General features: G+C 37.7%; 4 protein-coding genes across 4 annotated transcripts; 2 read left to right on the top strand and 2 right to left on the bottom strand.

The window, feature by feature from the left end:
• Positions 1 to 3601: 3601 nt before the first annotated feature.
• Positions 3602 to 13061, top strand: LOC126829357 (alpha-amylase). Its single transcript, XM_050559168.2, has 8 exons — positions 3602 to 3659; positions 4801 to 4949; positions 5571 to 5725; positions 6181 to 6486; positions 6965 to 7773; positions 10052 to 10273; positions 11063 to 11294; positions 12786 to 13061. The coding sequence occupies exons 1-8, from the start codon at positions 3638 to 3640 to the stop codon at positions 13024 to 13026; spliced, it is 2136 nt and encodes a 711-aa protein (XP_050415125.2). The 5' UTR covers positions 3602 to 3637; the 3' UTR covers positions 13027 to 13061.
• Positions 13062 to 18441: 5380 nt separating this feature from the next.
• Positions 18442 to 25292, top strand: LOC126829390 (uncharacterized). Its single transcript, XM_056102943.1, has 7 exons — positions 18442 to 18734; positions 19702 to 19981; positions 21143 to 21709; positions 22406 to 22560; positions 23191 to 23431; positions 24060 to 24152; positions 24606 to 25292. The coding sequence occupies exons 1-7, from the start codon at positions 18474 to 18476 to the stop codon at positions 25196 to 25198; spliced, it is 2190 nt and encodes a 729-aa protein (XP_055958918.1). The 5' UTR covers positions 18442 to 18473; the 3' UTR covers positions 25199 to 25292.
• A 505-nt stretch (positions 25293 to 25797) lies between these two features.
• Positions 25798 to 41647, bottom strand: LOC126829467 (multiple epidermal growth factor-like domains protein 6). The gene is made up of 15 exons (XM_056102768.1): positions 41630 to 41647; positions 40515 to 40640; positions 36554 to 36676; positions 35864 to 36019; positions 34653 to 34778; positions 33924 to 34049; positions 33211 to 33333; positions 32476 to 32601; positions 32170 to 32292; positions 31284 to 31403; positions 30036 to 30197; positions 29412 to 29543; positions 28298 to 28498; positions 27342 to 27536; positions 25798 to 26013 (listed from the first exon to the last, which is right to left on the bottom strand). The coding sequence occupies exons 2-15, from the start codon at positions 40624 to 40626 to the stop codon at positions 25997 to 25999; spliced, it is 1842 nt and encodes a 613-aa protein (XP_055958743.1). The 5' UTR covers positions 40627 to 40640; positions 41630 to 41647; the 3' UTR covers positions 25798 to 25996.
• Positions 41648 to 55262: 13615 nt separating this feature from the next.
• On the bottom strand, positions 55263 to 71356 carry LOC126829466 (gastrula zinc finger protein xFG20-1). Its single transcript, XM_050559372.2, has 2 exons — positions 71099 to 71356; positions 55263 to 61573 (listed from the first exon to the last, which is right to left on the bottom strand). Exon 2 carries the CDS (start codon positions 61542 to 61544, stop codon positions 58887 to 58889), a length of 2658 nt encoding a protein of 885 aa, XP_050415329.1. The 5' UTR covers positions 61545 to 61573; positions 71099 to 71356; the 3' UTR covers positions 55263 to 58886.
• Between the last annotated feature and the right edge of the window lie 733 nt (positions 71357 to 72089).

Below are 72089 nucleotides of genomic sequence, written 5' to 3'. Positions count from 1 at the left end.
TTCTGCCACATACGTTTTATGTAATAAATGAACGTCCACTGATGAATAGCAAAAACAAACATCGCTTATAGTTACCGATTATAGCCGGAACGGTCAGTTCTTTATCTGACGTACAAGAAACCTTGCAGAGAGGACAAAAAGGGCGTTAAATTTCATTTCATTTTATTACCTGTAAAATCAGACAATATAAGAATAGGCCGTAGTCCTGCTGGTAGGATAAAATTTCCCGTATAGCACATTGTACGGCGTACAGTAAAGTACGGAGCATAAAAGTAGGACGTTAAACTCCATTTCATTTCATTACCCGTAAAATGAGAGAATATCTGTGCAAGCTTGAAGTTGCCCAATCTGATTAAAACACAGATGTTATTTCGTTTCGTTTTTATAGTTCAAAATTTCGTTTTACTTGTTTTTACTACACCGCGTTCTGATTGATGTGGGAGATTAACCAATGAAACGGTCTGTTACGACGAGTTCTTGGCGTACATTGCACTGAACTGTTTGTATCCTAGTAGAAACATCAACGCTGACTGGTTAATCAAAAGTCTGATGTCATAGAATCAAAAGCCGCTCGTATGACCACTGACGCGACCTACAACTGGTCAGATCTCCATATAGTGCATGCCATCAAAAGTATAAAAAAAACGATGTTATTAGTTAGTTGTATTTTACGTCCGCTTCCACCGAGGTGATATCGCAGACAATTAAAAAAAAAACAAAAAACCGAAATATAGATCTGTATTTTAATCAGTTGGGAAGGAGCGGTCACAACTTACACAGTCAGATAAAGGGAGATAATTGTCAAAATATAACCTCCAATCAAAATGTAACAAACTGGTTATTCTCTATAGTATGCCCAACTCAACATATCATACAATTTTAAATCAGTTTGACCGACCCGTTTTGCTACAATGTGAATTCAAAGAAAGGCAGGTCGCAAATATTAAAATTCCGAGGGATTTTCCCAGAACAAACTTTGTGTAATCGCTTCTGACCAAACGCTGACAGGACAGGTTTAACATACAATATGTAAGCACCACCAGTTCTAACCCGGATAGTGTACCATTTTGGCTCCATCTGGAAATGTAAACCTTTTGATAAAAGAAAACTTACACCAAAACTCATTAAAAATGAAATTTTGTTAACATTGTGTGTTGCCCAAACCTGCTTAATTGGATTTTAGCCCGGTAAGATATTTTTTAGGTTGTTTTCATCTTGTATAATATTCAATGGATACCACATTTAAAACTTGACTCCTCCAAGAGCCCTGTAGACATGTAAAGTAAAAATACGATCTGAAGTGGACCCGATCTAATCAATCAAACAAACAATGCAGCGCAACCCGCTCAACAAAACATACGTGTTCAATACAACATCCTAAGCCATGGTGCTATTGTGTCCACCATCTTAATGGAAACAAAACACGGGAATGGTCCATGTTATACAAATCTATGGGGTTGTTTTCTTTGTGTGGACGATCTCAAGATGACACTAGGGAAGCGTTAACAGTCTGTTAGTTGCCATGGTAAATACAAAGCTTTATTTTTAAAGACGACAGAAATTACAACATATCATTGATTGGTAGATCAATGGACGTTAATTTACGATCCTTCGCTCTGGTCATTACACCCCATTAAGAGATGTTCTCAGATCAACAACATCCGTACCCAACAGGTTCTGAGGAATCTTCAACCTATAAGCTTCTATTGTTTTGTTACACTTGGCGGTTGTTAACTTCCGGTATATATTACGTCATATAATATTGCATGGTTGATGAAGGGGTATGTTTACTGTTTCAACTCACCCACGTCTGATTGGATATTGATTGAGTTATTAATCAGCGGCGTAGCTCGTGGAGTTAGCGGGGTGTGCGTACTTTCTAATAAAATAAAACCAAGTACGAACAATCCAAACCATTAGACAAAATTCGAAGTCCTAAAAAAAACGGTATAGGCAAAATAGTGTAATCAGCAAATGGACTGTTCATTATCTCTTCGTCTCATTTGTGGAAGCCACACAGCTAACAATTCTAGGGAGGCACATTTTATTTTAACCACTGGGATTTGCGGGTGACCTCTACTTCCTTTGTTACCATCTACATGTATTCAGTACATAACCAGTAGTAGGATCGCCTGCCTAAAGGTAGGCATATGGGTTTTCTCCGGGACCTCTGGCATCTTTCCACTGCTGTAAAACCGCCTACGCATATGCGAATTATTAACCTTTGCATATTCATAATCATTGGATTCTTCGGGTTCTTCCCAATGTTAAAGACCTTTAAGCGAATTATTGACCTGACCGTAATGCTTTTTCTTCAGGTCCCCAGCACCCCTTCCACTGATGAAAGACCCCCTATGACCAAGAGAATTATTGAAATTATTCACCTAATCTTATGCATTTGCCCCGTCTCCTCTAATTTCTGTCCTAGATCAGCGTTTGTTTGTATCCAAGCCTTTACTACTATACTGCAATAAATGAAATGCTATACATCGACAATTGGTCTGTAAGAGCCCCGAGTGCATGTCGATAGATTAAAATGAAGCTACTTTTGAATCTCCTTTACCGTAGTTGTTCAAATGAGACGAAAAACCTAGGTACATATACGTACTTTCTGGGTGGGTTATTGCAGAACATATCTTATCAGCGTTAAAGTGCAAAAAAGACGTCCATAAAAATTTGAAACACGCCGGTTTCAGTATATAAAAAAATTTGTTTAAGAATGTTAACAGATAGATGATATAGCAGAATAAAGAGAAAGATCGTACCGGTGCGTACAGTTGTTGATATGAAAGTGAACAATCAACATGGCAGAGGAATGCATTTAATAATTGGTTGTGGGGAAATTAGTTATATAATACAAGAACAAAAAAAAATATCGTTTTAACAAAAGTCCTACACCACTGGGGGGGGGGGGGTGGATGGCTTTTTGGTTAGCGTGCGCGCGCTGTATCATAAAGTCTGTCATTGAGTCGACTGGCGTGGTTTCGAATCCCCGGTTGTACGTGACAAGGAGTAGGGTCGCCTGTCCAACCTCGTGGGTTTTCTCCGGGTCCTCCGGTTTCCTCCCACTGCTAAAAAACCCTACGCGCAAGCGAATTATTGAAATAAAATTAAACTATATGTTAGTCCCGAAATGACCTAGTTTCTGTCGAGTGGACGTTAAACCCCATTTCTCTCTCTCTCTCCTACACCACTGACAGGGTGAAACCAGCCCGATTAGTGAGCTAGCACCTTACTCACCGGGCCATCGCACGACGCCTGACATCTTGTGTTCGATCCCGGTGTTGGCCTTGGACGCGTTCCTCAATATTTTCCAATCGCAATAGAGTCCCGTGTAGCCTACACGTTGAAATTTGTTGAAGTTTGGGTGAAAAGTCGCTGTCCTTGCAACATTTCTCCCACAGCACAGTGCGTGGCATGTGCCCGTCTACATTATCCCGGTTGGCGCAGAAACCTCGGGCGTTGAACTCCATTTCATTTCATTTCGACTTAGTCAAAGACTATATCAGTGCTTTAAGTCTGTGTAACCTTGACATCTTGTCTTATCAGTTCGGGGATGTTTATCTTTGTTCTAAATCTATATAAATCTAGATAGTCATTATGTAGGAGTGTTTTAAGATTACATTAGTTTAACAGGATGGTACCTCTTCTAATAGTGGGTAAGATTTTTTCAAATATTACATTAATAGTCGGTAAGGTTTTCAGAGAACGCTAGACCTGCATATTTTAGCACATATGACGTCATATGTGGATTGTGGGTTAGATTTAAGAATTTGGGGAAGAGGTTAAGTCTCCACATAAGCACTGACCTAGGACGATGAAAAATTAGTTCGCGATATTTCCTAGTTTTATTTAAAATAAATACAATACATTAGATTTATATATAAAGATGATTTTATTGTTTTTTGGTGTTGGTGGCGCTGATGGTCTTCCTTGGATGGTACTTCAGTATTCTGGTATTTTTGTTTCCTACTACGAATTGGATTTCGTCAAAGTCTCAAGATGTAAACAGGACTAGCGCTAACCCTAACCCTAACCTTGGACCAAACCTAACTCTTAAACTAACCCTAACGCACATTCCACATACGACGTCATATGTGCAGGACCGTCCCCGATCTAGCGTTCTCCAAGGTGTTCATGTCTTCTTATTCTGGTAGTGAGGTGGCATACAAAGTAAAACAGTTGCAAATGCCACCTAGACGTACTTCGCTGTGAATCTACCGTCAGTCTCTTCCACACCACGTTTGATCCCTGGGATCATTTGTACAATTTAACATATTGATCTCTCTGGTGACAGTTGAGAATGTTCGTGGATGTGATCTGCGGTCTGTCACCCAGAAGTGTTTCACTGCTGATCTACGGCTACTCGGTACACCTCGACAATCTCTTTTACACCACGTTTCAACCCCGAGATTATTCGTAAAATAAAACAACATATTGATTGGTCTAATTATTTTATTATTGCTAATGGGAAACTATGGCGTCATGTGGAAAGTAGTTTTAACAGGCCCTATTTTTCTTCCAATCACAGTTTTCTCCAACCACCTTTATCTTTCTCCCCAGCAGAGTTGTCTCCCCTTGCAGTTCACACAAGTCTCCTAACGACGAGTTTTCTCCAACCACCCCTATCTTTCTTCCCAGCAGAGTTGTCTCGCCTAGCAGTTCACACTAAACTCTACTACACGGGAACAACCGGGTCTGTTGAAATGAAAAAAATACCGTAGTTGTATTGAATTACGTTTATGCATCTCCTGTATAAGATCGGAAGATGGGCCCAATAACACATTACTTCTGTTCCAGTACTGGCAGTAGCCGGTGTGTCGGGAGAGTTCACAGATCCTCATTGTGATGGTAAACAGGTCATAGTTCATCTGTTTGAATGGAAGTGGACAGACATAGCACAAGAATGTGAAAGATTCCTGGGACCCAAAGGCTACTGTGGTGTTCAGGTTGGTTAGATTTATTATCCAAACCTTAAACTCGCCACTCCCGTGCACATATTCGCGTGCACGTAAAAGCTCCTTTGGCAGTTGGACCAGTCGGAGCAGAGCAGTTGGACGTTAAACGCCATTTCATTTCATATCATTTTCATTTAAACTCACCACGGACTGTCTTTACTTGTTCATTACAATGTTCACCAGGAAACAATAATAATTTGATGAAATGTCACAAGTTTGTGTCCGTTTGTTATCGAAATGTACATTTGACCAATCATAACACTAGTTGGTCGCTTTCCGGTAAAAAATATAAATGGCGATTGTAGATGTTGGTTGTATGTGCTATAAAATAAAGTATAAAATAGTTTTCGAAAATCAATGTTCGGGGAAAATTTATAGTCATTCCTAGTGTTATGATTGGCAGTGAATATCCCATTGTGGGATTCCCATACCTCGTGTGAGGTGAGCCTATACCCGCTCATCGATGGTTCCTGTGTGGATGACCAAATTCCCCTCCCACAACTAACCTCGCATTCTACACAGAATCAGGATGGGGAGTAACATCCATTTGACACAAACTAGGTCCTTTCGTGACTAACATATGGTTCAACTTTATTTCAATTGTGTGTCTAGGTATCACCGGCCAATGAACATGTTATGGTGACTAAAGAATATCCCCGCCCCTGGTGGGAGAGATATCAACCAGTCAGTTATAAACTGACCAGCAGAAGTGGAAACGAGGATCAGTTTAAGGACATGGTACAAAGATGTAAAAAGGTTGGGGTCAGGTAAGCAACCATAGACGTCTCCATTTTCTATTTATTTAAAGATCCAACATCGCGGAAGAAAGGTTGTAGTCGGGTAAAGAAAAACCCAAAAAAATCACCCATAGACGTCGCCATTTTCTACTTATTCCAAGACCCAACATGGCGGAATAAATCGTAAATATGCAATTTAATACTAACTGTGGTCTGAGAATGAGTCTGTGAGAATGGAAGGTTCGGAGGCCCTAAAGAAGTTAATGTTTGGGGAACCTTTTAAATTTGGGATCCTCTTTAGTCTTAATTTTTATATAGCTTTTGATGAATTAGTAAGAATGCCACACACTAAATCTATGCATACGCTAGAAACGTGACTAGACTCAATCAAGCCATATTACACCATCAAAATTAGACCGATAGATCCATTGTCGATTTCCGTAAATTTTCATTGATTTTCTATGTAATAATATTTTATTTTTAAGGGTATTTGTCGATGTTGTTGTTAATCACATGGCTGGTCTGGGCAGAAAAGGGCAAGGAACAGCTGGCAGTAATTATGATTCCGATGCATTAAGCTTCCCCGGAGTGCCATTCGGTAGAGACAATTTCAATGATAAGAGCAAATGTCCATCCGGAGACGGAATGGTGAACAACTACGGCGACCCGAACAACGTCCGTAATTGTTATCTTGTCGGTTTGACTGATCTGGATCAGAGCCAGGAATATGTCCGAGATAAAATTGCTGGATTCTTCAACCATATGATCGATATAGGCGTTGCTGGTTTCAGGTTGGTACAGAATTGTTCTTCCATTTTCTACATCATCAGATATTGTATCCAACAGTCTTGGATTCAGTTCCACATGTGATATCAAGGGCAACTGACAGAGAGACCCCATCCCACCCCAAGATACAGCCTTGGATACAGTTCCACGTGTGATATATAGGAAAATATAAAATATTATTGCGAACTGGTGACATAACTGGTACCGTGAAATTTGGACATGGAAAAACGTCACGAGATCAGTTTGATTCGAAGTTTTTGAGTGATTTGATTCTATATTCTTGACTTATGATTTGATTCTATGTTTTGGACTTGTAAATCTCTGAATACTTTGTTCAATTCGACTGCGTTTCGACCAGTATCTTCTCAACGTTTTCAAGTTCATCAAGTATGTGTTATAGTTAATTGTCCTATCCAGTTACTAAATGCATCTAAATGATTATCATTTGAATTATCTGTCCCTGATTCTATTTTTGACTTCCAGAGTGGACGCAGCAAAACATATGTGGCCAGGGGATATTGGGGCAATCCAGGGTAAACTAAAGAATGTGGACGGCGGTGGTAAGCCGTTTTTCTACCATGAAGTCATTGACCAGAACGATGGTGCAATCAAAGTCACAGAATACGAGAGTCTGGGCTACGTCACAGAGTTCAGATATTGTCAGAAGATAGCATGGGGAATCAAAAACTTCGGTCAGCTGGGTGGTGTAGTTGATTACGGATGGGGAATGACCAAATCAAGCAACGCCTTTGTCTTTGTCGATAACCACGATAACCAACGAGGTCACGGTGGTGGTGGCAATCTTCTTACCCACAAACAGCCACGTGATTATAAAATGGCCGTTGCGTTTACCCTAGCTTACAACTACGGCTTCACAAGAGTCATGAGTAGCTACAGCTTCGACAGCACTGATCAAGGGCCACCCCACAACAGTGACTTCTCCGCTAAAGATGTCACGATTAACCAGGACGGTAGCTGTGGTAACGGCTGGGTTTGCGAACACAGATGGAACCCGATTGGCAACATGGTAGCCTTCAGGAACGCCGTTACTGGTACGGATTTAAACAACTGGTATAATCAAGGCGATGTCGTGGCTTTCGGTAGAGGCAATAAGGGTTTCTTCGCCATGGCTAAACAAGGACATGCGCAGATGCAGTTGAAATCTGGTATGCCTGCTGGATCGTATTGTGATCTAATATCTGACTGTAAGAAGAAGATTAACGTTGACGGGAATGGGATGGTCAGCGTTAATATTGATAATAACGACGAACCAATCATGGCCATTATAGTTGGTAGGTAGCATTCGATCATTTCCCAATAGTTGCTAGGTAACAATATATGTCACTCCTTAATAGTTACTAGGTAACAGTGTGTCATTCTCCAATAGTTGCTAGGTAACAATCTGTCATTCCCCAATAGTTACTAAGTAACAATCTGGCATTCCGTAATAGTTACTAGTGTGTCATTCTCCAATAGTTGCTATAGATAATAATCTGTCATTCCCCAATAGTTACTAGGTAACAATCTGGCATTCCGTAATAGTTAAAAGGTACATGAAACAATGTGTTATTCTCCAATAGTTGCTAGGTAACAATCTGGCATTCCGTAATAGTTACTAGGTAACAATCTGCCATTCTCCAATAGTTGCTAGGTAACAACCCATCTTTCCTCGCTAGTTGCTAGGTAGCGATATAACATTTCTCAATAGTAGGGGGTGGGGGGTCGCGTTGGCTCATTGATTAAGACGCTGGCTTGCTGGCCCAGAGATCTCGCGTTCGCTCCCGGTGTTGCCGACTCGGAATTTTCTGGCATGGTTCCCCCTTGTCAGTGGTGCAGGACACTGTGTAGTCGTTCGGATGGGACGGGAAAAAAACAGATCCCGTGTACACTTTTGGGTGCAAACTGTCTTCATTAAACTCCATTTCATTTCACTCTAAATGCAAAGATCATCACTTTCCCAACTATGTGTTTTTTTTAGAATCAGCAGGGTTTTTTTTAATTAGCTTTTACTAATAAGGCTATCATCTTACAATAAAGCATCAATTAATAGTCACCAGGAAAGGAGGTCCATATAAATTGCCCTCTGGTGGCATGATAGTTACAAAGAACTCATAATTAAAACATATGATCTGTTTTAATTAATCTGACTGATAGGAAATGGGTTTCCATTTCTATGAACGTTGGATAACAACAGTTGCTTTACTTTACAAGCATTAAAAATTAAAAAATTTAAAAAATCAATTCTGTGCGCCAGGCAATAAATCTGTTTTTGTTTGAATCAAGTTTTCCTAGGATCTCAAACTTTTACTGCTACCGTTCAAGGTAAAATATGAAATTTAAAAAGTATTAATATTTTTGGCATATTCGTTCCATTCGTTGTTTGATTTAAAAAAAAAAATCTTGTCGACACATGGACAGAAATGAACAACTAGATAACTCGCATTCCCTATAACTCTGCCATCTGTATTCTCTTTCGAGGTTATAGTTATTTGTAATTGAAATTGATGACGATTTTGAGTTTGTAGTTCACTGTCGGTGCAGAACAGTAGGACGTTAAACGCCATTGCATTTTGTTGTCTTTGTGCGCTGACTAGACTAGAATAATTTAAATTCCTAAAGATTTTAAAGGATTGTGTTGTTTGCTGCCACAATATCAATACTTCTCCCCTGTATTGCAAATGACCAAGCCCCGTCTAATATAAAAAGTCTTGTTGAACCATGGACTGCCAGTAGAAAACTCCGTTCTCAGAAAAACCCATTTTCTAAATACTCAACACAGCAACTAACAACGGCGGGCGTATTAAAAAAAATTCTTGTTTCAAAGCACTGATCTGTAAACAATCTGTATAAAGGCTCTTTGTAAACATATGGCGGTTGGGCTGATCCAATGGTCTGTGGTGAGTCTTTAGATCATAAGGTCTATCATAAGTTGTGTGGTTTCGATCACACACTTGTACGTGACAAGGATTGGGATAGCCTGTCGAACCTCGCAGGTTTTCTCAGGGTCCTCCTCATACGTTCGTTCCGAAATGACCTAATTTGTGTCGAGTGGATGTTAAACCACATCTTTCTCTCTCGTCTTTACTAAAATACGTTCCATGGTTTTATTAGAATGGTGTGTTCAACTGTGTTACGCATTACATAAGCGCTAAATCTGCATATAAATGTTATATAAATGATTATTTAGATATTAATGCACATGACAAGCTTATAATTAACTTTATATACTATTGGGTGATTGTGATTTTGAAATAAGTGAAATCCGATTTCCATTTAAAAATTTAATTTAAAAATGGATAACTACCGTTAACAATGGTAGCAATGAAAATCGAGACTACGCTATTCTTCAAACAGTCATAACTTCGTTCAGAATCAAGTAGCTAGACGGAAATATTCAATAAACTATTATAGTGAGAACCGTCAGCTCTTTATCTAAATCTTACATAATGCATCTTTAAAGTCCTTAGAAAATTTGATTTTACGAGCAGTATTAAAATAAATCATCCATAGACAAATTATAATTTCTCGCAAATTTGCGCAAGTTTAAAACCCACATAATATAATCAACAGGGGGTCACAGTACCGGAGGGGGCGATAATGGTAACCATGGTACCCAGTCACCAGGCGGAACACAGACTGATTCACCAGTTGTAACCCAGACTGATGCACCAGTTACCATGCCACCCGTAGATACGTCTGGATTTCAACGAACCATTATCTTCCTGGAAAAACCAACATCACCAGGACAAGATGTGTTTATCAGAGGTGGAATAGATCACACTCATCTCACAGGTAGGCGAACACTAATATTATTATTACTATTACAACACCTGACCAGGAAGGTGAAAACAACAATTATTTTATTATATAGGACCAAACAACAATTGTTATATTTTATACACATCTGACCAGGTGGTGAGCATAGTTGTTATGTTATGTAGGTCAAAACAACAAGTATTGTTATACCCGACCAGGTAGGTCGACTCAACAATAGGTATATGCCTGCGTATTTAGGTGAACCAATTGTTATAATTTATACACCTGGTCTACACAATAATTGTTATAATTTATACACCTGGTCGACACAATAATTGTTATAATAACACCTGACCACTGAAGCCCGTAATTTTCTTTATCGGTGTTTGTCTGTCTGTCTGTTCAGGATTGGCGGCTACACTAGGGTTGTCTCGAGGCTGAAATTTGGTGTATATGGGTTACTCGGGTCGGGGAGTAACATAGGCCTGACCGTGTTGGGCTACCGCTTCCGGTTTCGGAGTTATACTCCTTTCAACCCGCTAGTATTATCATACATGAGTTTGCTAGACAATTGTATTACAATAAATCGCTTGCACGTAGGTGTCTTTAACAGTGGGAGGAAATCGGTTGTCCCGGAGAAAATCCACGAGTTAGGGCATGCGACCCTACTCCTTGTCACATACCAGCATCGACTCAATTGCGGATATTGACTCAATTGCGGATATTGGCATCTAAAGCGCACGCCTTAAATCATAAGGCCACCAAACCCACTGGAGGATTTTATACTTCGGGTTAACTCCGGATCTTCACCCATTGTTGTTATAGGTTGCACCCAGGATGCCAGCACGAGTAAATGTGCTATACCAATCAAACATCAAGATTTGGGCTCGAGTTCCTTCTTCTCTAAATATAACGCCTGGAGCGTGGGAGATAATTACCTCGACTTCTATGGTGCTGAGGCAGGTCAGGGTTCATCTGGGGGTCAAGCTGCCCAGGGGTCACCGTCTGTGTGGACATCTAATAAAGCAGGAGACGCTGGATATAATTCTCTCAACAAGTAAGTTGTCTCAAGATAATAACACTTAGTCATGTGATCAGTCATAAATACAAAATGTCGGATATTTTCTAAGACGTTTGATCTGACATTGTAGGCAACTATAAATACGGGGATGGGGACTGTGTATTATCATTATCGACTTGCCTCTCAATCACGACCGAAAACAATTGTATGCTATACCACACTCAGTGGAAGCTGACGTTAACCTCACTAAAGAACGAACGAATGTGTGTCCTATTTGACTAATATAGTTTTCCTGTAAATTCCGCGGACATATCGTTCAAGTTCTTGGTAGATCTTTTGATCGTTGTTTAAATTTTCCCTACTAGGCATAGAATTGATTGTCCGTGTCATATAAGACTGGAATCAAAATAATACCGCAAAACAAACTTATGCCGTAATGTGCTACCGCAACTTCAGAGATTTAACATTGAAAATGAAGGGAATGTGGAGAACAATGGTGGTCTAGTCTCAGAGGTTATTGGCGGTTATCCCCCTTTACTCACCCGAGTCAGTCAAAATGCCATAAAACATAGATGTGACGTGGGATCCATCCTGGGGTTTTTCGGTCTAAGATAACTAAGCTTTTTATAAATGTTTCGTGTTAGTGTGTTGGTATGTTTTGTCTTTATTACCGCAAACATGAATTACGTTTGGGTTTGGGTTTTTGAAACAGAACGGTGACTAGTCGTCCGGATAGGATGGAAAACGCCGCTGCCGAGACACAATTTCCCTCGTAGTAAACTTCATGGTCTATGACCGTCTTCATAAGCCGGTTCGATCTAGAAAAGGGGACGTTTAACCCCATTTCATTTTTTTTTCGGAAGTCCAGGATTCCTTTTTGTTTTAAACGTCCAGCGAAACTAAACGATGGGTGTGCTTTATAACGGTGACGTCCACGTATGATGGGGTCCAGTGTGATGATAGTTTTCAGATTTCCAAAATAAATTCTGGTCTCGAGTCCGACGCTCTGTATTTGGAGCTGTATTTCTTCTTTGCAAAGGGGGGCTGGGTGACCGAATGGTTAACGCGTGCGCGTTGGATCAGGTCTGTCATTGAGTGAAGTGGCGTGGTTTCGATTCCCCGCTTGTGCGTGACAAGGAGTAGGATCGCCCGTCTAGTCTCGTGGATTTTCTCCGGGACCTCCGGTTTCCCCCCACTGCTAAAGACCTCAATGCCAGAGCGAATTATTGAAATAAAATTGAGCCATATGTTAGTCCCGAAATTATCCATTTTGTATATGATTTAACAGATGGGGAATGCTTTATAACAATATATATACTTTAAAATGTTATTAAACCGGTGTTGAAATCAGTTTGTGTCGGCTTACCTTTTATCTTTTCATCTTCTACCGTGAAACAAAGTAGTGTAGCTTTACGGTTGTTCTAATATTTTTTGATATATATATTTTAACAGATGAGGAAGATTTCTAACGATATATATTTTAACAGATGTGGTATGCTTTATAACGCTATATATATACTTTAACAGATGGGGTATGCACTACTGGATGCTGGATATAATGATGGATTGTGGTCGAACAGAGAACGGTTGGTTTGAACTGAAGGGTGTTGTCAATGGTAACTGGGAAGGCGATATCTTTGGTCAGAAATGTACAGGTACCGGCGCTGCTGATCCTGGAGTAGTCTCTAATGATCATATCGCTAGATGTGGATACATGAACGTCTTCCATTGGAGTCGGCCAGAATGTGAAATTGATAACATTCCATAGATCCGTGTCATTTCAGTCAGCAATAAAACATTTGAACCAGGTTAAATTGACGTCATTATTTAAAGAAATTGTTACCGGTACATGCCACTATGGAAGGGTATCGCTGCCAATATTAAATGCTCTGCTACAATGTCTTTTCCATTGATTATATGTAAAATGTACAATGTACAAAGTCCTAATACCGGTAATGATAAAGTCAAAATACCTCTAAGGCAAGAGTTAAATGTAAAACGTCAAATGTTAAGTGTTAAATGACAAATGTTTTGTGGGAAAATGCTTTTTTTGACGTGTCTACATTTTACATTCCTCTCATTACATTTTACATTTGCTCTCTGCCACATCCCATTTGTCCTTCGCGCTTTCTACATAGCAGCTTTCGCACAGCATCAACTTGCATATGCAAATGTAGGATATCACGTGACTTATTAACATATACGGAAACCTGGCACACTATAAGCCAGAACAAGGATATTCACGACACTATAACAGGAAATCAGCCTAGCACACAATAAGAAATTTACTTACCTTGTCACTTTGGATGGTATTTTACCATGATTACGGGGTGTGGGTGTGGGGGCTGTGCAATGTCCAAATACGAAATTCCAGGTATCATGTTACATATTAGTAAAAAGCACGTTCTGTTTGTAAATATGTAAATAGTTTTCTGGTACAATCGTATTTTCATAATTCAAATCCAATAAATATCACACTATTAAAGCGGTATTCAAGTAAAAATACTGGTCTAAATACGAAATTCCAGATACCATGTTATGTATCACTGATTGTTCGTTTCAAATATGCAAATAATTTTTTGGCACATTCATATTTGCTTAACTTTACAAAATAAGATTAAAGTTGAAGTGAAGGAAGGGTGGGGGGGGATAAACTAAATTAAAATAAAGATACGGGCCTTAATCAAAATTTCTCTATGTCCATACTAAAGAATGTATAGTCATTCGTCTCTTTAAATATATTATTTATTTGTTGGGCACAATACTTATATATTGTTATTTTTTTAATGGATCAAAGTTAATTAGGATGTACTCAACTCTGTTTATAGAGAGACCGGAAGAGTGGGGGGGGGGTTTAAAATATAAAAAATACGGTATTAATACGAAATTCCAGTTATTGTGTCATAAATTACTGGAAAGTATGTTTCTTTGGCTGTATGAATCTATCAATTATTTCCTGGTACATTCATGATTACGCACGGTCTTCTAGATAGTTTCTTATGATGTGCCAACTTGATTTACTGCTATCGTGCAGTGAATATCCTTATAGTATGGTGGTTTATAGTGTGCCAGGTTTCCGTATATGTTAATAAGTCACGTGATATCCTACATTTGCATATGCAAGTTGATGCTGCGCGAAAGCTGCTATGTAGAAAGCGCGAAGGACAAATGTGATGTGGCAGAGAGCAAATGTAAAATGTAATGAGAGAAATGTAAAACATTTGTCATGTAACACTTAACATTTGACGTTTTACATTTAACTCTTGCCTTAGAGGTATTTTTACTTTATCTTTATCGGTATTAGGACTTTGTACATTGTACTTTTTACATATAGTCAATGGAAACGACATTGTCGCAGAGCATTTAATATTGGCAGCGATACCCTTCCATATGCCACGGCTTATTCCTATGGTAATTAATGTAGACCCAACTATTTAGGTGGGTGGGAGGCGGGGGATGCGTTTGTAAACACACATAAGGGCATGACCCGAACCGAGGACGTTGTCGATTAGAAGTGGTTATTCTAGCATGCCCACCCCCAAATAGACAGATCTGTAAAAATCACGTGACTATCAGTCGTATCTTCATAAAGCGAAACTGTACCGAGCGCCCGACTTAGTATCTCAAGCGCTCGACTTAATATCTCAAGCGCTCAAGATATTATTTTTTTTTTTTTTGCGTGTCCTAAATCAGCCACCGTAGATCTATTTCAGATTTAACGGAAAAACCTAATTATTCTTGTGGTACGTCATTCGCAAACGCACAGTATTATTTTATAAAATGTAATTGTTGATTGATGACAGAAATGAATTTGCGCCTGAAATATACTTTTTTGGGGTGATTCTAGTTCAAATACGGACAGTAACATTCATATCTTTAAACGAGGTCATTTCGGGACTACCTTGGTTCAATTTTATTTCAGTAATGCTGTTGCGCCTAGGGGTCTTTGGCAATTGGAGGAAATCGGGGTACCGGAGAAAAGTCACGGGGTTGGACTGGCGACCCTATCCGTTGTCACGTACCAGCGGGGAATCGAAACCACGTCACTTGTCTCAATGACAAACCTTATGGTTTAATAATAACACAATAATAATTACAATTTTTTGCCAATATTCATTATTACGTACAAATGGGGCATCGAAGCCACGCCACTTGACCCAATGACAAACCTTATGATCATACGCACACGCGTTAATCATTCGCCCCCCCCCCCACACACACACACACACACTGTGAGGAGTATGCGACGATGTTGCTTAGTATTACGTTATCGTTATTGTTAATATTGTTATCATGATGACCCTGTGACGGGAAATATTAGACAATGATTAACCATTTAATGATGATATATTTGTTCAATTCATACTATTGTTTTTGGATATATAGATAATCAAAAAATATCAACACAAGTTGATAAAGTAACAAAAAACGAGGCTCTGCCGAGTCGAGGCTCTGCCGAGTTTGTTTTTTTTTACTTTATCAAGGAGTGTTGATTTTTTTTGATGTCAGAAAAGACGAGTAGGAGATTTTATTTATCACCCAACCCCTTCTTACATGCACAAATAGATAAATATAATTCTTTGCTGTAGATTTCACTTTTACTGAACCTGATTACATTACGGCGTAGTGATACATTATTTTTTGACAGACATTTTAATATATACTCATCAAAAAAAGAAACGCACAGCCCATTTTTTATCATTTTTTTATTTGAACGAGATCGTTATTTCCATGAATCTAAATTGTTTTAATGTCATTATGTAAGGATAAAAGAAATTCATTATTGATTTTAAATGTAGGGTTTATACTAATTGTGACTAGTCATACTTTTTTTTACCGAATTTGTTTTTGCTTGATTGCACCAAGACAATCTGCACCAGACGTCCCCCGTTAGCGCTGTTTTGAAATACGCCGACACCGACAAATCCGACTTCAATGGGTTCAGACACATAGGGTGTGACCACAGCAACGCTGGAGAACAGTTTGGTTCAGCGACGAGTCACGGTTCCTTTTGCAACGAGGCGATTGTAGGGCGAGGGTATACCGACGACGAAATGTCACTATGCGTTTCTCTTTATTTTGAAGAGTATATATATGAGCACAACCGTAAAGCTACACTACTTTGTTTCACAGTAAACGATGAACAGATAAAAGTTATGCCGACACAAACTGATTTCAACAGATGTGGCATTCACATTTAGGACTTTATTTTCAACAAATGGAAGATAATGGGGTTAAATCTAAATATCAAGGCCATCTCCAGATTTCGTTAAGGTCTCTCTCTCTCTCTCTCCCTCATACTAAATATATTTGTAAAAATATATGTCATGTATCTCATGTCATAATAAACTTACAGCGTGTCAGATTGATATAACATTATATATTTATCTTTGGTTATCGTGAACTTATGAAATATCTTTTTACCCAGATATGAAATCGTTCTCAAGTATTCTCTGGTGCACTTAGGACCCGGCAGTTACCCTTACCCTTAGAAATGATTGGGCAAGCAATTTCTGTCCTGAATTCGTCTGTCACCAAGTATATGATATAACAAATGAGGACGAACAGGTATATCATATCTCAAACAGGCTGCGTAGTGTTACAGACTGTGAAGAGGTTTACAGATAAAATAACGCAAGGCACTCTCTTTGTAAGTAATCCTTGGATGTATTAAAGATGCATTATGTAAGAGCTAAATCTGTCTGATGCAGATCTTCATTTTGGCTTTAAATGTTATATAAACTATTATTTAGACATTTATTTACATGACACGCCTATAATCAACTCTCTAGACCATCGGATAACTGAGATTTGATTTAAAAATTGGAGAAGCGAGACTAAGTCTCGAATAATTAGTTTAATTGTTACGATAATAAACAATCAATGACCAAACCCCAAACAGTGATAACTTCGCTCAGATAAAAAGTAATTTGAATGAAGTTTTTAATTTTTAAAAGGATATTGCAATTTCTAGTCAATTATTTTCGGTGAAATACGTAAACTCTCCAAATTGAACGACAATCGATATCGTGATTTACATTCAATTTTTAAAAGGATATTGCAATTTCTAGTAAATTATTTTCGGTGAAAAACGTAAACTCTCCAAATTGAACGACAATCGATATCGTATGCTTAGTCCATTCTACATGGGTCTTGTGTTTTCATATTTTCGTTTGCGAATCAGCAATGTTTAAGTACTCTGAATTGTCTTCAGAGATATGTTTTTCTTAAATCATCACAAATGGCGATCAAAACTATTATGACCAGATAGTACTCGACCTATAGGTAAATCCGACACTCATCGTCTGTTCATTTTCATACATGTCCATGAAGTATTATCGTTAATAAATCACATCAACGAAGTCAAATTTTAACAAATATATCTGGAAGCGAAGAATGCAGTCGCCAGATTATTGGTGGACAGAGATTACTACCAAATAAGAAATTATATACATATATCAACAGAAAGTGAAGTATGCAGATGACAGTTATATCCTTTTAAATTTTGTCATCCAAGGACTCAAATATTATGTTAAACCACTGTAATTATCAATTTTTGATATTTCGATTTAGGCCCCTTTAGGTTCGTGGTAGTAAGCGGTTGATTCGTTATTGAAATGAAATGAAATGGGGTTTAACGCCCTACTGTTCTGCTCCTATACTGGGCTACTGAACACGGACATACGCCATACAGTGTGCTATGAGGAAAATTTTGCCCGGGCAGCGGCACTATGGCCTACTCTTATATCGAATTCCAACTGCCAAAGGATCTTGTGCGTGCACGCCAATGTATACACGGGACCCCGGTTTTTCGTCCCATTCGAAAGACTAGACAACTGTCCTTGTCATGCCCTCCATCCTGCACCACTCACAAGGGGAAACCACGTCGGAAAATCACGATGAACTTTCTCGGTCAATGCAGGGATCGAACACGCGACCTCCCGGCAAGTGAGCTAGCGTCTTTTCCACTTAGCGATCATGGCTCCTGATTCGTTATTCCCCTTACACAGATAAAATACAATTATTCGAATCCTTGCATTTTACCTTAGAGATTGTGGATCTCTTACTCCCGAAAAAATGTTGATGGGAAAGAAAGAAGTAGCGGGAATGGGGGCGCTCAATGTCTTTTTATTTTTGGTGTGTAAATTGCAAACCTATGCAAACAAACGTGATTTCCTTTCAGAATCAAATTAGTCTTTGATGTAATAGATAGCAATGATGTCACAGTTTTATGTCTACTACGTCGTAGCATTGCTGTGTTTTAAGACAGGAACAGTAGCTGGTGGTGATGACCTGACAAGGAAAGATAATCAGAAAGGTGTAGATGTTGTAGAAGCAGTAGTTGATCTCATCAGGAGCAACTGTATTTTTCCTTCTGATCATGAGTTCCTCCGGCGCCTTGCTCTGGTGCAGTCTGACTATGGTGAAGATCAAAAGGCGTATAGCAACCCGAAATATCATGGAGGAATATGGCAGGTACCTACTTTATATTTTTTTTTAAAATTCTTCATATCATACCGGTTGTATTGTGTCCTATTATTATATACTGAGGCGCAATGAAAAGCTACTACTTATTTGACTAGAGACAAAATAAATCACCTTTTACATGATTGTAGGTTGGACATTATCAACAAAAGAAAAAGAACAACATCTCAGAAGGTCATAACAGCTTTACTTTACAGAGGTGGGGGGACTAGTGTTCTCGAGTGTCGGGCTGCTGGTTGGTGACTTCTGGCTTGCGGTCGTGCCAGGAGTGAGAGAGTGAGGCCTGGAGAAACGGGCGCCATCTCAACCTTGTGTGTTTAGTCCGTTTAATCCGGTTTCCTCCCATAGGAAAGACCCCCCCCCCCCCCAATCCGGGCGTGTACGTTAAGCATAATGAAATAAGACAACTTGTCTGCGATATCACCATCGGTTAAAGCATACGTAAAACACTAATAGAAGAAGATGTGTGTGCATTTCAGTAATATGTGTGTGCATTTTTACCAGTCACACATACCAGGCAACGTCGTCGCATGGAGGAGATAAGCCTCTGAAATGATGCTTTTGGTGTCCTCCTCGCGGTGGGTTGGATGGTCTAGTGTGTGCATGAAATCACAAGGTCTCTTAGTGTGTCAAGTGGCGTTGTTTCGATTCACCAATGGTACGTGACAACGCAATTTCCCCATTGTCTGCACAATAAATTAATATCCTCAGTTTGCCGGCTGGTCTAGGTTGTGCACGTTAGAACTTTAGGTCCGGCAGTAAACAAGTGGTATGGTTTCGAATTTCGATCCCAAACTTATATGTGACAAGGAGTGCGATCACCTACCCAACCCATGTGAGGTTTCTCCCGTTTTCACACACTGTTAAAGAGTCCTACGCACAATTATTGAAATAAAACTGTTTACGTTGTGTTGAGTGGACGTTTAACCCCTTTATTTTCGCTCCCTCCTATTTTCAGATTGACCAAGATAAATACAATATTATTCGCAGCTGCCCAGGAAAGATGTCTGCAATATGCGACCAGATTAATTCAAATTTAAGCATCGATTGGCGTCATACTGACTGGGAGGATTTGAGAAAACCTCTCTATTCGGGACTAGCAGCTGCTCTTTATACCATGTACGGATATCAGAGTGACGTTATACCGTCAAACATTTATACACAGGCCAGTATCTGGCAAGTACTGTTCGCTCCAGGTCAAAATACCTCTGTCTTTACATCAATTAAACCATTCGTTTGTAAGTCATTTATCTTTTCCCATGTTTGTATTATCGTGTGACAATGTCGTATATTCCCGTTCTTCCACTCACTACCGTGCAGTATTTCTATTGATGTTTTAAGTCAGGACCGAATTAAAGCATCTAGATGTCGAAAAGTTTATTGTGACTCCATATATGTATACATAAACGATACTAAGCCGTAAACTATTTTTCTAAATCAAACCAATTTACGTGTTTGCTAAATTTAAAATAGGTTTTTGTTTTTAGATTTTCTTATCGCACAAACCAGAACGGTTGAATTCAATTGCGATTAGATAAAATATTACATAACAGATTAAAATATTAGATGTATTAAATGTATTTTAACATTTATGAGATAAACATTTCCTGTTATTGCAATAAACCTTTGGCTTGTAGATTACAGATACGTGTATCGTTTGATAAGCAAGTTATCGTTCACTACAAATTTATATAAATTTACAATCTTTGACTATATTGTCATCCTCAACACCCTTGACAACAATATCTTACTATATATAGTCACCCTCATCACTCTTGATGTCAAGCAACCCTTTAATATGTACAGTTAACCTTCATCGTTACGTCAATTTAATGTGGTTACAATGAATATCATAGAGATAAACAGTGCAGTAGAAATAAATTGACGCCACAAGCCCACCCCGCACACAATTTCACTCTAATGTATGCTGCCGGATGGACGAAACCGAATATTATCATGCTTATCAAATTACGGTATATTACATGGTATCGGGAGTTCTATAAAACATAGTATTACATGCTATCGAGATTTCTATAAGTCATAACATTGCATGGAATCGAGTGTTCAAAAAATTGTGGCATTACATAGTATCGAGTGTTCTATAAATCCTGGTATTACATGGTATCGCGTGTTCTATAAATCCTGGTATTACATGGTATCGAGTGTTCCGTAAATAATGGTATTACATGGTATCACGTGTTCTATAAATCGTGGTATTACATGGTATCAATTGTTCTATCGAGTGTTCTATAAATCGTGGTATTACATAGTATCGAGTGTTCTATAAATCATGGTATTGCCTTGTATTAAAACTTAACCGATATGCTAGAGCATCACATATTACTAGTGCCTGTTACCGCGAAGTCACAGAATCATTAATATTATTATTATTTATTTAGATAACTGTGATTCCATGAAACTGGATTTGGCTTTTATTATCGACGATTCGGGAAGCATCGGTTTTCAGAACTTTATTAAAGTTCTAAACTTTATGACCAATGTAACAGAAGATTTCCCGATTGGAGCAGATAATACTAGAGTTGGTGTGGTGGTTTTCACTGGTTTGCCTGATTTGGCGTTTGACTTTAAAACGTATTTTACCAAGGCCGAGATACAATCGGCAATAATGAATATTGCATACATCGGTGGAGGGACCGGCACAGCTGATGGGTTAGATCTGGCAAGGACACGGCTATTTAACGAGTCGGCGGGATCGAGGATGGACGCTACAAAAGTTGCACTTCTGATTACTGATGGTTATTCCAACTCCCACACAAACACTAAAATGGCTGCTGGGAAACTTAGAGATTTGGGGGTAACTATATTCGCTATAGGTGTAGGTGATTCCTTCATAGAAGAATTAAATGATGTTGCTACTCCCCCTGTGTGTACCCACGTATACAGCATCAATAATTTTGATGATTTCCACACGATCCTGAATGCAATACAGAAAGACGCATGTACAGGTGGGTTATTAGATATGAAAGAAAAAACGAGACCGATAGAGAGATGTGGCGTTTAATCGATATCTGTGCGCAATTGTCCAAAAACAAACATGCCAAGTGTCATGCCGATCATATTTCAATTGACTGGATCATAGGCTGTCTTTTGAGGAGTGTCGTACACAAGAACAATAAAAACAGAAAAGATCAGTAGCACTTCATGACCAGTGCTTGGTCAAAAATACATCTACAATTAGCAACGCTTAAGAACAGACACTAAGCCAACATTTTAATTCTTACATAAGACGATTTCAGTCAAAAAACATGAAGTATACTTCGTGAATTTTGAAAACTTATTTATTCCTCATCCTTGTAATAAAATCAGGAAGGTTTAAATAGTCTTTGTGTGTATGACATATCTGAAACTGACTAAAAGCGCATTATAAAATAGTATACTTTTTTGGGAAGAAATGGTGGCCATTCAGGGCGGAGATCTATTCTCGAGGTAGGCTCTCTATGTGCAGAGTCTCTCTAATAGTAAGTGCAGAACCGCAAAACAAAACTGATAGATAAACCGGAGACAAACTAAAATACACAGACATTACATGAAATAAACAACAAATATTAATTCGAATGGATCCAGGGGCCAGCCCTAATTCATTATAATTACCACAAGGGCTTAAATCGCAACCAAATAAAACGTTTTCTTTTTCTTTTTAGCACCACTGATTGTAAAGCAGATAGAGCAGGTTGTAAATGGTACAAATAGTTCAATCCCAGTAGAAGTTAAAACTAAAGTCGATATTCCAAAAAACAATACCAATACAGGTCCTGTGATGGCTTATCCGAAGACATGTAACCAAACCACTATCATTGTACGTCACACACAGACGGGCGTTAGCCTTGAAGTATAATATTAGGGGATATTTTTCCGGGCAGTGGCGACTTCGCTTCTATAGCAAGTTAGTTTGTACATGGAGTATCTGTTCCTTATCACTAGACGGGCCATCGGTACTGCAACACTGGCAAGGGACAGGAAAACGATCCTGGAAAATTCTAGGGAACTTCCTCGGCCATCACCTGTATCGAGTCCGAAACCTCCTAGCTAGTACCCAAGCACCACCCTCGTCGAGGCCCTGTGCTTCCCGGTATTAACAACACGTTTACAACTAGAAAGTCGCAACCGAACTTTTTTTTACAGTTCGATAGAATGCGATTTAAAGTAGGTTACAACGCAAATATCTAATATTTTGGAGATTATTTTCAAAAAATGATATCTCCGATAAAATGTGCAGTGTAAACTGTTAAGTTTGTACTAAATATCTGGTGATTTGGAAGGCGGCTCCACGCCTCCCTGAAAACATTTCAAATCTTCATTTTGACTTTATTTATTTATTTTTTTTCAAATTTTTCTCGCCCATGGATGGAAACCAAGCAAGCCAATACAAAATCACGACGCTACACATGAGTTGTATTTTTGCTGAAATTTATTTATATTTTTGTAGACGGAAACTCTTTGTGGCATGGTGGAATTATTTGCATCATTTGAAACAAGTCATCCGGGTAAAGCCTTCTATGAGTATAGTGGTGTAGCCATCGACGGTTTGCCGTCCATTATGAAAATAACAGGAGATTCCCAATGTCGACCATTGTATGTGTCCTACCAAGCCACTTCACTTCTCATTGAAAAATGTCAAAATTTAACCGGTCATTTCACAACCACTTCGGTCTCTGGGGAACATCCAGGTAACTATCAAACGAAAATTTCGCTCTCACAGGTTCGGTAAATGTTGTGCTAAAAACAAAAGTATTTAAGTCTAAAGACTACGACACATTTAAAGCCGGATTTCAAACCCGGAAAGCTGACACAGACATTAACGGGCACAGATATAGATTTTGTGTCAACCGCAGAGATTCAGTAAATGATATTTGAGTCTGAAGGAAATGGCACATTTAAAGGCATAATCTCTCTAATGCCCGTCATTTTGTCTGGTGCAGAATTTTTTGTCAGTATTTTAATTATATTTATAATAAAAGCCCGGCACAATGTTTAAACTGTCCGATACACTTCTAGTTCTGTCTGATTTTTGAGGACGATTGCATAAATAAAACGTTGAATTTCAAAAGCATCTTTAGGTTTGTAAATAATCTCTCAAAATCTAAGAACCTTAGTCGATACTAGCAACATCCACAGATCAAAAATATCATTATAACCTAAAAATCTCTACTATGGTTGAGGAATTACCACAATTTGAAGATTCCTGAATTGCTGGAAAAATAGAGAACCAAAGCACACCAGGTAGTAGTGAAAGTGTTTTTACCAGGTAGTGAAAGTGTTTTACCAGGTACTGAGATTGTTTATTGATTTTACCAGGTAGTGAGATTGTGTGTAGAAGAAATGGTAAGGAGAGAAATTGTACGATAGCAGATTTTCAACTGAGTAACTACAAGGAGTCTCTATGTCCAGGTAAAACCTATTATATATATACTTTTAGGTCCGTTTTCCATGTACGCTTTTCAGCAGGCCATTACATTTCCATTAGATCGACTGTCCCCCCGCGAAAACGCATACATGCAAAACCGGCCAAAGTAGCTTCAATTTTTCCAATAAAAAGGTCATGTTATGGATTACTTGAGTTATCTAGCGCTTTGGACCATAAGGTTTGACACTGCGTCGTGAAATGGTGTGGTTTCGACCTCAAGCTTCCAAGTGACAAGAAGTAGGATCGCCTGTTCAATTTATTGGGCTTTTCCAGGTGTTCCAATCAAGTATTCAATTACCTTTAGTTATTTTTTTGTTATAAACATCCTTTACTAAAACCGTGACTTCTCGAAGGTGGTTTTAGGACCTACTTGACATAGTCCTCATATATATTGATATTTTATCATCTTTTATACAATGTTTTAAAATATTTTTCAGATCCATGGGGAAATATACCTAATCCATGCACTCCTAAGTCGGCTTCACAAACTAGCGCTAAACTATTTCATCCTCACCCTGTTGATGTCACCAAGTTTATTAAATGTGACGATCTTGGAGAGATGTATGTCACGCAATGTCCGCCTGGTAAAGAATACGACGATGAGGTGGCCGAATGTGGAAAGGAAGACGTCATCAAGGTCGACGGGAAAGACAAGCAGAACCTTCCTGACAGTTTGAACCATCTGTGTATTGATGAATTGAGACCAGGCACCCATTTCTACGCCCATCCAACAAACAAACACCAGTATTTGGAATGTGACCTGTCTGGACATGCGTGGGTTTTTGATTGTCCAGCGAACCATATATGGCAACAAGATGGCTTATCTTGTATTGTAGATCCCTTGTATACCACTAATCCATGTACTTCCTTGGCTCACACCCTTGGTCAAAATTACTTCCCCTTGCCCGATCCCAAGAAATATATAAGCTGCGACATTCACAATAACATGTCTATAAATGAGTGTCCATCAAACACAAATTTCTCTGACGTACTACACAAATGTGTTGAAGATGCTGGAATCATAGGATGAATTTATGTGTGTTTTGTTACAGGAGGGGGGCTGAGATCAGGGTTCCATTAGCTATTAGTGGAAGATAAATTGATAAAGCTCACAATCTACACTATTTTGATTTGGTTTTTTTTTTTTTGTTTTGGTTTTTCGGGGGTTTTTTGGGGGTTTTTTTTTTGGGGGGGGGGGTTAACTATATATTTATTCAATAGCATGTCCACAATAACTTGTCTATAAATGAGTGCAGTGTCGATCAAACACAAATTTCTCTGACGTTCTACACATATGTGTCGAAGATGCTGGAATCATAGGATGAGCGTAATTTATGGGTGTTTCGTTACGGGTGGGGTGGGGGGTCCATTGGCTATTAGTGGATGAAAAATTGATAAAGCTCACAATCTACACTATTTTGATTTGTTTTGTTTTTGCGGGTTTTTTTTTTGGGGGGGGGGGTTGTTTTTTTTTTTGTTTTTTTTTTAAAACTATATATTTATTCAAACAGAATATGATTGGGGAATAGGTTTGGCCTATATCCCCGCTCTCCCTTCAAACAAAACAATACTATTCATATTGTGTTACTGAATATCGGGGGGCAGAACAGTAATGTAATACAGCTAGGAGACAGTCAGTAAACTTTATATTAGTCGTTCGAGTGGGACAAACAACAAAGGTCCTGAGTACAATTTGGCGGCACGTTGGAATTAAATTGCTGTACAGGTATATAATTAATTCTGATCTAAGATCAACATGTAGCGAGAAGTTAAATAAAACAGTATAACTATATACACTATAATCTGATACACCGGCAAATTCAAATATTCAAACTGATGTTGTTTCTGAAAAGAAAAAAAATAGAATAATCATCGTTTGCTGTTGTGCCTTCATCTTACAGACAATATGTTGGGAGATAGATTGGGGTTATCATTTGTATTCGCTGTATCAGGAACACTCACGTGGCAGCATGTACACATTTGGGATCGACAATTGGATGTAGGTCAGAACATGTGTATTAGTTGCATCATTATGGAACACCAAACAGTTCTTTATTCAGTGTTCTTAATTCTTATGATCTATAAATAGATTGGTTGGGTCAAGGTCATATGTCTATAGTCTATATTAGATTTGACAGCATACTACTAGCACCTCCTAAAATAGAGGTTTGATGGATTTGGAGAAATGTTTTTTTGACAATGGCTTTGCAAGATTGGTATTTGGAAATTCGTTGTTCTAGATATGTAAAGGGTTGTTGTTTTTTTTTTTTTTGGGGGGGGGGGTGATTTTCTAAAATAAATTTTATCTTTGTATTAAAATACAATTAAATTAAACAAATATACAATTTACAGATCTAATATGACAAATGTTTGATTTGTAAAACAAATCTTGCTTTCAAGATACAAATGTTAATTTTAGCATACAAATGAATAAATAAGAAATAAGGACTATGAATTTAAAAAAGCTAATAATATGCATTGCGAATGAAAGTGTCATTTTCGGACAGGAGAAGTGTGAGAAATATTCACTTTTATTCCCCTTCGTGGTGTTTGTAAACACAGAAGAAGATTATAGTTCGATGTCTATTTGAATCCGACCTCCATTATTTACTTTCAAGATGTTTCTTAGTAGTGTTGTAATTTCTCATCTTGGGAGCTCGGGGTTTGGAATTTAAGTTGGGGAATAAACAGGCAATAAACAGATTAGGAAATAAACAGCAGTTTCTCTAATCAAACACTGCCAAACGCATAATGGCCAGTGTTTAAATTTATAACAATAACATTGGGGATGGGCAAACATAAAGAATTAACCCGTTTCATTCACTAATCGGCAAAATAACATAGGCTTCACAATTTATTTTTTATTGGTAATCGATAGTTTTGCTCTGTCGAATGTCGAATAGCGACATAAATCCGGCTTATTTATACTGGAAAGCGCCTTAGTTCTGCATGAAAAAATAAACTGGTTTGTTTGGGGGCGACATAGGCCCCTCTTTCCATTATCCAGCATCATTTTTGATTGTCAATAACATTTATCTGAGAATGTATCATATTTGTTTTATTAGCCTAGCTGTTTTGATCGGTTTCCGATAGTATTGTCGTATCGAATAGCGACCATACCCCGACTTTTATATTATTGCGAGTTGGAACAGGTTTGTAAGAATATATATTACCTGGTTCACAGCTTGTTCTCAATCTGTGACTCCATTTACCAGTCGCTCGGCATTTAGTACCAATTCGCCCAACTAATTTATAACCTGGATTACAACGAACTCGACATCTCTTACCAAATGGTACAGACTTACGACGACATTTCGGCGGATGTAATCTACCATTAGTTATGGAGTTTAATCCACGACACTTTATAACTTAAATGAATGTGAAATAGAAACATTAAATATAACAAGAGACAATGAAATAAAATAAAATAAAATGAAATAAAGTTTAACGTCCTAATTAAACAGCCAAACACACGGCGGGCAGCGGCGCTACCGCCTATTTTTTTCCGAATTTCAACTGTTCACGCCATCTTGTACATGGGACGTCGGTTTTCCGTACGACTAGACGCTATGATTGCTAGGCCCTCAGTCCTGCCACATACATGCGGTAACAGCGCTGGAAAATCGGAGAACGTTAGATCGGAGACGATCTGGGAGGTTGGATGGCCGAATGGTTAGCACGCGCTCGCTGTATCATACGGTCTGTCATTGAGTCAACTGGCGGGGTTTCGATTCCCCGGTTGTACGTGACAAGGAGTAGGGTCGCCTGTCAAACCTCATGGGTTTTCTCCGGGTCCTCCGGTTTCCTCCCCCTACGCGCAAGCGAATTATTGAAATAAAATTGAACCATGTGTTAGTCCCGAAATGACCTAGTTTGTGTCGAGTAGACGTTAAACTCTCTCTCTCTCTCTCTCTCTCGCTCGGAGACAATCTAGCAAAATCTAACACATATGGCGTCATATGCAGATTGTGGGTTAGGGTAAGGGTTAGGACAGCAGATTTCGTCAAGGTTTCGAGATATAAACAGGGCTGGCCCTAACCCTAGATCTAGCCTAACCTTGCCCTAATCCACATAGCGTTCTCCATGAAAATCGACCGAAACTGTGAACTCCTGGGTAATGACCACTTACCTTTACATGTGCTCGAAGAACCAGAAAATTGCCCATTTGCTGCGCAAGTCCTAATGCGACTTCCGGTTAGCCTGTATCCATGGTGACATCTAAAAGAACAGGCGACACCCGGTGTTAGTTTTTTTATACCGACCCCGAGACATGCTGGTGGCCATACAATTCCTTTTTTAGGTTTTTCCAAGGGTTTACAGTTGTTGCTGCCTGTAGTTATATATGCAAAAAAGGAACATCGTATATCACTTATATTATAAAAAGAAAACATGCTAAACTTTTATGTCATTGGTGTTTGGCAAATCCAAATAATATCGGACGGCGTGTGATTGTTTATGATATTAATAAAACAAAAACTCTGATTTTCATTTAGAAATTAGGCTTGGGGGAAGCGGGTAGTTGATTTGGGGAAAGGGGTTTTGAAAATATGGTTCAACTACAATCTGATTAAAACACAGATCTTAGTATGTTTCGTTTTTTATAGTTTAAAATTTCGTTTTATTTGTCTGTACTACACTAGTGTAGGCCACCGAAAGTATAAAAAAAAACGAAACGAAATATAGATCTTTATTTTAATCAGATTGGTTACTACACTAGTGTAGACCACCGAAAGTATAAAAAAACGAAACGAAATATAGATCTTTATTTTAATCAGATTGGTTTAACTACCGACAAGGGGATGGGGGGTTTGGGGAAGGGGATGGGGGGTTTGGGGAAATTATAGTTTAACTACCGATTAAGGGCGCGTTTGTAGCATAACCCAAATAATTGCTTGTGTTCAGGTTTATGAATTGGATGTCAGGATTTGAATCACTGAGAGGCATCATTAAACACCGATCTGGGGAAAATTGTCTGATCCCGGAATGCAAATAGTCACAGGACACATTAATTATTCCCCACTTCCATCCCATATAATTTCAAGGCATATAATATTTACATCCCATCAGTAGTAGTATATAGAGCACCTTAAGAACAGCTTTAATAAACGAGATGGCGTCAGTTAAAGAACGTCGTAGTTCTGCTTGGGTTCTGTGATGCAATTGTTTATGTCAAATGTGGCATCATTTTCCAATGATTGATATCAAACACATTTTTCTTATAGTGCACAGTTTAATGGTCCTACCGTAACATGTTTTTCTGTCTGTTTGTAATCTGGCACCACGTGGACACGAACAAAAATATCTACCCGGTAAATTATAACAGGAATGGGAACAACCACTTATATTCTTATTCTCTTTACTACATTCATCTATATCTATAATATATACAATATATACTGCATTCATCTATATCTACAATATATATCTATATCTATAATTATACTACATTCATCTATATCTATAATATATACTACATGCATGTATAATATATACTGCATTCATCTATATCTATAATAGATAAATAAACACTGGTTAGCTATCAAAATAATGTTTGTCTATAGATAGTGACGTTATTGAGAGATAACAATCGGCATGATTCGGAATTTTGTAGGAACTTCAACTGTTAGAATTTCCAAAGCAATACACCTATTTATCAATCTGATTATAAGTTCATTAATGACGAAAATTATTTTGGCTCGCATAAAGTTTGATTTTCAGAGCCAGAAAAAGTATTTTCTTAAAATAGATTGTGGGCGTTTAAGATCTTGATTAATTGATGTTTTCGTAAGTACAGTACAACTTTTATTGTGATCATTTAGGCATATCACGTACTTTAGAAATAAATATAAAATAAAAGTATACTATACCAGTACAAACTTGGCTTTTTGGTGTTTTACGTTCAAAACCTTTCGGACATTTACATTCTAATAAACTAGTAGCTGCTGTTCCCTCAGTTTCTGTTCTGGGTGGACATCGTTCACATGATGTTATAAGCATTGATGAGTCACGGTACGTATTCTTCCGACACGCTGAAATTAATAAGTAAAATAACAATGTATGCCTGGCCTTCGCTGCAAGGCTGTTTTAACGCATTGGCACACTGGGCAGTTGCCCACCCGGGGTCCCACGGCATGAGGGGTCCCATGATAATCTATGTATACCAATAAATAAATACTATTCTATACTGAACTAACCTACAAATATTTGTTAAATGATTATATCAACCATTTACATGTTTTTTCCTGTTTGTGGCGGTAGGGTCCCAGTACGGGGGGGGGGGGGCTATATTGCTGTTAAGAATATTCACTAATATTTAAACTTTCAGAATGAAGCTTTTTCATTGGCTAAGAAATAATATCTGAACTACGAATTTAATAAAAACAAGTCTGAATCCTTAACATATTTGTCTAGTCTACGATATCACCCTCGATAAGTCATTAACAGAGCAAATTCTTATGGGAAACAATCACTAGTTTTATTATATAAGAACGACGTTTCGACAAGTATCCTCGTATTGCTATCAAGTTCCGTTTTCATTAGCCCAGTCGGAACAGAAAAGTATGACGTTAAACCTCATTTCATTTTATTTCATTTCGTTATCAAGCCAGACAAAGGCTAATTGCCATACAATGCTCTTGTCGACACGATCGCCCCAGATGACCACTTTGCTGTTTGAGGTATTTTACCTACACAAGCTGAATTGGCCCTGCAATAATCAGCGTGACATTACTCTCGACGGACGGAAGGGGATGTCTAGCCCCGAGAAATGAACATATTAGTTAATCAGATCCCATTTCAAATGGCAATCTGAGTCAGTCAGTGCCTGATGTTGAAATGATAAAACACAAGCTGATCCAGCCCTGTAATAAACAGTGTGCGAAACATCTTCCCTGCACAAGCTGCCCCAGCCCTGTAATACACAGCTTGTTAACTACATCTTACCTACACCCTTTAATACCCAGCGTGACAACTACATTTTAACTACACCCTGTAATAACCAGCGTGACAACTACATCTTACCTACCTACAAAAATTGATCGAGCCCCGTAATAGTCAGCATGACAACTACATCTTAACTACACCCTGTAATACCCAGCGTGACAACTACATCTTACCTACACATGCTGATCCAGCCCTGTAATACCCAGCGTGACAGCTACATCTATACGATCCTGGTAGATTGATACACACCTGATCACAGGCGTTGGTAAAATTAGACGCACACTCATCTAAATCTACAATATACAGCAACAAATATAATATGAAATGAAATCAGATGGCGCTAAAAGTCCTAATGTGCTGCTTTGGCTGGGCGGCTAATGCAGAGGGCAGACGCCATAAAGTGACCTATGAGGAAAATAGGGCACGACGGCCAAGCGTTATTCTACGTACACGCTATCTCGTGTGTTCGTCCCATCCGAACAACTATACGTTGTCCATAGCCAGGTCCTTGTCCTGCACCAATGACAAGCGGGGACCACGCCGGAAAATCAAGATGAACTTTCTCGGCCAGCACAGGATCGAACACGGGTGTCCCCCAGACAGGATGTATCGTGCAGTGTGCGGTGTGGAAGGGGAAACATTTTGCGCTACAGCCTACACTTATTCTATTACCAACTGTCAGCGGTTCTTTAACATGCTTGTCAGTGATGCAGGACGGAGGGCCTGACAAGGACAGCGGTCTAGTCCTTCGGATGAGACGAAAAAACCGAGATCCCGTGTATACATTGGAATGCACTTAAAAGATCCCTTGGCAGTTGGAATTCGATATAAGAGTAGGCGATAGTGCCGCTGTCCGGGCTAAACTTCCCTCATAGCACACTGTATTGCGTATGCCTGTCTTCATTAGCCCAGCATAAGAGCAGAACAGCAGGACGTTAAACCCCATTTCATTTCATTTCATTTCTTTAACATACTATCAAAAATATTGTTTAATAAAATAAATAAATCACTACAATGATAAATAAATAAATAAATAAATAAATAAATAAATAATCTTACCACTGCATGTATGTGAATCAGCTGATAGGTTATAATTACCATTACTACATACACATCTATATGAACCGTGTGTATTCTCACATTTATCTTGACAAGGATTATCTTCTAAGCATTCATTTCTATCTAGAGTCAAATATTATAAATAGATTTATTGATTTTAAACAGATTTATTTCTACCTAGAGTCAAATATCGACGCATTTATCTCTATCTAGAGTCAAACATCAAAACATTTATCATGTCAAACATTTTGATTCTAATCAATCAAATTGGATAATTTTGATTAAATGAATATATTTAATTCTTACCAACACATTGTTTACCATCACCATATAAGGTTAAACCTGTCTGTGTACATTCACATGTATATGACCCTAAAGTATTTACACATTTATCACTGCATCGCCCATTATCACGTTCACATTCATCAATATCTGTAATATATTATACATAGTATCTATTGTATCGGCCAGTCAAACAGCTATTAACATCATGTATCTATATATATACGGCTTTGATATCAACCAGTCAATGATGTTATAACATCATGTAACGTCAATATATCAACCAATACGGCTTTGATATCAACCAGTCAATGACGTTATGTAACGTCATGTAACGTCATTATATCAACCTGTCAATGACGTTATAACATCATGTAACGTCAATATATCAACCATTCAATAACGTTATAACATCATGTAACGTCAATATATCAACCAGTCAATGACGTTATAAAATCATGTAAAGTATTTATATCAACCTGCCAATGACGTTATAACATCATGTAACGTCAATATATCAACCAGTCAATGACGTTATAACATCATGTAACGTCAATTTATCAACCAGTCAATGGCGTTATCATTTGTCCTCAGTTTACTAACCATTGAAAGGCGTTCTAAAGACAGCGTATCAGGAAGTCGGTGTATCAGACACACAGTTATATTATAAAGTCACTTCAGATTTATAACTAATTAAAGACTGCAAGTATGATAGATATTCGGTCTACGTTTGATTACAAAAATAAATAATCCACCTACCCGAACATGTTTTATTGTCGTATTCTAGCCCATAACCCGTATGACATGCGCATCGATAGCCATCTCGTATATTCACACATTGGTGTGAACAGGTATGTTTGTTATTCAAACACTCGTTTACATCTGGAATAAACAGATATACAATTTATTGCATTCATTATAACAGTTATTCAAACACTCGTTACATTCGGAATAAACAATAACAATTTATTGCATATTACATCTACGGTAATTATACCTCTAGTGTGGTCATAAAAGTAAGACCTTAACCCCCATTGTGTCTTACCGCCGAATCCGTTTGTCTTTGAATAAAATGCTGTACCTCTGTGGCCCCTTACCTCTACAGATAATGTAGTTACCATCTACATAGTTCTACAGTTCTTGTATATCCTTGTCGTTACAACTCGAGAGCCACGGGGGCTCACTGGGTAAGACGTTGGCTAGCTAACCTAGAGGTTCCGTGGTCCATCCCTTTGTCGACCGACAAAGTTCGTCGGGGTTTATCGGGATTTTCGGGTGCGGTGCCTCCTTGTCAGTGATGCGAAATGGAGAGCATGGCAATGGACAGCTTACAGTCATTCTGATGGGACGAATACCAAGGTTCCGTGTAGATAAGTACATATGGGCGTGCACGTAAAAGAACCATTGACAAAATTCGATATATCCCTGCCATTACAAGTCTCGTTACTAGTCAGGCTATATAGTGTACACACCCCTACAACTCTTGCCGTTTCTCGCCAGACTATAATGAGGTGTTCTACAATCACAGCCGAATGAACCTGGTGTATTATAACAGATCTGTTGACAGCCGCCATTGTTAATTTTACATTCATCAACATCTGAAACATATAAATACAATCTGATAAACAACCAGGTGTAATTGTGGTTCAATTTTCCAATCATATTCTGCTGATTGATTCATCATAAAAAATCCTATGTTTTATCTCAGAAATAGAGGCTTATAGTCTGGTTCGGTTGTCATTGGGTATAGTATTGGAAACACGTCAAAGATCTCCAGAAACGGAAATATGAACCGGCCCTGGCACCTCCACCTGGGCACAATGTCCCTCATACCTCATAGAACACTTTATGATGCATACCCGTCTTCATTATGCCGGATAGAGATATAGAGTAATGGCGTTTAACATCCACTTGGCACAAACGTATGGTTTAATCTAATTTAAATAATTTGTGAGTAGTGTGTGTGTGAGAGAGGGGGGTGGGGCTCTGAGAAGACCCACCCCACAAGGATAGACAGGCGACCCTACTCCTTGTAATGTACAGGTGGAGTATCTAAACCACGCCATATGACTCAATGCCAGACCTTGTAATGTAATGCGCACGTATCAAACTATCCCCGCCCACCCCAGGATACAGTCCTATTGTAATAGGGCTACCGCTAGTCTGTTTATCTGGTTAGAATCGTTGAAGTGTTGACTTACCAATACAAGTTTTATGATCTGAATCTAGACGAAAGCCTTCTTTACAACCACAGTATGCACTGCCTATAGCATTGGTACATCTATGTGAACATCCATAATTGTCTTCTTCCGTACATTCATTAATATCTGAAATATTAAACCAGCAACATCAGTATCGTTATTGTGAGACTAAATCTGTCAAAGTCTTTTATTATCGTTTGATCGGGAACTTCCCTATACGCCATGCAGTGGTCCAAACTTCCCCATACGCCATGTAGTCGATTAAACTTTCCCATAGCTAGTCCACTTCATGGCGTTTGGGGAGGTTTGGTCCACTACATGGTGTATTCCCAATAAACACTTGAAGAATTATTCAAATTGTGTTTGTGAATTGCGACGTTAACATAATAGTATCTTTGAATTTGAAATTTCAAAGATAATCCTAATCACACCATGTTCTGTACCAAGAGCGATAATCTGTCTATTGATCAGAGCCCTATCAATCAACTGGAGCCTTAGTCACACAAACTTTAACTAAAATACTTTAAGGGTGCGGCTATTTCAGTGGTTGAGATTTAGAATTTTAGTACACATTTTAGCCCTTGGCCAATGAACGGGCTAAATTCTTAAAAGTTTATGTAATTAAAGCCCTGGGTTTTTAGATCGAGATGTAGTGGAAGAAACAATCGAAGAATGAACAAACAAAAACAAAGAAGAAATGGAGTTTAACGTCCTATTCTGGTGCTAATTAAAACGGTCATGTACGGCATACTGTGTGTTATAGGGGAAATTCCAACTGCCATGAGTTCGTTTACTACATGCCACTGTGTACATGGGACCTCGGGTTTTCTTCCCACCCGAATGACTATACATTTTCCCTTGTCAGAAAGTGAAGAGTAGTCGGTAAATGTTAAAGATACATAATGGGAGATTAGATAAAGAGCTGTTAGTTCTCACTATAATACTTAAAAACTAAATAATGTAACGGGAATTTGCTGAAAATTTCAGTCAAATTGATCCACCCTGAACCGAGTATTTACCGATTGAATTTTGGGGCTAGCCTCGATCATCATTACTAAAGTCGGTACGATAAAATCCAATTTCTGATTTAATCAGAAGCAGCAGACCGGGTTCTAAACAAGTAAATATCACAGGCTAGCGATGCCATCGAGAGCTGAATATGGTCTGGATAGGTTATTTAATGTCTAATTAATAATTAGACTGTTCATTACCTTTACATTTTAACTGTCTACTGGGATCTCCCTTAAATCCTGGTTTACACAGACATTCTACAAGTGATATCGCCCCTTCTTCGGCTGTTGTCGCGTGGGTAGGACAACTCTTACATACTTTATCCCGAACACCACGATAATAACCTTTAGGGCAGGCTGAAACATAACATTCAAACTATAAAAAACATAAAATTCATACTATAAAAATTCATACTATAATAACCTTTAGGGCACACTGAAACATCACATTCAAAGTATAATAAACTTGAGGGCACATTGAAACTTAACAATCAAACTAAATTAAACTATAGGGCACGTTGAAACATAACATTCAACCGATAATAATCTTTATGACAGGCTAAAACATCACATTCAAACTAAAATAATCTTTAAGGCACTTTGAAACATAACATTCACGCTATAATAATCTTTAGGACAGGCTGAAATATGACATTCAAACTATGAAAATCTCAAGGGCGGGCTGAAATATGACATTCAAACTATAATTATCTTTAGGACAGGCTAAAACATGACATTCAAACCAGTATAATCTTTATGGCACGTTGAAACATAACATTCAAGCTATAACAATCTTTAAGGGACATCGAAACGATAAGGCAGGCTGAAACATAACTTTCACGCTATCGTGACCTTAAAAAACATAACAGTAAACAATATGTATAAACGTACGTGCACATTTGGTGGCGCCATGTTTGCGGTAACCAGGGTGACAAGAACATTTATAACTTCCTGGTAGATTGGTACAAAGGTGATCACAGACTGTAGTATGGTTGTATTCACATTCATTGATGTCTGGAATAGAAAACCCACGAGGTTAGGCAAATGCGGGGTCGATGAAATGAAATGAAATTGGATTTAACGTCCTACTTTTCTGCATCAACTGGGCTAACGAAGATGGGCATAATCATCCATTTCGAGTGGATAATAATAATAACAAGATGACTAGTCATCACCATCCCGCGCCCTTGAACTTGTTTGGAAGGCATAAGGAAAAACAACTTCTTGGAATATCAATGGGACTAGCCAGAAGATTCATACTCTGATCATAGTAGCTGTGCAAGGCACAGTCGCTACTCCCTGTAAGGTTTGCACAACAACCTTTGCCTACCCCAATCAACTGCTGTATGTTAAACATTAAGCTTATACATCAGAAAATAAAATACTTTAATAGTTTGATGTTTGTATAAAGTTTTAAAAAGATTTCTCTGAACAGATAATGAAATATGCTTTAAAAATAAAATCTGGACAGAAGGAAGGTCATCAAAAAATAAAATAATAGGTTGATGAATGTAAAAGTGTTATAAAGGTATCTTGAACAGTTTCTGAGATATGCTCTAGAATAATAATTATATACCAAAAAATAATTCAAATGTGTAGTAAAAATCAGTCAACAGAGAATTTTTTTCCATGGCAACGCAAAAATTATTAAATCCGACAAATTCCTAATAAGCTAATAAGTCAAAATTGTTTCCATGGAACACAAAATTGATTAAATCCCAGAAATTTTAAATTAGCAAAAGGCACAACTAATATAATAGGTTAATGTTTGTAGAAAGTTTCATGAAGATTTCTTGAATGGTTTATGAGATATGCTCTGTAAACAAATTTGAACACCAAAAACTAAGTCAAATTTGTTTGCATCGAAACACGAAAAATATAAATCCCAGAAAATCCTCAATAGCATAATAGTGAGTTGACAACCTATTAAGCAAAAGACATAGAAATAATGATGTTTTGACTTTCTTAGAAAATATGGAATTGTAACTTTAAACGTATATTTTTTTTTTTTTTTTTTTTTTTTTTTTCGTTTGACCAGCAATTTGATCCCGAGTGCTACTGACCGGTTGTAGTGATAGGTCACGTCAGAGGTCAAACGAGCGGCAAGTGAGCCTATGACGTCAGACATTTTATTAACCAATCAGCATTAGTGTTACTAGTGGATTACCCACAGTTCCGTGCAAAACACGCCTAAAGCTCGCCGTAACAGACCGTTTCATTGGCTAATACCTCAGAACACTTCTATGGTAACAACTCTTCCAGATCCTAGAGTAGTAAAACGAAATTTTGAACTTTAAAAACGAAACGAAATAGGATCTGTGTTTTATTCAGATTGGATCTGTGTACAACCTGGCCGTTTCTTTAATGAAATACGCAGTGGTCAGCTAATCATACAATGACATGTGGTAATAAACAACTCCATATATAATGATGACTTTGTATTTTAAGACCCATAATTCCTTATAAGACGTTCGTATCCCGTTTGTATCACATTCCCTGTTGTTAGACGCTATATAACGATGAGTTTACTGATAGTAAAAGGAGATTTGGTTAGAGGAGCACTGACGAGCAAAGCCAAATTTATGCACTCACCGGAGTTCAACCGCTGCCATGGCGTAATACAGTCATGTGTTTATGTTCATGTGTATGTATATTCCTGTTCCCGATGTAAATGAATAATATATTTACTAAACTGATCTTCTGTTTTCACTAATAGTGTTAAGCCTGAAACGGATAGATTAATTGGGTTGAAACAAAAAAATGGGTTTTAACGTCCTACTGTTCTGCTCCGAACTGGGCTAATGAAGACGGACTTACAGTGTGCTATGAGGGAAATTTGCCCGGATAGCGGCACTACGGCTTACTCTTATATCGAATTCCAATTGTCAAGGGGGGTTGGATGGTCGAATGGTTAGCACGTGCGTGCTGTATCATACGACCTGTCATTGAGTCAACTGGCGTGGTTTCGAATCCCCGGTTGTACGTGACAAGGAGTAGGGTCGACTGTCCAACCTCGTGGGTTTTCTCCGGGTCCTCCGGTTTCCTCACACTGCTAAAGACCCCTACGCGCAAGCGAATTATTGAAATAAAATTAAACCATATGTTAGTCCCGAAATGACCTAGTTTGTGTCGCGTGGACGTTAAACCCCATTTCTCTCTCTCTCTCCAACTGTCAAGTTAACTTTTACGTGCACGCCAATGTGTACACGAGACCTCGGTTTTTCGTCCCATCCGAACGATTAGACAGATGTCTCCGAACTGGGCTAATGAAGACGGGCATACACCATACAGTGTGCTATGAGGGAAATTTTGCCCGGACAGTGGCACTACGGCCTACTCTTACGTCGAATTCCAACTGTCAGGGGGATCTTTTACGTGCACGCCAATGTGTACACGGGACCTCAGTTTTTCGTCCCATTCAAATGACTAGACAGCTGTCCTTGTCAGGCCCTCCGCCCTGCATCACTGACAAGGGAGAGCCACGACGGAAAATCTGGATGAACCTTTTCGGCCAATGCAGGGATCGAACACTCGACCTCCAGGCTAGCGAGCCAGCGTCTGACCAACTTAGCCACCGGGACCCCCGGGTTGAAACAAACTTTTCCTACCAACAAGTATAGTGTTATTATTGTCTTCATATCAGACCATCTTATGAACAGATTTAGCTCTTACATAATGCATATAAAGCTAATTCACAATCGTCAGTATGTATGTACATGGAAAGCATTACGAGTGGATAAAGCAAAAATATTAGGAATATCGTCAGTGAGCATTATTGAAATCATTGAATATAAAAGCAAAACGGAAATGTATCAGTTGTGTGAATATCTCAACTGATAAGTGACATCAGATGTTCTAGTGAGGGTGGTAAGCATGTCTAGTGCAAGATATAAGTCACTACAAATTATACACTAATAATGTGTGAATTAGCCAAGAACTGTTAAATGGTATTAGTATTTTTTTTCGTTCGACGTTTCGATGAAAGTCTAAGGTTTGGCAGATGGTTCCTTAGACAATTGCACATGTTGTTTTTATATCACGCCACAGTTCTAATATGGCTGGTCAACAGTCATTTCATCTTTTGTATTATTCTGTCGATTTTTATCAAAAATTTTAATATAATATGAGTAGATGAGTATCACTTGTGATCAGTTGGTGGTCAAACAAAAAAAAAAGAGTCGTTTAACAGTTCTTAGCCAATTCACACATTGTTAGTGTATAATTTATATTTGGGTTTGTTTTAAAAAACCAAAACAACCTATATGTTTAGCAATTCTCATATTGATGTATATACATTATAGCATATGATGAAGCCTGATAAGGGCAGGCAGCTAGCTTATGATTTGGCGTATCATAATGATGTAAAGTGGTGATTGTTTTTTTTTCGTTTTTTTTTACCTGGATGTATTTTCTATTTTTATATAGACACGTATCATTTCATTTTTCGATTCTAAATATTTATATGCATAGTTTATAACTAATTTTAAACTTTAAAACCTTGTGTTATGTTTTATATGCATATGGATTTATCTGTGAGCTGTACCTTATATGCCATCATAAAGATCTAGTACTAAGAACATCTTTGCTGTCCCAAAATATAAACTGGCTCCTTTTTGAACTTGCTCTTTTGATGCTGTTGCTGCTAATATATGGCACCCGCTAGCTGAAGAATTAGTTTCTGTCCAGCATTACACTCCTTTATAGCCAGGCTGAAAACGTATTTATTTGGAAAGTATTTGTGTTTTGTGTTACGCTATAAGCACGACTACTATGTGGAATTAGCGCGACATAAATGGACGTATTATTATCCAATATATGTATTACCCTGTCGAGAAATAAATATTCATCTCACCTGCACACGTCAAGCCATCACTACTGGACGAGTAACCATTCTTATTACACTCACATTTAAACGATCCTATAGTATTCTGACAACTCTCGCCACACGGATTCTCTCCTTCCATACACTCGTTAATATCTGTAATAATAGACAACTGTATATCAAACCATAGATAAAACAGACAACACCACTAGATACACGTTCCTTCATAATGCGAGGAAAAATCTATGACATGAAATAGTGTTTAACATCCAACTTGTCTGCACCGACTGGGATAATGAATACGAGCGTACGTCATACAGTGTGCTATAGGGGAAACTTTGTCTTTATGTGTACACAGGATCTCGGTTTTTCGTCCCATACGAGCGACTAGACACTGCTCCATGTCTGGGACGGATGCAAACTCATGGACCTCACGGGGCGGAGGCGGTGAAGGACAGGGCGATGGCAAACTCAAGCTACACAACTGAGGTCATGTTCTGATGGACAAAAGATTAAAATATGGAACAAAATGATAGGATATCGACTACTCACCAGTACATGCACTGTTATCCCAGGGTAGCTACTACTACTGTTATCTAAGGATAGTGTAGCATCTACTCACCAATAAAGAGCACAGTTATCCCAGGATAGGATAGACTACTCGCCTATACAAGCACAGTTATCCCAGGATAGGATAGACTACTCGCCTATACAAGCACTATTAGCCTAGGAAAAGGAAGGGGATACTTATCAATACAAACACTGTTATCAAAGGATAGAGACTACTCTCCAATACAGACATAGTTATCCAAGGATGGCAACTACTCACCAATACAAGCACTGTCATCCTAGGATACTCGCCAATATGCGCATTGTTATCCTCGGATAGGGTAGAAACTACTTACCAATACAGGCACTGTTATCCCAGGATTGAGACTACTCGCCTATACAAGCACTGTTATCCGCGGGTAGAGACTACTCACCAATACAAGCACTGTTATCCTAGGATAGGATAGCGACTACTCACCAAAACAAGCACTGTATCCCAGGGTACTCACCAATACAATCACTGTTACCCTAGGATAGAGAAGAGACTACTTACCATACAAGCACTGTCATTTCAGGATTCGGTAGAGACAACTCACCAATACAAGCACTGTTATCCCAGGATAGGGTAGTGACTATATACTCACCAATACAAGCACTGTTATCCCAGGAAAGTTTAAATCCAGCACTATCACAATTACACAGATATGAACCTGGTATGTTGGTACACGACTGGTTACAAGGTGGATCTTCCCATTCACACTCATTTATATCTAATACAACAACAAAATATTCTTATATCGTATACAACAACAAAATATTCTTATATCTTATCACAGGAATCTGACCTTCTATCCGTATATATATGCATACACCATGTCGTACCAGACAATATAGTTTTTTAATTATATTATTGTCTGGTACGACATGGTGTATGCATATATATACGGATAGAAGGTCAGATTCCTGTGATCTTATATAACAACAAAATATCTACTGTTTAAACGGCATTTAGTTATTGGACAACTATTACTTGTATTGTGGTTGTAGAATCATCGTAGATCCGATTGAAAATACAGTAGTTGTTTTTAATAGAACTGTTGTGTTTATCTTTAAAAATATATCTTATCTAATTTTCAAATGAACGGAACAAGAAGTGCAGTTGACAACAGTTGACATTGTGAACGCAATGAAGGAAACAGAGGTTTGTTGTTCTACATTTATACAACAACCAGGTAATTGAAAACGATCATTTGCCATGTAATAATAATCATAATAATCGTATATTTATATAGCCCGATAATACTAAAACAGAAGTTTATATTTTGATTTTGTTTAGCTTTCTATATTGAACTACGGAAAGTTTTTAGCTGAGCTTTAAATGCATTTAAGGAGCCAACGGTTGTATTGTTGTACGGCTATGAATTCCATAATAGAGGAGTAGAGAAAGGCGAGGATATTTTTGTAATATCGAGATTCACTGATGGTTGATGCAGAATACAGGAAGAGGTATAGAGAAGAAAGTGAAATTATTTACCGTCACATAGATTAGTTTTATTGTTGAGTTGATATCCGGCAGGACATATACAACGGTATCCACCGATTGTATTCTCACATCCATAATCACAAGTTACTAGATCAGATGTACATTCATTTATATCTAAAACAATAACACATAGATATACACTCATTTATATGTAAAACACATAGATATACCCTCAGTTATATTTAAAACTCATAGATATACATTCATTGATTCATTTATATCTACAACACAAAGATATACACTCATTTATATGTAAAACACATAGATATACCCTCAGTTATATTTAAAACTCATAGATATACATTCATTTATACATTTATATCTACAACACATAGATATACACTCATTTATATGTAAAACGCAATGATATACACTCAGTTATATTTAAAACTCATAGATATACACTCAGTTATATCTACAACACATAGATATACACTCATTTATATGTAACTCAGCTATATCTACAACACATAGATATACACTCATTTATATGTAAAACTCATAGATATACACTCTGTTATATTTAAAAATCATAGATATACACTCAGTTATATCTACAACACATAGATATACACTCATTTATATGTAAAACTCATAGAATATACACTCTGTTAGTGTTATATTCAAAACTAATAGATATACATTCATTTATATCTACAACAAATAGATATACACTCATTTATATGTAAAATTCATAGATATACATTCAGTGATATCTACAACACATAGATATACACTCAGTTTGCTAACGTTAACCGTTACTGCTTTTCATCCAAAGTTATCTACCTTGGTAAGTTTGGTCGTCATTCGTGTCAAAAAGATATAGAGTATTCCTACCTTGACAAGTATGATCGTCATCAGCTAGCATAAATCCATCACCAGGACAAGCACATCTGTAGGAAGCAGCATAGTTGATACAATCATGACTACAACCACCGTTGTTGGTTGAACATTCGTCCGTGTCTGTGATTAAAATACAACTATAGTACAGTCGGTCATAACAGTTAGTCAAAAACAAACACAACTATAGCAAAGTCAGCCCCAACCGTTAGTCAAAAACAATATATATATATATAGTACAGTCGTCCATAACAGTTAGTCAAAACCACAACTATGGTACAGTCGTTCATAACAGTCACAAAACACAACTATAGGACAGCCTCAGCCGTTAGTTAAAAACACAACTATAGTACAGTCAGTCCCAACCGTTAGTCAAACAAAAATATAGTACAGCCGTTCATAACAGTTAATCAAAAAAGCAACTATGGTACAACGGTCATAACAGTTAATCAAAAAAGCAACTATGGTACAATCGGTCATAACAGTTAGTCAAAAAAGCAACTATGGTACAATCGGTCATAACAGTTAGTCAAAAAACAAGAATACTGGAGAAGACATAAGACCAAATTGAACTAGCAGTAAAACTGGTCTGTATACTAGAACTTTATCCTTATTATCAACACAGAACAGTTGGGCATCACCATAACCAACCTTCCTAAATTTCATAATTTTTTTATATAATATTATATATTTATTACAAAATGAAATGAAATGGGGTTTGACGTCCTACTGGTTTGCACCACTGCGGTAATACGCCACACATTGTACTATTTGGGGCATTTTGTCCGGACAGCGGCACTACGACCTGCTCTTAATTCGAATTCCAACTGTCAAGGATTCTTTTACGTGCACGCTAATGAATACACTGAACCTCGGTTTTTAGACGACTATACGCTGTCCCTTACCAGACCCCCGTCCTGCACCACAAACTCTCGAACTTTATTACACGTGCGACAAGAATATATATAAATATATAAATAGTATGCATTGAAACAATAAAGTATAAAGTGTAAATACCCACACCCCTTTAGTTGAAACTCCTACGAACACCCCCACTACTATAACACTAAAGTATAAATACCCCCAACCATCCCTTTAATGCAAACTCCTACCAATATCCTCCCATACCCCGACCAAACTACTGTAACTATATCACACAAGTTACTTCTATGGAATTGGCATCAAGTAAAAACAAATTAATTTAGGTCACATTTTTGTTTTAAAAAAAGGTTAAAGGTACCTCTACATATCTCGTCTTCAGCATCCCAGTAGAAACCTCGGGGACATTCACAGTGAGCGCCACCTATTGTATTAATGCAACTAAATTCACATTTAACCTGATACCTTTCACATTCATTGATATCTGAAATGTAAAACAAATTCCCAATAACATGAAATACACAGGAAATTTCCGATAACTAAAATATACTACAAATTTATGATAACTTGAAATATGCAGCAAATTCTTGATAACTAGAAGTTACCTTTACAGATCAAAATCTTATATCAAAAAAATACAGGGAATTCCTGATAGCTTGAAATACACAGAAAATTCATGATAACTTGAAATACGCAGGAAATTCATGATAACTTGAAATTGCCTTCATAGATCACAATCCTATATCACAGAAATACCGGAAATGCCTGATATGTTTTTCGTGATAATTTTAACGAATGAAAGTGGCCGCCAGTGGATGTTTCGCTAACATTAAATATTACATGTATATACAAATCATAATTTGATAACAAAAAATGAAATAAAATTGGGGTTGAGCATCTTACTTTCCCGACCTGGCTTCATAAGACGAGGGGGGGGGGGGGGGGTACCGGGCGGTGTACTATGGAGGAACATGCCCGGATAGCAACATTGTGGCTTTACTCTTATTCAGATTCCCAGCTTTCCGGGGACCATTAGCATGCTGCAATTTAATTCGTCTTACCAACACACGGTACATCCATAGCAGGATTTCCTTCAAATCCCGGATTACATTCACAGTCTTCAGGTGACAAAGCTGTCCTAGTTAACGACGACTTCGTTTGGGAATTTTCTGGACATTTGATGCACTTCTTCCTTCTTCTGTTATAAAATTCATCATTGCCACAGGCTAAATAATGTACAATAGAATAAATAATACATTTCGGCGTTACACAGATGCCAAATATGGATGAAACTAAAATTGTTGAGTGGGCGAAGCTGATGGTATGGACGTAACTAGAAATCGTAAGGATGAAGCTCGGAATCGTTTGTATGGATGTTGCAGGGAATCTGTGGTGCGTGGGTGATGGAAATGTTGTTTGGGGTTGGTTTTTTCTTTTTGTTTTTTTTTTTTGGGGGGGGGGGATGATGCTGAGAGTGTTTGGTAAGGATTAAGCTGGAAGACTCAAGCATTGACTAAACTGGTGATATTTGGCATGGATGTAGCTCGAAAAGCCCATAAGGATTTTAAGTACCGGATGAAGTTTACTGTGCTGTGTGGGTGAAACTGGTGGTGGTTAATATGGCGGTAAAAAGGGAATCTTTGGTGTGACGGATGATGGCAATGTTATGTGTGATAACGCTGAGAATGTTTAATAACTATTAAGCTGGAGAACTCTAATATTGATGATACTGAATGTTTAATATCGGACTGTGTTGTGTGGGTGATGTTGGTGGTGGTTAGTGTGACTGTAAATGGGAATTGTTGTGGTGGCAATGTGGGGTTTTTTTTGTCTTTTTGGCGCTACTGAGAATGTTTGATAACGATTGGTGAAATGTAACAATACTGGATGATAAATATTTGACGATGTTTACAGTGTTACGTGCGTGAAGCTGGTGGTGATTGGTACTTCTGTAGCCAGGAACATTTGGTGTGAGGGGTGATGACAATATTGGGTGCGGTTTGTTTTGTTTCTTTGTTTCTGTGATACTGAGAATGTCTAGCATTAACAAAGATGGTGTAGTTGAAGCTTAGAATGTTTGGAATATTTAGTATTAACAAAGCTAAGAATGTTTGGATGTTTGGTATTAACCAAGCTGAGAATGTTTATGATGTTTAGTATTAACCAAGCTGAGAATGTTTGGGATGTTTAGTATTGACAAAGCTTTTATAATATGGGTGGTGTTATTGCTGGGTATAAAACATGGGTAAATTTGAGATGTGATAGTGGAGCTGCCGATGGCCCTTGGTTTTAGTTAAACACCCAAACTATCAACACTTGACCTATGAGAGTGGCCAGTAGCAACAGCTCAGCTAAAGGATGAAATTCAAATAAATTAAGATCAAACAGCTCTACTTGTAATGGTTCGATCACGATATGGCTTTAATTTAACATAAAAAAAACAAAGTTAAGAAACTCACTATGACAGGATCTTTTGTCGTCTGCAAGAACTTCTCCGAAAGCAGGACAGGAACATTTGTAAGAACCCGGGATATTGATACACCTGGCTTCACAACCTCCATTATCAATCTTACATTCATCCACATCTATAAATATTTACCAGGGATATGTATATAAATCAGCGATATACCCCAGCGATATATAATACATCAATATACTAGGTATACATAACACAGCACTATAACAGAGATACATAACACAACGATATACCCCAGGGATATATAACACAGTAATATACCCCAGGGATACATAACACAGTAATATACCCCAGGGATACATAACACAGTAATATACCCCAGGGATATATAACACAGTAATATACCCCAGGGATATATAACACAGTAATATACCCCAGGGATACATAACACAGTAAAATACCCCAGGGATATATAACACAGTAATATACCCCAGGGATATATAACACAGCAATAAACCAGAGATATATAATACAACGATATACCTCAGGGATATGTAACACAGCAACATACCCCAAGAATCTATAACACACCAATATACCACAGCAACATGGGTCACCAGTTAAAACAAAACATACCCCAACACTATACTTCAGCAATATACCTCGGCTACACTAGTCAACAATTAAAACAAACCATAGCAATCTTAAACTGATATGAGCCGTCTCTAAGACGAACCGTTTCCTACCTTTATAATTATACGAAATGTGTCTTGCCTTCATAGCCGTTCGGATGGGACGAAAAACTGAGGTTCCGTGACTTGCACGTAAATGAATCGTTAGATGCCATGGTGGTCCCTTTCTGATAACAGTTACAATGGTACGAATTGTCGCTTACCTTTACAATTGAAACCGTTAGACGTCATGGTGAGCCCTTCCTGTGTACAATTACAATGGTACGAACCGTCTGTGTTAATGCACTGATCATCACAACCGCCATTGTTTACATCACACTCATCTACATCTACAAGTTAAAACAAAAATAAAAGTCGTATTTCAAGTCCAATAAAAGTTGTATTTCAAGTCCAATAAAAGGAAATATTAAGTCTGCGGTCATTAAAAGTCGTATTTAAAGTCCAATAAAATGAAATGTTAAGTCTGTTGTCCTAAAAAGCAAAATATTATCTTTGTATAGCGTCACTATTCCAATCTTAGTTTTTAACCGATAGCCTAGTTTTGGTCCTATTTACCACCGACAACTACTGACAACGGGGGGGGGGGGGAACCAGATGTGCACGTTTTGCTAGAGATGGACAGAAAACAAGCTAAAAAAACGATTTTCCGTACAATCAGATGCCATAATCTACGATGTTAGTCCCGGCATCCGTCAATATCGAAAGGAACCGAGATCTTTGGGATATAAAAATATTTTACGTTTCATCAAAATCGGATAAGCATTGTGACATCTAGAGGTCCCATAACCTCGGTATAGCATACTCTTTATACCATTTGTGTGAAAGGGAGCGGCCATTTTGTCAGGCTGTCTCGGTCCGATCTTCACGAAATTCGGACTCAACAGTTATTATTATGTAACGGTGATTTAAATGAACAGTTTTTAGAATCGAATAAAAATTTAACCGCAAGGGGTCCATAAGCTAAACGTGATTTTTCGTACAATCAGGGACAATAATTCAGGATGTTAAGGTCCGCGCCCATATCGAAATAAACCAACCGAGATATTTGCGTTATAAACCTATATTTTAAGTTTCATCAAAATTGAATACAAATTTTGACCTCTAGAGTTTCGTCAGAATCGGATAAAAATTGTGACCTCTAGAGTGTCCACAAACAAAATGTGAACGGACGACCAGACGTCCGAACGGACATGGGCGACGATATAATACGTCCAAATGAAACTGAAACGTATAAAAAGTGATATTGCAAAAAAGTGGCCATGTGTTATAAATATGCATATTCTACACATCGTATACAAAAATTAAATGATTTCATATACAATTGAAAAAAATATGGCTATAACAGAAATTTTGACGAGATAAAATTTGTAAAGAAGCCAGTCACCATTATGAAGATTTGTCCGTACCTTCACAGAATCTTTCACCTGGTCCAGCATAGTAACCTGGTTTACAAATGCATCTATAATCTCCAATCAGGTTGATGCATTCACCATGTAGACAAATCTTCTTATAATATCGCTCGCATTCATTCACATCTAAAATACATATTCATTCATTTAACATCTTAATAACAAATCATTTTGATAAGATGGGCGGGAACGGAAGGACTTGGATGGGATTGGAAGGACTGTGATGGGATGTGATGTGGTGTGATGTAGTGGGATGGGTTAGCATGGCATGGAATGGAAACGGTTAGCATGACATGGGATGGAAAGGTATGTGGTGGAAATGAATGGGGTTTGGTGGAGTTATTTACTTTAGTAACGTATGTATCGGCTCTGCTACATATACGTTACTAAAGCAACAAGGGCGGAGTGGTATATGATGTGATGGATGGAATGGATAAGGATAGATAAGGGTGGGATACTATGCGAAATGAATGAATGAATGAATCTTACCGACGCATGTATGATTATTGTGTCCAAGTTTCCAACCTTTCTGGTTACATCTACAAGTGTATGAACCACGTGTATTCTCACACGAATCATCACAGCCGCCATTTTCTTTCTTACACTCGTTCACATCTTTATAAATTATAGAGAATGTCATTAAATAAAAACATGTCAGAAATATTTAAATATTAATTATTTTTGCTACCGTACTTATATATTTTGGCTAAGATACAAAACCTAACAAAACATAGAAAATTATATTCCACAACTTTATCCAAATTCGCACAAATATTATGTCTACAAACGCCATTTAAAATCACGTATAGGTACTTACCCCTACAGAAATGTTCTCTGACACTTGGTCTGTATCCAGGTATATCACAGTCACACCTATATCCCCCAGGTGTGTTAATACATCTACCTGGGCATTTATCCTTCTTAACTGTATCACACTCATCGATATCTATAATATATAAAAATGAAATGGGGTTTAACGTCCAACTTTTTTGCACTAATTGGACTTACAAATAGACACTGTTCTTGGCAGCACTCCATCTTTCACCACTGACAAAGACAAAATGGACAGGAAATTCCCGATGAACTTTCTTGTCCAACACAGGGAGTGAAACCGAGACCTGGTTAGCGAACCATCGAGACACCGCGGTTCGATACATCATAATTGAAATGAAATAGGGTTTAACGTCCTACTGTTCTGCTCCGAACTGGGCTAATGAAGACGAGCTTACGCCATACAGTGTGCTAGGAGGGAAATTTTGCCCGGACAGCGGCACTACGGCCTACATTTATGTCGAATTCCAACTGTCAGGGGATCTTTTACGTGCACGCCAACGTGTACACGGGACATCAGTTTTTCGTCCCATCCAAATGACTATACAGCTGTCCTTGTCAGGCCCTCCACCCTGCATCACTGACAAGGGGGAACCACGCCGGAAAATCTGGATGAATTTTCTCGGCCAATGCAGGGATCGAACACCCGACCTCCAGGCTAGCAAGCCTGCGACATCATAATTGTATTTGATTATAAATAAATCATACTCTTAAACACTCAGGTAATTAAATAAAATGTGGTTTAACGTCCTACATGATTAGACTTATCTTGGACTTTTCATCCCATCCAAAGACCCGGTCCACTGGACAACATGTCCATGTCAGTACCCCAGTGGCGTTAATTGGAATAAAAAGTTTATATCATCTGATTTTACATATCAAAAGATGTCTTCCATTATCGTATTTCTGAGTACGCTAGGACCTATACTTGAGTCTTGGAGGGGTGGCGGCATGCAGTTAAGGAGATGGTTGCGGGCATCACCAAACCTCTGCAATCCACTGAGTACTAGCAAAGTCCAGCTTAGGCATGGACCTGAGGGGCACCAGGCCCAAGGCCCCGCGGTTTAGGAGGCCCTGCGCTTCATGGCAAAAAGAGAAAACAAATCAAATTCCAGATGAAAGTTTCACGGTGATCGATCTAGCGGCGCGAGGGCGGAGACTAAGCTATCCCTCAACCTTCTCTGTAAAGTTCCACTCGGTGATCGGTCTAGAGTCGTAAACAAAGACACAAATTGTTTGAACTCTGTAACAACTCAATCCGGTGATTTTAATGTTATAACGGTTCCCCACCGTTATTTCCGCGCATTGTATGCCTACGGAACTGAATAGATTTCGTATGTGATCAGATATTATGTAATTATTCTTGTATTACAGGCCGTTTAATTGTGTGTTACACATGCGTGCCATTCAAAAGGATATGAAATAATCTTTTCGTCGCGTTAGGGCCCCGCTCCGGTTAAGCTGGGCTTTGGGTACTAGGACCTATACGTGAGTCTTGGTGGGCATACAGTAAAGGAGTTGACCCCGGACATCACCAAACCTTTCCAAGAAGTCGGGTATTAAAAAATGGACACCGACCACTAATTACGATTACTGGTTCCTCTGTTTACAGTTATTCTCCCTTTCTCCACTTTTTCACGAGAAGTTTTGTTGACGTTTTAGTAGTATAGAATCGAAGAAAGTTTTGGTAAAAATTCATGATTTGGGGGCGGAAGTAAACTGGCATAAGAATTAGTGTGACCGCCTACTAAATGACTATAGATTATTTTGACAAGGCCTAGCAAAATATATTTGTATTTTATGATTGTGACATGTTGGAGTTATTGTGGTTATAGAAATTAAGATCATCGGCATGTTCAAATAAAAAGTTATAGGCCAAAAAATGTCATAGAGTTTTAACATCGAAGGCTTGGATGAATGAATTACTAGTCTGAACCCAAGCTATAAACAAGAGTTATTTCCCTTACATTGTCTAAGGGTTTAATTTACATGAACACAACATGTGCACAGTTTTTCGTTTCATCCCCATGACTAAACGCTTCCTTGCCAGGCCCTCTGACCTGCACCACACTGGTAAATTCCAGGGAATTGTCTAGGGGCGTAATTCACAAACATTTGGTTGAGATTTTAAATCCTAGTACAAATTTTAGCTCTTAGCCAATGAAAAGGCTGCAGTTTTAAAATATTTTAGTTTAAATTTTCGTGAAAAGGCACCTAGGCCAACACCAGGAGCAAACCGTAGACCTGGTTAACGAGCTAGCGTCTTACGCTCATTGAAATCAATTGATAACGTCATAGGCCGATCGTACGACACAACCATCGAGTACAACTTGTCAGATCTTCATGTTGTGTAGGCCATCGAAAGTATAAAAAATACGAAATGAAATATAGATCTGTATTTTAATCAGATTGGGTAGGGCAAGGAACGGTACTGTGTAATCCTTTGGATGGGTCGAAAAGCTGTGGTCCCCTGTACACATTGGCATGTACGTATTACAACCCTTGACTGCAGGGTCAGTTGTAGAAAATTCAGGTTTCCGGCGTGGTTTCCCCTTGTCAGTGATGCAGGACGGAGGGCCTGACAAGGACAACTGTCTAGTCGTTCGATGGGACGAAAGACAGAGGTCCCGTGTACATATTGGCGTGCACGTAAAAGATCCCTTGGCAGTTGGAATTCGATATAAGAGTAGGCCGTAGCGCCGCTGCCCGGGCAAAATTTCCCTCATAGCACATTGTATGACATATGCCCGTCTTCATTAGCCCAGTTTAGGAGCAGAACAGTAGGACGTTATCTCCCATTTCTTTTCATTTCAGAAAATTCAGGGGACAATTTGGGAGGCCTGTAGTTACAAGATATGAATACATTGCAGAATATGAATAACTTTAACTAGGCCTATATTCATTCATATTTAAGAAAAAGTTTTAAGTTGGTGAGCTGGAGGGCCCCTTTCTAGTGCAGAGCCCAATTTGGGGAAATTGATCAAATGTGCCATAAACCAGTCCTGCTTGGCTGGGGGGTTGGGTGGCTGAATGGTTAGCACGTGCGCGCTGTACCATAAAGTCTGTCATTGAGTCAACTGGCGTGGTTTCGAATCCCCAGTTGTACGTGGCAAGGAGTAGGGTCGCCTGTCCAACCTCGTGGGTTTTCTCCGGGTCCTCCGGTTTCCTCCCACTGCTAAAGACCCCTACGCGCAAGCGAATTATTGAAATAAAATTAAACCATGTGTTAGTCCCAAAATGACCTAGTTGGCTGTTGTGACTCTATAAATAAGAGTAGGCCTTAGCACTGTTGTCCAGGCAAATATTACTTCATAGCACACTGTGTGGTATTTGGTCGGCTTCATTAGTCAAGTTTCTACAGAACAGTATTTCATTTCATGCCATAAAAATGATACATTACAGAACATTGTCCAATGTTTAGTAAGTCCTTTCAACCCCCCTCCCCCACCCTTTTTTGTCTGTATAAGTGGATGTAGTTGTGTGTCCAGAGGAAGTATACTTTTTTCTTCTACATTCAACGAAATAGCATCTTACAAACAAACATGACAATCATTGTGGCAATTTTTACCTCACTCCATTCTAATCCTATGCATGTTTGCACCTAAATAAACAGAAATATTAAAGTCTCAGAGTTTCTGAACATGCTCCTTCAAAGCTATCTTCTTATTAAAAAAAAAATGATATCATTGTCCCCAAAAACCTTTACATAATGAAATGTGATAATAATGACTGTGATTTGCATTGGAAAATTTCTGTGGGTTTGTGTAATTTGGATAGATTATTACAACATTTTTTGTGGAGGTGGGGTTTTTATCATAAAGTAGAAAAGATGATATGCTATCTTAGGCCAAAACAAAAATTACCTTTGTTTATCGACTATTAAGAGTTCACAAACCTACGGGCCACTTGGTAAAGGAAAAAAAAATTATACTAATAAAAATACAAAGAATTTCCGGGTGACCAACCCTATTTTCTGTGAACAAGTAACCGTAAATCACAGGGTATTTTTTAATTTGGCCTTATGTTTAAGGTATAAAATATATATGATCTCATCTCTTTTGAATTTCTATCCACAGGCCACTTAAAGATGAATACCTAGTGTTAAAAATAAACATGACCTATTTATAGATAATCCTTATTTTCTCTCCTTGTTCAGTCATAACTAGGCCAATATTAAAGGGACCCCAATATTAAAGAAGACCCAAATTAGTTCTAAAAAAGAATTTGTACCATAAATAAATATGTTATGTATTATGTTGTGTATGTTTATGCCAAATAAATCTATATATTTACCATATTGACATACAAAGTGCATGTGTGTGATGGTGTGTGGTGGTGTGTGTGTGTGTGTGACAGGCAATGACCAGAATATGCCCCACTTTCAATTGTGGTGCACAAGCCCCAGTGGCATTCTCATCCAGGGGTTCCATGGAATTGTAATCGGACCTTGGTAACAACAAAAATGTATTGAAATGAAATGAACTGGAGTTTAAAGAAGCTAAATCGCTAATATTTGTGACTTAGAAATGGGCACAAATTGGGTTGCAACACATAAAATAATGTAGTATGAATGGATATAAACTGATTTATTGTAATTTCTAATCAGTTATGTTCATCAAAATACGCCAGAAGTCCCAATCGAATGCCAGTCTCTAGCATCTGGTTATACCAGTCTACACTGATAGTATTTATTGCGCATGCTCTCCAGATAAGAATATGGCATTACCATTTGACATGACTTGTGGAATATGTCTAGCCTTGTTCTTCAAGTCCCTTGTTACAAATGGTGCTGAAACGCATCATGGTACACGATTCGTGTACCAATGACAAAATGTTTATTTTGTCTAAAATATTGGATATCAGAAGCCCATCTTTTCCTAGTAATATCACAATATCAATGTTGATTTAAATTGACAAATAATTCGTGTTTTCAATGTCGAAGACTTTGGGTGATATTGAGTTAGAGATATAGCTACTGTTATTCTAAATTCCAACTGTCAACAGTTCTTTTACGTGCATGCCAATGTGAACACGGGACCTTGGTTTTCCGTCCCATCCCAACGACTATACATTGTCCCTTGGCAGGCCCTCCATCCTACACCAAAGACAAAGGGGAGTCACCCTGTGGCTTCTCATAATAACAGATCCTCCCATGACGTGCCTCGATGGCAGACACTGCTATCTACAGACCACAACATGGGACATGTTAGACAACTTGGACACCCAACAAACTTCAAAACCAGCATTTAGCATCCATGGATTATTTTGCTATTCTTTTTTAAGGAGAAAAACCTTATGTGTTATCCTTTAAAGTGCGTTTAGTGATGGCCATTTTTTTTGTGGTTAAATTTCTTAGAAATGTAATTAAGTATGCCGGATATTAGAAAAAATAACACTATCCTTGGGCTATTAAAGGACCCATTTTCAATGTCGATTTGCATCACTGCTACTGCAATTGCGCAATAACTTTATTAACACCTATTCTCAGTACATCCATTTAAAAGTTTTAAAATTATGCTAGATTTAGATAAAGTAGAAAAGAGAATTGAATAACAAGATCCTGTAAGACCATCTCCTATCCCTGTAGAAACAAGATAAGTCGTTTTGAAGGTGATTAATAAAGGATTTAATTATGAAAGGCACTCAGTATATATAGAAATCACAATGAGACATTATTACATGATATATAATTATAATAGTTTAACATATTATTACAAATAAAACATACAAATTTATTATAATTAAAAAAAAAAAAAACATTATGTATTAATTAATTCTTTAAAAAAAAAAAAACAATCGAAATTTAATTCTAACAATCCTAAAATAATATTTATATTACATTGGTAAAAATAGTTGAAAAACAATAATAACATGCAGGGATATATATATATAAGGGATTCATATTCTAATATTACGCTTAAACTGATAAAATATATAATTCGTAAAATCAACGGCCCTTCAGATAACACATTCGCGTCACACCTTTATATCAACATTAGTCTTGGTTGATCCAGGCCAAACTGCGTCCAATTTGGCTACAACGAATACAAGTCTTGTTTAATTTTTAACTCTTGTTGTCAACGATTTCCAAATCCTTCCTTGATGGATTATTGTTTTTAAAGTCTTTAAACTAAACATGTTGGTACACAAAACATATATAAGGACAACTTTTCACAAAAAATCAATTAAATAGACGAAAGTTTTTAATCTAATCATTCCTTTGGGGTTTTGTAGTTGATTATGACCCAACTTTTGACACCCTCTTTCTCAATCTTGTTATAAGAAGTTTTGGGAGGTGCGCCCAGTATTGACCAAATGATGCTGTTCCCATCTCTCCATTGATCAACAATTTAGGATTATGATACGACTTGATTTTGAGACACAATTCACACTTTCTCATCAAAGTCTTATTTTATGTAGTTTTGTGAGGTGCGACCTACATTGACAAATGATGTTGTCCCCATCAGGTAACCCTGTTTAACCCCCCAACACCAAAATGGATGAGAATATAAAAGTTACACATTTAATAAATGAAACATAAACAAATTTAAGGATAGGGCCTTCTCATCAGTCATCAGCAAACATTTTAAGGATGGGGCCTTTTCATTGGTTAACAGCAAAATTTTAAGGATGGTGACTTTTCATTGGTCAACAGCAAAAATTTTGAGTTTCAGCCAATGAATTTGCTACATTATTACGTGTTTGTAAATAAGGTCCAGTGGTCTTAAAAACATGTATTGTGTAATATTACAATGAACCCTATTTAAGACTATCTTCACCAGGAGACGTTAGGTCGCAGCTATCGTTAAGTCTCACGATCCCATGAAAGGAAACGTTATTACAACATACAACCGACTGTAAAGATGATATAACAACACTAGACAATCCATGATATAATATAAACACCATAACCAGATAATCAGGAGCTGCTAGCATGACAATACTCATAATATATCAAAAGATTCGCCCTATATTTAACCGAGACAAAATACATTTTTTAATTTGGAAAATTAACCTAGAATTAAAACGAGACAGATTACATTAAGAGACTGGTTTGTGCAAAAATAATATTCATTACTTTTATGCACAGGCACAACGTCCCTTACATGATGTCCGACCATTCCCATTAGTCTGTTACGACGTTAGAACCTTTACCATTCACTTCATTTAAATGATAAAGTCCAAATCAAATACAGCTAAAGAATGTTTTTGCTAACATATTAGTATAAACCAAAATAATAGTTTATCATATTATTAGTGTGGATATTATATTCATAATCAAACATTCCTATAAACAAACAATGGAATAGATGAGTTGTCTGCCCATTGTATTTAGGAAACAAATTTGTTGAATTGTCTGAATGCCAATGTGTACAAGGCAGCTCCGTTTATTGTCCCATCTTAATGACTAGACACCGTCTTGCACAATTGACAAGGGGGAACCACAGCAGAAAATCTCAAGGAAGTTTCTTAACCGACACTGGGATCGAACACGAGACCTCCTTGTATACAAGCCAGTATCTTACAGACTGAGCCATCATGGCTCCCCACACCACAATTGTACTTAGATTAAATCATAATCTTAAACAGTCAGCCAAATCAATCTCTTCCATCCAGTAGTCATCAATAATGGATGACTCAATTTGTTTCCTAAATCCAAGAACCATGACCAATTCTTTCCTTTATGCATGCATATAAAATTACATCTTAAGAATTTTTGTAAACAAAACAAACATCAGGGCCCTTATTCACGAAAACTTAAACTAAGATACAATCGAAATTTTAAGAAATACAGCAGTTCGATTGGCTGACCAGTAAAATCAATTTGCATATATCCAATTTGCATATTGGTCAGCCAATCGAATTGCAGTATTTCTTTAAATTTCGATTGTATCTTAGCTTAAGTTTTCGTGAATAAGGGCCGAAATTTATAAGAACTAAATAACTGTTTAAACATATTGCAAAAAAACTTAAATATAAATGATTTCAGTTTGTGAAGTAAAATTAGCTAAAACTTTAATTTACATTACAGCCTCGGGCCAGATTCACCAAAACTTTTAGAATGCACCTTTTCCATTGGATAAGAGCTCAAATTTGTGTTATGATTTCATCTCTCAACCAATTAAAAGTCTGCATTCTTAATCTATTTCAGTTGAAGTTTTAGTGAAAAAAGACCCTGGTCTACAAGTCAGCTGATTATTGTTAATTTCACTAGTCTTGATAAAGAGTAGAAGAGCCTAGTGGATTATTGTTGATTACCTCCAAATTTTTTATGTACAGCCATTGACTGGTGTAGGTCTATCAAAACAATCAGGTGACTTGAAGAAGACGGCAGTCAATATTAAATATGTGATAGAACTGGTTAAATGCATTCCAAATATAATTTTAACCCAGATATCTTTGCTACGGTAGATGCGTTTTAAACAAAGATTTGAAGAAACCGGAAGTGACGCAAACAAACGGAGAACACAGGTTATCCTTATACATGTATTTACCTGCCAGTATTTGTTTTACTTTTGTATATAAGTGCATTTGTCTGGTTTGCAGTTGCTGAATACAAATGAATTTCATATTTTGTTCATACATGTATCTGACTAGAAGTAGACTACACATAAATCCACAGAGATAATTTTTCAATGAATTTTTATTGCAAGAACTTTTAATGGGTTGGATGAGAATTAATGTGAATGCAGTATTTGATAAATTAAGATCGCCTAATTGCCGTTTTAGAGTGCATACCAAACTGCAATGTATGATTCACATGGCGGATACAGAAATAATTGCAAAAAATACAATAATATGACTTTAGTTTATTTACATGTATAGGGCTATCGGAATAAACTATAATTACTTAAAATTTGTAGAGACTTAATAAAAACGAGGTACATGTAGCCTAACCCATGGACTATTTCTGTTTTTCTCGCTTTCTCTTTATCTAGTGACAATCAATTATTTTCATGAATTCGAACAGATATTCCTTCCCAGTCTCATATAACAACTTTTCGTTTGCAACAAAATTATCAATGAGGTGAAATTTGACCGCGTATCTGTTATTGCTCTACTCCAGTCGGTTAATTATCAGGAAAACCTGTGTTTTCCTTTTATCTGCGCCACTTCCTGTTTCTTCAAATCTATCATAGCAATGATCTCTGAGTTAAATTTATATTTGGAATGTGTTTAACCAGTTCTATCACATACGTAATATTGGTGGACACCAACCCTGTCCTTTAAACCCCAAACAATCTACATGAAGTGTTTCTTCTGTTTTCGATGACGTTCTAGATCTTTTGGCCATGCAAATGATAAATTACAAACATTACAATTGAAAGGTTTTACGGTTGCATGTTTAGTCGTTCGGTGATATTTCAGATCGTCTCCCCTGAAAAATGATGCTTCACATAATCCACATTTATACGGGCGTTCTCCAGTGTGGTATCTTAGATGACGATCCCGATTCGGCTTTGCTGTAAAAACTTTTCCACAGAATTCACACAGAAATCGTCGATGGAGGATGGCGCTGTGACTTTCAAATTGACCGAAATCGGTGTAGCTTTTCCCACACTCCATACACTCGAAAGAAGTGTGGGACTTGTAGAGGCAACTCGGGGTAACAACACGTTCAAATCCTGGGGATCTAATGTGCACCTTCTCCAAAGCCATCTCCTTGTTTTCAGCTCCATCCATTGAAGCATCTCGACTAGCATCATACTCATCATCTTGCTCCTGTTTTAACATAGAAATATTCAAGTTCCCCTGAGAATCATCAGCTCCATTTTCATACGAGTTTGGTTCATCTTTTATTGGGTATTTGAAACTTGATGCACCATCATTTGAGGTGACAGTACTGTTGCTGTTGTTGTTGCTGCTGCTGCCTTGTGATTTACCCTCCAATTCTTTATTTGCATCAGGATCTGAGGAATTTGCATAACTTGTAGAGGTATTGCTTAAGGCAAAATTGCGGGGAAAGGGTGAGAGAACCATACAAGGTACCAGTTCTGTTGTTTTCATTTGTGGACCTCTCTGCAAGCTGTTCTTCAGTGATTGAGGGGGACTAAATCTGTCTAACGGACTACCACCAGAAGAATTCTTTGGAATTTTCTGGGGCAATATTGACCTGTTCTTTCTTGGTATTATACTTGGTGGCTTCTGAAAAGGTATGTAAGAAGAGGCAAGGACATTAACATCACTCTCAAGTTCTTCAGACTCTGTGTGGTGTAGCTCATCTGTTTCACCTTGTTGTGGTACAGCAGGGGATGGGAAGGCTTCATTGGAATCATCATCTGGATCCAGTAAACCAGGATCTGATGTGTCCATCATGCTATCATCAATATCTGGTTTTGCTGACTCGTGAGTGGTGAGGATATGATCCTCAAGCGTGTCCTCTGTTGGAAACCCAGTCTGGCATTCAGTGCACCAATAATCGCTGCAGTCATCGTCTTCGTTACGATTGTGTGTGGACATGTGATCCTTGAGACTTGACGGATAAATAAAACTCTTGGAGCAAATGGTACAGGTGTGATTCTTCATTTGAGCATGTGAGTGTTCATGACGAACAAACTGATCATAAGTATGTTGACAAGATCCACAGAAACAGCAAATATAGGCTTTAAAAGATTCATCTCCACGGTGAAGCTTCAGGTGATTGGTGTAGTCAAAGGGATCTTTGAAGGACTGCTGGCAGGGTTTACAGCTGAAGACTTTGGTCTGGTGAGTCAACAGGTGCTTTATGTACATAAGTCCATTGATGCCAATAAAATCACATGATGTACACTGATAGTCGCTGAATTCAGGATGAGATTTTTTGTGTTCCGTAAATTCATGCGAGCTGCTGAAACCCTCACCGCATCGTGGACAAACATGAAGAAGCTTAACTCGATGTTCTTTAGCCATGTGATTCCTTACACAAGACCGATCTGTGTAGCCCTTGGCACAGATGCTGCACCGAAAAGGCTTCTTGTACGAGTGACGTAACTCGTGACCTTTGAGGTCATCCTTGCGAGTAAAACCCTGGTTACATATTTGACACTTGTAAGGTTTGAAGCCAGTATGCAGACGAATATGACGTTTTAAATTGTTTCTAGCCGTGAAGCCCCTAAAACAGGTTCGGCAAGTGAAAAGCGAGTGAACACGTAGATTATGGGATTCAAAGGCACCGGTATCGGGCAGGATTTGAAAGCAACGTTTGCAAACATAGCCATCAGGATGGCTGATAGCAGCGCTTTGAGCATGAATTGTGTTTGGAACTCCAGGACGAGAGACTGAAGGCAGAATTTCTGGGATAATTGCAAGACCGTTATCGTCATCAGGCAAATTGCTTAAGGCACTATCATCGTTAAAGTCATATTCGTATTTCTGTTTATCAACTGCTCCATCAGGCTGAGGAGAATCTGTTCCAACGTCCTCCGAAGCATTAGTCTCTATTTTATTTGGTTTCGACTTCCTCTGATTATAGCCGCTGTTTAGTCGACTTCGTGTCGCTGATAAAAAGTCTGGCTTATTAAGTTTCTTAAAAGAATAAAGATTATCAGCAGTTGAGGATGCATCATCTTGGTCATCATCACTAGCACCAAAGTCTTTAATCTTTGGACTATTGCTTAAAAGTCTTTCTTTAAGTTCACTTGATTGTGCACCAGAGTAATCACTATAATTAGCCTCTAATTTTAAAAAATTGTCACTTTTCTTAAAATTCCACAGAGAACTCCCACCAGGTTCGGTTCCAACTTCCTCGTGAACTTTTATAACGATAGGATGGGTGTCATTCTCGAGGCTGATGCACACGATGCCATCAACCTCTAGTTTGTATTGAGACATCGTTTCACGACACAGTGTCAGAATTGACTGCTTCAACAAGCGAGAGATCAGCTCCCGCTCCGCTACCAACATCTTGTTTTTTGTCGTCATTCACAGATTGATTAACAGAATTACCAAATCTGAAAAATACAAAAGAAATAAACTATTACAAAAAAACAAAACATATATTCTTGGGGGTGGGGGGGGGAGAGAGAACCCGGTCATTTCAGGACTAACATATGGTTCAATCTTATTTCAATAATTCATTTGCGCATATGGGTCTTCAGCTGTGGGGGATCAATGATAGCTCAGTGAGCAAGATGCCGACTCGCTAGCCTGGAGGTCACATATTCCCTCCTGGTCTCAGCCAAGAAGTTTGTGATATTCCAGTGGGGTTTTCTCATATCAGTGATACAGGATGGAGGGCCTGGCAAGGACAGCTGTCTAGTCATTCGGATGGGATTAGATACAAGATACAAGAGTAGGTCGTAGCGCCACTGTCCAAGCAAAATTTCCCTGATAGCACACTGTATGGTGCATGCCCATGTTCGATCTCTGCGTTAACTGAGAAAGTTCATCAGATATTCCAACATGGTTCCGCATTGTCAGTGATGCAGGATAGAGTGCCTGGGCATGGGACAACCACTTACATGTATAGTCGTTTGGATAGAACTAAAAAGCAAGGTCCTGCGTACACATAAAAGAACCCTTGGCAGTTGACTGATAGCAATATCATCATGATTGTCCAATAGCAATATTTGTGGTCAATTATTGTTTAATATCAATAATATGAAATTATTGGTAAAGGTCAATCATGTAATTAATGGTATTATTGGTAAAGGTCAATCATGAAATTAATGGTAAAGGTCAATCATGAAATTATTGGTAAAGGTCAAACTGTTTTTGAAATGGATACCATCATGTAATCACATCCCAACTTAGGCTGCCTATCTACAGCTAGCTCCGGCTGAGAATAGGCCTAAGCTAATTAACCGACATTTTAATTCCTACATCGACGATTTAGTCGAAAACACTGAGTATGCTTTTAGAAATTTTTAGAAGTATTTATTTTTCTTCTATTGTTATATTGAATGAAATTAAATATGTTTATTTAGCCGTTGTGTGTATGAAAGATGTCAAACTAATCAGAGCCGAATCACAAAAAAGTTCCCTAATTATTCAATATGGCGGCGCGTATGACAGATAATTTCACAGAGGCGGTTTTGTTTGCGAAAACAAATTTAGGAGTATCTAACCTTGTTTTGAAAGATAAACAGATTGAAACTCTAAATACAGTTTACAATGGTAAAGAATTTATTGCAATATTACCCATAGCACATATTATATATCGCTTTTACGCGAGTGTCAGCGACATGGCGTGTTTACATAAAACACACGTGCGTGGGTTATTTTTACTCTGTTGTCTAAACAATACGGTGTTTCGTCGATAAGTCCCGCCCCAAAATGATCACGTGTGCGTTTTAAATGGAGGCTAACTAGGGCAGTGTCACATTCTGGGAAGTATGACGTAGATGGGTCGCTGCGTGCAGTATGCATGTAATCATTGATTACAGTAAATCATGTGATTATTGCTTACAGTCAATCGTGTGATTATTGGTTACAATATATCATGTGATTATTGGTTACAGTCAATCATGAAATTATTGAGAGACACTTTGACTAGAATCCACTAGTTTTTACCATTCTGATTTTGGATAAGAATAAACAGCTTTTAATAATAACCTTCCATACTGACGTTTAATAAACAGCTTCAATGTGATTTAATGAGTAACAAACTGAACTGGATAATACAGGACACAATTCAATTAAACAAACTGAACAGGATATACTGGACAAATTTCTATAAACACACTGCTGGGTATTTGAATAGTTATGGAGTTATTAAAGCTAGGCCCCTACACTGTGCAAGAGCTAAGTTGGTTAATGCAGATCTTTCCTGGGGCCTTAAATGTTATACATGTATATTAATTAGACATTTATTAACGCAACAAGACCATAATAAACTCTTGATGCCATTTGTTGGTTACGATTTTAAACAGATTTGAATACGATCTGCGTTGCAACGGCTGTTCATGATTAACCTTAAATATGGATAATCAAGACTTTCTTTCGTAACAACGGTAACAATGACACTCAAGGCTATTATAGCAAGAACTGTCAGCTCTTTATCTAAACTTCCGTAATGCCCCTTTAACAACTGCCATCACAAACCAGGTCATTTTTCAAGGACAAACACATACAGTTTGTTTTAATTATTCATAATTATTCATCTGCAGGTTGGTATTCAGCAGAGTGAGTGAGAGTGAGAAAGTAGACACAAAGGACCCTATAACATACCTAAGTTTCAATATCTTACTCCATATCATCCACATGGTTTTCTGTACCAACTAGTATATTCAGCAGAGTGAGTGAGATAGAGACAGAGAAAGAGGGAAAGTAAACACAAAGCACCCCTGTAATACATCTCAATCTGATTAAAACAAACATCCTACTTCGTTTCGATTTTTATACTTTAAATTTCGTTTTACTTATATAACAAACTTAACAAACGTTCTGGGTGATGTGAGGGATAAGCCAATGGAACAGTCTGTTACGGTAAGTTCTTTGCATGTGGCGCACTGAACTGTGGGTATCCCATTAGAAACATCAACGCTGATTGGTTAATCAAATGTCTGACGTTAAAGCGTCAAAGGCTGCTCATAAGACCCCTGACACGACCTCCCAATACAACCTGTCAGATCTTCATATAGTAGAGGCCATCAAAAGTATAAAATAAGAAACGAAATATTAATCAGATTGAATACATCTAAGTTTCAATATCTTGCTTTATCCTCCACACAGTTTTCTATACCAACTAGGCCAATAACAATAGGGCTAGCCATATGACATGCAAATTAATGTTCTATTGCCTGGCAATTGACAAAAATTATTTTATGTGCACAGTAAGGCCCTTGGTGTGTTTTTCATACCACCCATACAACCAGAATGACTACACACTGTTTCTTGCAGGTACTATGCGAATGTAAGTCTTTTTTATGGCTTCAAATGTTACATGTATATAGATTATTTTTCAGACTTTTATTAACATGGATGGCTGTGATATTGAATGGATTAGAAACATATGCCATTTAATAACTTAACAATAAAATCAAGACTTTGTTTATTATCATACAAATAGTACTTGACAATCGAGACTATCATAACATCACTCAGACAATCGACAGAAATGTTCAATATATTCACTTTTCCTTATCTATTTTTGAACTATTACAGCAAGAACGACCAAAATAAAGCATCTTTAAGCAAAAGTTATTTGTCATATGATCATGTGATTGTAATGTTTTGTCCTCACTGAGGAAGATCAACTACATGTTTCCTTATATTGCTTTATCACTTTCCCAACTTCCTCAATGCTAGAAAACTTTCTATAAAATTGAGACCCCACCTAGTTGATACAATAACTATATTCTACCAATTACTCTCACACATTATAAACAAAACAGTGGTGAAATAAAATGGGGTTTAACATCCTACTGTTCTGCTCAAACTGGGGAAATGAAGACGGCCATATGCCATACAGTGTGCTATGAGGGAAATTTGGCCCGGACAGCGGCGCTACATCACAATGTTATGTTGAATTCCAACTGCCAAAGGATCTTTTATGTGCAAGCCAATGTGTACATAGGACCTCGGTTTTTAATTCCATCCAAACGACCGGACAGCTGTTCTTGTCGGACCCTCTGTACTGACAAGGGGAAAATCATGCACAAACAGTGGTGAGGTTGATGTCTCCCTCCCCCCATCACTAAACAGATGACAAATACATGTATTAAAGACACTATAAATAATTCATTTAGCAATATCAGAATCTGTTGTAAACTACAATATTGTGAATGTTTAATCATTAACAGATGTAGGAAATTAGCCCAAAAATGGTTCAATTCCATTCAGTATTTACAAAGTTATGATAAATTGAAATTTCATAGATCTATGCTGCTTAAGCGCAACAAAACACCAGCATGGGCCTAGTTTAAATCCCACTGAATCAAAGCCTAGTGATTATCTAGTTTTGGTTCTTATTTTGCGTTTTTTGAGTATAATAGAGAATCTCTTACGAGTCTTTTTTGATATGAAAAAATATCAACACAAGTCAATAAAGTAAAAAAAAAAGGTTTTGAAATCAAAAAAGATTTTATTTATCGCTCAACCCTTTCTTGCACACACAAATAAGTAAATATAATTCTTTGGTATAGATTTAATTGCACTGAACCCAACTACATTACGGCATAGTGATACATCATTTTTGACAGCAAGTTACCCATTGCAAAGTCCTATATATTGACCCGGTGTTTCTTTTAAGGTTGGGGAGTTTGATGGCCCAATAATGGTTAGCATGTGCGCGCTGTATCATACGGTCTGTCATGGAGTCAACTGGCATGGTTTCGATTCCCCGGTTGTACATGACAAGGAGTAGAGTTGCCTGTCTATTTTCATATTGCAGCCATATAGGGATGGATAGTAAAGGTCAACGGACAGCATTCAATCAGAGACTGTTCCTAAAGGAACCACCTTAGCAGTAGAGTAGGTCGAAAATCCTGGCAAGGGCAGTATCTAGTTGTTCGGATGGGATAAAAAAAAACGAGGTCCTACATGTATGCACATGTTGGCATCCACATAAAAGATCCCTTGGAAGTTGGAATTCAATGCAAGAGTAGGCGGTAGCACCGGTGTCCTGGCAAAATTTGCCTCATACATATAGTTATAGCACACTGAAATGTAATGATTCAAATCAATCTCAAAACATTGTTTTCGCAAGGAAATACCCAAAGCTATAAAAAATCTATTTAAAGAAGCCATGTTTGTCACTTGACTCACCGGTCATGAAAACCAGCCAAGCCAAGTGAGAATTCATTGCATATAAAAGACAATGTTGTCATTAATTGCTGTCCATTCACCATAAATACCAAAGCCTAAGTAAATTCTGGGGTTATCTCCTGCCTACTTCTTGTTCTGCAGTTTAGTCTTAGAATCTGTTTTATGTTTAAGTCTCTCACTTTTTCCATATCCGCTCGCCATTCTGTTTATCAACATACATGTATACATTAAGCACTCCCTAATGCAAAGAGGTCAGACAATCTATGAGTGCAACATTTGACGTCACTCCATGGGTGTTTTTCCAGGGAATCCAGTATTTTTCTTGTAAGATTGGGTGTCTCTACTCTCCATATATACCAAAATTACCATACATGTACTTTTATTGGAAATAACCACCCGAAAAATATTTGCTATAATATTTCTAAATGCAAAATGTTTATATTGAAAATTTCAATCAAATTACTTTATTCTGAGTGAAGATACATGTATTAATTAGCCTTTGACAGTTTGACAAGATGTGTGCACTAATATTTACTACCATACTGGTTGTTCAATCTAAGCATCACTTCATCATTTTTAAAGTAAATCATTAAATGGCTGAACCATTCTAATCTGCTTAAAATCAGATCCATCCTATGGCATTGAGAGTTGATTATGGTCTTGTCATGTTAATAAATGTCTTATTAATACAGTAGTTGATACCTGCAAAGGACAGATTTAGCTCTCACATAAATGTGTGTTTAAAGGTCACCGGAAAAGCATCAATTTTTTTTTAAATAATGCAAGTAATTATGTCAACATATCCTTTCCATAAATATAACCCGAGCCCGAACGTCAATATTACCTGCAACAGGTAAATTTCAACATTATTAATTTCCGCCGTTCTCCGTCGATAGTCGGAACTTTCCGTCAATAAGCAATCCGTGACGTCATTTTAGTCCTTCTGCACATAGAAATATAGACTAGAATATGAGCAGGACTAAAATGACGTCACATTTACAGAAAGTTACGACTACCCACGAGAATGGCGGAAATTGCTAACGTTGAAATTTACCTGTTGCAGGTAATATTGACATTCGGGTTCGTGTTATACTTATGGAAAGGATATGTTGACATAATTACCTGCTTTATTTAAAAAATTTATGAAACTTTTCCGGTGACCTTTAAGTGTTGTTGTTTACATGTACCAGTATTTATCTATCATGTCTGATCATCATTTTATATCAGAGATAGATATGACCAGGTGCATTTCCAGAGGGGGGTCAAAGCTTCTGAATTTATCAAATTCGTGGGTAGTTCCCCCGACCTACATGTAAACACCAAACTGGACGTTATCTCCACTTTGGACCCCCAGCTGCTCAAATTCCTGGACATGCCTCTGGTGACCTATATATTTCCAATTCAATTATGAAATACCATTGAAACAAATTATATAAAATACTGTATCATCATTATTACCAATATTGTGTTTTATTCCATTCAATATCACGTCCATCCGATGTTCTAGATAGTTGCTTATAGGTTTTTCATGTGAATAAAGGCCTATTTAATAATTAATATAACATTTAAATTCAACAATAGGTAGATTTCATGCACATGTAACTGTTTAAATATCTTATAATAGAATCTATTGTATCAAGTAATGATAACAGGTTCCATTTCAAGATAATATTGATTTTAAATGATGTACATGTAAAATACTAAACACAACTCTAAATATCATATAAGTACGTTTATGCAGTAAAAAAGATTTGCCAATATTTTAAAATTACGTACTGCTCGAGTCATTACGTAACCATTATTTTACTAAAAATGCGAGCCTCAGTGGATCAGTGAGTTAGATGCTAACTCTCTATCCATGATCTCAATTCCAGTGTTAATGGGTTACGCAGGATTTTCCAGCATAGGTTGTCTTTTTCAGTGGTGTAGGGAGGATTGTCCAACTACAAATGTCCCAAGGAAGAAATCACCGGTAACTTGGGCCCCTTATACATGTACTTCTCCAAACCAGCCACGTCACATGAATGGCTATGGCACCCCATGAACATCGTAAATGGCACTCTGAGGAAGTTCAGTATGGAGGGGAAACCCTGTCATAATTTCAACTTCTAACTCCAACTCTTATTCATGTAAATGCTCAATTCGTATTCTTTTTAATTTCCAACTTTAAATTTCTAATTCTTAATTACTAACTTTTAATTTCTAACTTTTAAGTTCTAATTTTCAACTGATATTATTATTTAGTTCTACCTTTTAATTTTTTATCTATAATTAATTTTTTATTTTTTACTTTTTATTTCTACGGTAATTTTTAACTTCAAATTTCTATGGTAATTTTTAACTTCAAATTTCTACAGTAATTTTAACTTCAAATTTCTACAGTAATTTTTCACTTCGAATTTCTCCAGTAATTTTTCCCTTCCAATTTCTACAGTAATTTTTCACTTAAGAGAATTTCTAACTTTTGTTCAAGTCGTTTTATTAATCATCTATTCGGAATGTTAAAGGATATACAAGTATGGCATGTACATGTATCTCCGGTGAGAAATGCATCACTTTTCTATTATTTTCGTCTTCAAGGGACTAGTTAGTCAATATTGATATGTAACAAGTGCCAAAGATTTAGTTGATACATGTAGCTCCACATATACCAAGTGCCAAAGTGTTAGTTGATGCTCCACATGTACCAAGTGCTTACGGGTTAATTGCTAGTTCCACATGTGTTAACCATATGTGGCACAGTACATAGGGCTTTAGATCCCTAACTATGAGGTCTTGGGCTTTGCTCCACATGTTGGCCGCAAAGGTTTTCGGGATTTTCCTGCGTGGTTTCCCCTTTGTCAGTTGTGCTGGCAGAGGGCCTGACAAGAAACAGCGTTTAATCCTTTGAATGAGACAAAAAATCAAGGTCACATGTTCCCATTGGCATGTACGTAAAAGAACCCTTGCTGGTTACAATTCTAAAGAGTAGCTTGTAGCACAACCTAGCACATTGTATGTTGTATCCCATTCTTCATTAGCCCAGATCCTCTGGTTTCCTCCCAAAGCTAAAGACCCCCTATGCACAAGCTAAGTATTGAAATAAAATTCAGCCATTATATGTTAGTTTGTGTTGATTTTATAAACCCTGTTACATTTCATTCCAGTAAACTGACAAGATAAACAGGGCTGGCAAAATCTATTTGTTTTAACAGTTTATTAAATATTTCTGTTTAGTAAATATTTTATATGCTGATCATCAACCAGAAAGAAACAAGGGTTTAAAGGGTGTGGGGGGGAGGGCTTATGTCGACCTTGCAACTGAAAGCAACTGGCGTTTCGGCAACTGGGAGCAACTAAATGCAACTGATTTGTTATCTCAGGCTCCAAGGAGGCTAGTCCATAAATATTTCTGTTTAAATATTTCTGGTATGCACTTACAATGCCCTCCCCCCCCCCTCTGCCTCAGTTCCAGAATGATTAGTAAGTACCATTGCCTTACTCACTAAGCCTTTGAATATTTCTGTTTAAATATTTCTGGTATGCACTTACAATGTAAATAATTTGTCGCACCTGGGCATATGCCCCCACCCCTCTCAGTCCCAGAATGATCAGTAAGTTGTTGCCTTACTGACCGAGCCTTTGAATATTTCTGGTATGCACTTACAATGTAAATAATTTGCCGCACCCGGGCATATACCCCCCACCCTTCAGTCCCAGAATGGTTTGTAAGCCATTGCCTTACTCACTGACCCACATGCCGCTGTGGCTCTCAAAATACCACTTGAACAATATTTTTAAAACTGCATTAATTGTGTTATTGCTCTTAAAAACTAATGTTACCGTGTCCACAGTTGGAATCTGAAATAAGAGGCCATAGTGCCGCTGTCCCGGCAAAATTTCCTTCATAGCACATTGTATCTTCATTAGCCCAGTGGATAAAAGTAGGACATCAAACCCATTTTGTTTTTATTTCTGTCAGATAAAATCCAGACCAACAGTAAGATATCATGTATGCCACTTTAAAATAAAATGTTTTAATCAAAATCATGACTAAGGTAAACTGGAAGTTGTAAAGATAACTGGTTATCTACTTAAATATATTTGTAAACTTTGAAAAATATATACTTTTATATATTAACCTGACAATAAACAAAATCCCAATTAATTAAATATCTAGACGCAACTAATGTAATATTTATATATATATATATATATATATATATAGACAAGTTGAGTATATTTATATCTATACATTGAATATATGTACCATTTGTAGTGTAGACCTATACACAAGTGTACATGCTCAGCCTATACGGACCAAATCACGTGACCGTTTTCCTACTCGCTTGCCATGCTGGGACATTTCAATAGCCGTACACCGCGTATATTGATATGCCAGGGCTATTTATAGCCCAACCGTGGTATATAACTGTGGAATATCCATGTATATTGCCCTCGGAAGATCAGTGCACTGTGAATATAGAATACCACTCAACCCTGGCCCCGATTTGACACGAACACCCTAAATCCTCTCCATTCTAAATCAACTATATCTAATGTTCATTAATTTCACCAACAGCCAAACTTTAGATAGGTTTTTAGTTGTATTTATCGGAAATAGAACCCGCGTGCTAGTTAGCTCGCTCGAGTTTAGTGAAGTTCAGTCGACTCCATGGATCTAGCTAGTCCGAAGCCAAGCGTGATAATACCGTTAGCTAGCGGCAACAGGGTCGAATTTTGAGAACAGTTTACGTGGAATTAAGAGACAAATAACGTATTTTACTTACCATAAATGATGTCCCGCCATCCACGTCATGGTCGTCTGCTAGTTACAGCTTACAAATGTAAACTTATATCCGGGAAAAGCTCTCAAATTGAGCGGATGCGGGCACCGGACGACTTGTGCATTCGCAGCCATCATTTCCGGGGTTGGTTGGCAATCAACACGCGCTAACCGCGCCAAGCGTGCAGAACGAAATTGGAGCAGACGTGGATTATCTCCGAGTCCAGATGTTCGGTTTCGGAAAGGATCGGCATTCTTCGGAACATATAGAGTTTATTGACTGATAAAAGGAGTGGTAGAGATAGTGTAGTGTTTACAATTTATTTTAATATAATATTAGATATAGGAGATTTGTCACACTGTCAGTAGCCTATGTTGTTCATTTCCTTGAGGAAAAGTTTAGTCGATTTAACTATTATGTCATCAAGATTATTTACTTAATTCTATTAAAAACTTTTTCTTTGATAAAATTTATACTTTATGTTTAAAATCTTACAGGCCAATATTTTTATGACAATTCTGAAGCTACTAGACCTATATATAACACAATGGATTTAAACCGAAACAATATAAGCTTCCGTATGAAATAAGCTTGATAATGTTTTAGTTATAATTTTATCGTCTGTTGTCCCTCGTGAACCGTTTGTTCAGTTTGTATTTTCTTGTCCTGTTTTCCTGCCTTAAATTGTCAATTAACTTTTGGCGTATAATATTGTTATGCACGATAATTTATTTAGCAACATGATATAGAATTGAATTATATCATTTATTTAATAGTTCTGAATTCTGAAACCAACCAGTACTTTTATAATAACCAGTCTTCAATACAAGCCCGGGACTTTACAACGATGTGCCTGAGCCCCGTCACTCACTTGATCTGATATGTGCATTTGTTGTGTATATTGTGTCCGGTCCGTAGGTTTGTCTTGTGTAATTGCTTATGTGTGGTGTGGCCCCCCTGTAGTCCTACTTACTATTTAATTTTAAAATAAAAT

Source organism: Patella vulgata, chromosome 8, assembly GCF_932274485.2.
Source record: "Patella vulgata chromosome 8, xgPatVulg1.2, whole genome shotgun sequence".
Taxonomy (NCBI): Eukaryota; Metazoa; Mollusca; class Gastropoda; family Patellidae; genus Patella; species Patella vulgata.
The sequence above is the reverse complement of the archived record's forward strand: the minus strand, read 5'-3'. Positions and strand labels throughout refer to the sequence as shown.

Excerpts from the sequence above, each read along its gene's own strand:
- LOC126829357 (XM_050559168.2), top strand. The coding sequence starts at position 3,638 with ATGGTACCTCTTCTAATAGTGG. Across the intron at positions 6,487-6,964 it reads ATAGGCGTTGCTGGTTTCAG|AGTGGACGCAGCAAAACATA; the intron begins GTTGGTACAGAA and ends TTTGACTTCCAG. Across the intron at positions 7,774-10,051 it reads AATCATGGCCATTATAGTTG|GGGGTCACAGTACCGGAGGG; the intron begins GTAGGTAGCATT and ends TATAATCAACAG.
- LOC126829390 (XM_056102943.1), top strand. The coding sequence starts at position 18,474 with ATGATGTCACAGTTTTATGTCTACTACGTCGTAGCATTGCTGTGTTTT. Across the intron at positions 18,735-19,701 it reads ATCATGGAGGAATATGGCAG|ATTGACCAAGATAAATACAA; the intron begins GTACCTACTTTA and ends TCCTATTTTCAG. Across the intron at positions 24,153-24,605 it reads CAAGGAGTCTCTATGTCCAG|ATCCATGGGGAAATATACCT; the intron begins GTAAAACCTATT and ends AATATTTTTCAG.
- LOC126829467 (XM_056102768.1), bottom strand. The coding sequence starts at position 40,626 with ATGGAAGGAGAGAATCCGTGTGGCGAGAGTTGTCAGAATACTATAGGA. Across the intron at positions 34,779-35,863 it reads TAGACAGTTAAAATGTAAAG|ATATTAATGAATGTACGGAA; the intron begins GTAATGAACAGT and ends TTAATATTTCAG. Across the intron at positions 30,198-31,283 it reads GGCTGGATCAGCATGTGTAG|CGTGTCGGAAGAATACGTAC; the intron begins GTAAGATGTAGT and ends TATTAATTTCAG.
- LOC126829466 (XM_050559372.2), bottom strand. The coding sequence starts at position 61,544 with ATGACGACAAAAAACAAGATGTTGGTAGCGGAGCGGGAGCTGATCTCT.